This window comes from Leucopleurus acutus, assembly GCF_964270905.1.
Source record: "Leucopleurus acutus genome assembly, chromosome: 13".
Lineage (NCBI taxonomy): Eukaryota > Metazoa > Chordata > Mammalia > Artiodactyla > Delphinidae > Leucopleurus > Leucopleurus acutus.
Window position 1 is genome coordinate 64883702 of NC_139155.1, and position 61702 is coordinate 64945403.

Here is a 61702-nt window from a genome sequence, read left to right on the forward strand (position 1 = left end):
ATAAGAAGTAAAAGCCATAACCTCAGCAGTCATCACTGGAAAATATTAAATTAATAATAACAATAACAATAGTTGGGCCAAAGGGAAAGTCCTAAGGACAACAGCAAAAGACAACACATGTCAACATTACGGAGTGCAGAAAAAGCTCTAACTGTAAGAAAAAAATCATAGGCTAAAGTACCCCCATTTACTAGAAATGTTAAAAATGATTAACTGTATCTAAATAATCTTAAGAAATGTAAAGTATTAAGTCAAAAAAAAAAAAGAAAGAAAAGAGCAGAATACATGTACTTTGACAAACAATTCAATTAGTAAACAGAACCAAGAACTGGACCTTTGCAACACTCAACAACTAAAAGAAGGAAAAAATGTAAGACAATAAAACAAAAACAAACAACTAAACTCAAGGATGATTAAAATATTACCAAGATGATCTCTTATAACATCACACTGTTTGAGAACCTAAATAAATGAAAAGATTTAAAATTACAGGGCTTCCCTGGTGGCGCAATGGTTAAGTGTCTGCCTGCCGATGCAGGGGACGCAGGTTCGTGCCCCGGTCCAGGAAGATCCCACATGCCGCGGAGCGGCTGGGCCCGTGAACCATGGCCGCTGAGCCTGAGTGTCCGGAGCCTGTGCTCCGCAACGGGAGAGGCCACAACAGTGAGAGGCCCGTGTACCGCAAAAAATAAAAATTAAAAAAATTAAAAAATAAAAATACATAAGAAATCAGTGAAAGAATTTGAACTGAAAGAACAAGGTTCTGCTCACACTTCCTACAAAGAAAGTACCTGCCTGGTCTGACCATGGTTTTGTGAGAGTCTGTCAACCCTTCAGAAAGGCGGTCTTAATCTCCATGTTACATAGTCAAAAGGAAGAAAGGGGAATGTGGGGGAGGAAGAGAAAAAGTGCATATTCAAAAATGTGAGAACAGCATAAATGAGCTGAGAAGCTGGGCGTGAGTGGGGTGCATCTGGGCATGGTGGGAACACCGAGATGCTCGCGCGGGTAACCCAGGCTGGCTAAAATGGGGGTTTACGTGCAGAAGACCCCTGAAGGTTGGTTTTAAGGAGAGTGGTGACATGTGCAAAGTGATGCCTGAAAAAAAAAAAATTTGGCTGGTGCACAGTGTGCAGGGACAGACATCAAAGGTAGGAAGCAGACAACTGGCAAGGCTGAGGCCAAATGCAGGGACAGCAGGGGGTGAGGAGGTAGATCTTGGGGGGATAATGTCCCACCTGCACTGAGCAGGGGTGTCAGTACTCTCACTGGTGACCGAAGACCATCCGTGCAGGCTGCCTGCAGACAGTGCCTGGCACTGCCCGGTCGGGCTGGTCCACCTGCTCATGCAGAGGCTCTGCTGGGGCCTGGAGAGCTGGTTCAATGCTCCACAGACTCACACAGCAGAGAGGAGCTGGACAGAGCCGATCTTCCCAGCCCAACAGGCCTGTCGTTTTACCATCTCTGGCCTACCAAGTTCCACTTAAGAAGTAACCACTATGGCTTTCCCATTTTCATTCATCTAAACTATACACAGCTGCCCAGCTGAGCTTCTCATAAGCTGAAATAACTAGTGTGACCATGATGGGTTCGTGGGATTTCAGCCAGAGACTCAGAAAGCTTCAAAATAGCTCTGACTGCGAACCCCCCATACTAACTCTGAGGAGCCCGGGGAGCCAGAACTAAAGATTCTCATGGACACACAAAGGCCTGGGACAAACGCTTACCAACCAGCCAGACACGGCACTGCCTGAGCCCATCCCTGGGGTGGTGGGCAGAGGTCTGAGACAGGATGGCCACCTTCAAGCTCTGCTCTGGACGATGCCATCTGGGAGATGCTGGGGCTGCCTGGGAGCCAGCATGGGCTCACAGCCTGCTATGCAGGGGAACCTTCTAATCACCTGGGGAGCTTTAAAAACATGCCACTGTCGGAGCCCCACCTCTGGGGATGCCCAACTGAACTGGTCAGGGCAGGATGCAGACAATGGTCCCCATTAAACAACCCCCAGTGGGGAGGACAGAGAGAAGGACAGGACGCAGACACACTGCCGCTGCGGGGATGGCGTGCAAGAAGTGTCCTGCCCAGGTCGCCGCACCCAGGACACAAGCTGGAGGGACGGAGGGAGGGAAAGCCTGGCTGAAGGGGGGGGCCCTGCCATGTCGGGAACCAGACAGGGATGCACCTCCCCTGCAGGTGGGGCAGCGGTCACTGTGGGTCTCCATCCTCAATCGCCAGCCGACAAAGCACGTTCATGTGTGGTCCCACTCTGAACAGGAGCCTTGCGCCAGCCCTTAGGGGAATGTGGCCAGTCCCAATATGCCCACCTCACGGAAGGGGTCACCAAGGTGAGGGAGGGGCCAGAACTGGAACTTGAACCCAGACCTGACCGAATCACCTTCCATCCCCTTGCACTGGAGGGTGGAGGGGAGGCTGCAAAGCACCGACCAGAGACGGGCCCCGATGATGTCCAAGGCACACTGTGGTTGGGGCCCTAGGTCTGGTGGAGGGTTACCCCCAGGTGGGCAGTGAGCCTTTGCCCGGGGTTGAGCCAGAGCCAGGCTGCACCTTCCGCCGGCCTCCAGGACCACGCCTCCACCTCCTGGAAGAGCTGCCGGCCAGAACCGCCCTCAGCTAACCCACGTCAAGGGCTGAGAGAGCACAAGGGGGCCTCACCCCCACACCCAGGATGAGTCCTCCAGACCCTCCCTCTGCTCTGTCACCTGAGCTGGCCGTCCCCACCAGTGCCCGAGGTGGGCTGCTGACGCGTCTACTTTGGATCCATTTTCCTTCAGTTGATTGGACCGCGAACACGGTTACTTCTTCTAAAAGTGCCTGATGTTAGAGCTCATCTGACATTTTCATGGGTTTAACTCCACTTTCTCCCTCTGACGTTTATTCTTCTTCTGGATTCTGGAAAAAGCGAATAGAGGGCAAAACTAAACCCCATTGGGTCACAGGTGAGCACGAGACAACTGAGAGCCAGCTGTGCCCTGGCGCCCCGGCCCTTGGCCTCCCTCCCCACCCTACCCAGTCCCCCTGCTAGGCCAGGGCCGCAGACGGGGGGCCGGGCCCTGCCACCAGGGTGGGCGGGCATTTCCAGGAGGCACTGGTCTGGGGAGGCGGGCAGGCCTCACAGATGAGCGGGGGGCCAGGCTCCAGCTGGCAGAGGCGCGGGCCGCGGCGCCAGCCCCTCCTCTAGAGCTTGTCCCCCGCATGGACCTTCTGGTGGCGGATGAGGTGCGAGCTGCCCCGGAAGGCCTTGCCGCAGCGGTTGCACTCGTAGGGCCTCTCCCGCGTGTGGGTCTTGTAGTGCTCGATGAGGGCCGAGCGGTGCCGGAAGGCCTTGCCGCACTCATTACACACGTAGGGCTTCCGGCCCGTGTGGATGCGCTGGTGCTGGATGAGGGCCGAGCTATGGCAGAAGGCCTTGCCGCACTGGCCACACTCGTAGGGCTTTTCGCCGGTGTGGATGCGCTGGTGCTCGATGAGCGAGGAGCTCTGGCTGAAGGCCTTGCCGCACTTGTGGCACTTGTAAGGCTTCTCGCCCGTGTGCGTCTTGCGGTGCTCGATGAGGTTGGAGCTCTGGCTGAAGGCCTTCCCGCACTCCTCGCATGCATACGGCTTCTTGCCTGTGTGGATCCTCTGGTGCCGGATGAGGTGGGACCGGTGGCAGAAGGCCTTCCCACAGAGCTCGCACTCGTGCGGTTTCTTCAGCGTGTGGATCTTCCGGTGCTGGCTCAGGCCCGAACTCTGGTTGAAGGATTTCCCGCACTCCTTACATTGATAGGGCTTCTCCCCGGTGTGGATGCGCTCATGCTTCCGGAGGCTCGAGCTCCGACTGAAGTCCTTGCCGCACTCCCTGCACGCGTACGGCCTCTTCCCGGTGTGGGTCTTCTGGTGTTGCGCGAGTGCAGAGCTCTGGCGGAAGGCCTTGCCGCACTCCCTGCACTCGTAGGGCTTCTCCCCCGTGTGGATGGCCTGGTGCCGCAGCAGGTGTGAGCTCTGGCTGAAGGCCTTGCCGCACTCACAGCACTCGTAGGGCTTCTCCCCCGTGTGGATCACCAGGTGCCTGAGCAGATGTGAGCTCTGGCTGAAGGCCTTGCCGCACTCGCGACACGCGTAGGGCTTGGCTGGCTGTGCAGTCCTGTGAGGCCCCTCGGGTCCCGAGTCCCCCCTGCCCGCCGTCTCCCCATCGGGCTTACCAGACGCTTCCTCGCTGTGGGTTATCTGGCACATATTCAGGTCTGATTTCTGGAGGAAGGTTGGGCTGGACGGCTCATCGTCCTGGGGTCTGTCTCCTGGGGGGATGCTCTGATGCTGGATGGGGCTTGAGCACAGACTGATATTCCCCTCATAATCGTCCTGCTCCCCCAGAGGGATCTCCTTGTAGATGACAGCCATCTGTGCTAAACCCCTTTCCTGAAGAAAAGGGTCCCCTGGGTCCTCCTCCGGGAAAAGGTTTGTCTGCATCTCCAACCCATCCTCAAACACGAAGGCCTCACCCAGCTTGGCTGCCGGGGGAATATCCATTGTGGGTCCGGGCTCACCCCTAGTGACTGTTTCTCTTTGGGACACACTTACTGCTCTCAGATTCTGAAAAGAAAACAAGAGACACTGTCAAGTCAGCAAGTCAAGCACCTCGTAGGTGCCAGAGTCTAAGGCAGATATAACCAAAGACACAATCTTGCCCTTGAGATGGTCCTTACTGAGTTAAGAGACAAGTCTGACTTACCAGAAACAACTGCAAGGAAGACAGACAGACAGACAATGACACACTGTGGTGTCCAGACTCTAAAGGCTCAGGGTGTCCAGAAAGGTGGGCAAGGACAGGAAGTGGAGACATTCTGAAAAAGGGGCAAGACTCCAGCTACCAGAGGAGGTTGGGGCTGGGGTCTTGTTGGGAAAGAGAGAGCACACTCCTACGGTCGGTCGGCTGCAGGCCTCCAGCCCAGAGCCCCAGCCGGAGCCCTGGGAGTCAGCCCTTCTCATTCCCGCCGGCACACCCCGTCCTGTCCACTTCCCGTTTTTACTGAAGGGGTCTCTCCCTCTCTCCTCGCTGCCACTGGGCAGCTCAGGCCTCCGTGTGACTCGCCTCCCCACTGGCTGCCTACCTCCAGCTTCCCCCCTCCCCCCAGCCCGTTCTCTACGTGGATGCCAAGGTCAAACGCCCAAAACACAGTCCTGATCATGGCATCCCCCTTCTCAGGAGCTGCAGCAGCCCAAGTCCTCCACACCCGGCCATGTGGCCCTGTCGCCTGCTTCTCCTTCCACACATCCCCAAACTTCCAGCTCCACCACTCACACATGCTGCTGTTTCCTCCTCCTGACTGGTCCCCACTCTTCTCACATGGCCACTTGCTCATCCTTCCAGACTCAGTTCAAATGTCCCCTCTTCCCTGCACCCTCAGACTCTGACAATCTTGGGCACGTGGCCTTGGTGACCGTGGAGCACGGGGCATATGTCCATCACAGCACTCACCACCTGGAAGGCAAATGTCATGGCAGGACTTTCCCCACCACCGCCTGCGAGCTCCCCAAGGGCAAATCCGGGGCTCCGCCATATTGGAATCCCCAGCTCCCAGCACAGCCACTCAATCATTACACACACATTTACTGAATAAATAAATGATTGAATGGAGGAAAAGTTATTTGTTTGTGTTAGAACTGCTTACCACACTTTTATTTTATTTTGCCAAAAGTACTCTTTATTCAAATAAGTCAATTACCTGGGAGATATGAATAAATGAAACATACAAAACCAGAGCTGCTCCGGTCGAAGGGGGTATTTTCAGAGGGACAAGGAAGGAGGCTAGAACACCCCACTCAGCCCCCCAACCCACTGTGGGGGCCCAGAGGGAGCCCCGCAGGACCCCATCCACAAACTGCTATGCAACCTCCAGGGAAACTCTTCAGGTACCATAATGATGACAACTCGAGTTTATTGAGCAACTACTGTGTGCAAGGCACAGCTAAACCTTTTACAAGCATATCTCATGTACTCCTCAGGACTCCATACAAAGGTACTATCATCCTTACACTGAAGTCAGAGAGGAACTGCCTCAAAAAGACATACTAAATTAATCAGAATAGTCATGATGGAAATCATTCCTATTTGGAATTTTTTTTTTAATGAATTTTCAGCCAGTAGAAAGGCCAGGTGTGAAAAAAAGCACAGAACTGCAATATCTTCAAGAAGCCTGTGTTAGACTGCCCTGGTGGTGCAGTGGTTGAGAATCCACCTGCCAATGCAGGGGTCGTAGGTTCAAGCCCTGGTCTGGGAAGATCCCACATGCCGCGGAGCAACTAAGCCCGTGTGCCACAACTACTGAAGCCCCCACGCCACAACTACTGAAGCGTGCGTGCCTAGAGCCCGTGCTCCGCAACAAAAGAAGCCACCGCAATGAGAGGTCAGTGCACCTCAAAGAAGAGTAGCCCCCACTCGCGGCAACTAGAGAAAGTCCGTGCACAGCAACAAAGACCCAATGCAGCCATAAATAAATAAATAAATAAATTTATTTTTTTTTAAAAAAAGCCTGTGATCACTCCCACTCCTCTTCACAACCACGGTCTCCACTCCCCCCCCGTCTCACCCGACCTCCTCAAACCTCACGTCCCATTTTCACCCTGGTCCACCCCTTCCCCATCTAGCTTAGACTACAGTGGGTCTAACTATGGGCATCACTTCAACCAGCTCGCTGACCAGCATCACATTCCTCACCTCCCTGCCCTGCCACTAACTACCCACCTCCTCTGCCAGCTCCTCCTAAGATGCTGAATGTTGCCAAGGAAAATCATACGACTGTGTCTGGCACGGAGACAAACTTCAAGTTTCCAATTTCAGCTGGGACTTCAGCTCCAGCATCTAATGACCTCCTTACAGCCAAGCCCTCTCTTCTGGGTCCTCACTTCCTCCCCCCTCTGGAAGGCCTCCCCAAGACATCCCTCTCAAAACCCTTCATTTCAGAGACTGCAAATTGGCACTCTGGGGATCCTGCCACAGACACGTTGTGTTTGACTCTCAAAGAGTCAGGCTTTTCCTTTTTGTTTGACTTAGCAGCCAATATTTAAAACTCAGTAGGTTTTCTCATGAAAAACTGGACGATGTGACAATACGAGCCCACCCTTCACTAACCCACCTTGCTGGCCAACCTACCCCACTCCCACGCCCCACTTCATCCCCTTGGTTTCTTTCCCCCCCCAATTTTCATGCCCTCTGACCCCTCTTTCTCTGTATCTGGATATTGTGCCTCCACCCACCTGCTAAATCCTGGTGTTTCCGAGGTTCCCTCCTCGGGGGTTTTCCATTCCCACTATGTACCAGCTACACGCTGAAGTCTCCACTGTGTTGAAAAAGTTAGCGATACGTTATCTGTGACCAACGATGTTTTAAATATTTTGGGACCGAAAATCCAAATGTCTGGAACCCCACACTTCCCACCTCTCTCTGGTCTTCCCCGGCTCCTCCTGCCTCCGTCACTCCATCCTCCTGGAACCCCCAGGGCCTGGGCACCCGGCCGACCCTCGGGCCAGTCAGGGCCTCCTGGCTGGAGGCCAGCGAGCGGCCGCAGACCCGCACCTGCTTCCACGGACGGGGGCCGCCCACACCTACGCCACCGGAGAGAGAGGTGGCCACACTGGCTGCCGCGGAGCCACTCACCTAGGCCGGGGCGGGGCCGCTCACCTGAGCGGGGGCGGGGCCGCGGGCGAGCAGGGCGGGGCCGCACCTGAGCTGCTCCTGCCCGCGGCCGTGGCCTCGCTCGGCTGCGGCTGCTGACGCGGAGCCCGCGGCGGCCCGAGAGCCCGAGCCCCGCCCCCTCCCCGGCACTTCCGGGACCGCTCTAGGCCGCGCGGAGGCCAGTGTCTCGCTGGTCCCGCCGCGCAGTACGCGTCTTCGCCTGGACGCCGGGATCCGGGTCGCAGGACTGGGGTCGGGAGGGGCCGTCCAGTCGACTCAGGGCTCCGGGCCGTCCCCGAGCGCGTCCCGGCTGGGCGGGCGTTGGTGGGAGCGCAGAGGAGGAAACTGAGGCCGGGAGGGGCGGCCGGCTCCTGGGCACCTGTCCTGGGGGTGGGGCCGGCCAGAGGCCTTGAGGCGGCTGTGTCCCCGGGAGAAGGGCAGGTGCGCTCAGGGCTGCGGAGCCCGTTACCCCGCGCAGGCCCGGGGTCCTGCTGCGATTCCCCCTCCCTTCCTGGTGAGCTCTGGTCCTGCTTGCTCACCTCGTCCCCGCAGAGACAAATGAGGAGAGCCCGGAGAGGGCCCAGGAGATGGCTGGGAGCCTAGGCGGGACCCTCTGTGGACCCCACCTCTGCATCTGAGGGATGGCCTCCGTTCAGGTGGCGCCTGTTAGGGGAACCGGGAGGGAAGCGGGGTGTGTTCTTCAGCCCCCGACCCCCCTCCCAGAGCTCACTTCTGCTTCTGGTGGCAAGACTTGCCCCTCTACCCAAGGATGGCTGCTGCCCATTCTCCCCCTGCCATCTGCCCACCTGTCTTCAGCACCTTCCGTCCTGGCCCTCAGGTGCCTCCTAGCCCCATCCAGGAGTAGGCAGGGGCTCCTAGGGACCCAGTCCACTGACCCCGTGTGTGTTGGACCACAACCAGCCATGCAGAGCTGGGACCAGCAAGGGCTGGTTATTTTTTCTCTCACTCCAGCTCCTCCAGTCACAGGAAGGCAAGAGCCACCATTCTGAGCCCCCTGGGGGCTGGTAGGGAGGTGGGGCCCCACCCAAGGGTCTCAGGTGCTTCCCCTTATGCAAAAATCCCCAGAATCCCTACCCCCACACTCCCAGACCAACCATAGTCACTTTTTCTTTTTCTTTTTTTAATTTTTTTATTGAGCTTTTTTTTTTAACATCTTTATTGGGGTATAATTGCTTTACAATGGTGTGTTAGTTTCTGCTTTATAACGAAGTGAATCAGTTATACATATACATATGTTCCCATATCTCTTCCCTCTTGCATCTCACAGTCACTTTTTCAGCCAGGATCTCATGGCCCTCAGAATAGTTATTGTTGACATGTTGATTATTAACCCATTTTACAAAGGAGGAAAATCAAGGCTCAGAGAAAGGGAGGGTCCCAAGGTCAGGAGCGTAAGTGGGAGGCAGACAGAAGGCACTCATCCCACACCCCACCCCTAGGGTATGTAGCCCACGGAGCAGTAATAATCCGCAGCGTCTTCAGGCTGCACGGGGCTGATGGTCAGGATGCAGGCATTATGGGCTGCATCCGTGGCTGCCGAGAAGCGGTCAGGGATGTCAGGGGGGCGGTGGTTGTCCTCCTCTGAGCGGTAGTGGAGGAGCAAGCGGGGGGCACTGCCTGCCCGCTGCTGATACCAAGACACGCCGTAGTCCCCGACCGTGGCATAGCGGGGGCTGAGCATGCAGGAGAGTTGGGCCACTTGGCCTGGGAAGACCAGCAGTGTGTCCGGCTGGGTGAGGGTTGGCTGGGAGGCTGAGAGAGACAGACACACTCAGGTCTTGCCTGGGCCCCTTCCTTCCTGCCCCTGCCCCGCAAAGTCTTGGTCAGACTCCCAGGAGAATCCTCTCCCAAAAGCTCACAGCCCGGTGCCATGGGATCGTCACTAGGTGGGGCACAGAGCTGGCGACCCCAAGCCCCCATTAGTGTCATGTTCCCAAGGAGCCATGTTCAGCTAAGGATCTAGAGTTCAGAGGGTGTGCTGGTGGTCTCTGGGCTGCCCACCCTCATCCCTTGCCCTTCAGACCCCTATCACTTTGGTCACACTGGCTTGTCCAAACCCTGGCTACAGACTGATGACCCCCCCAAGAAGCCTCCTGGGGTGTTACTACCAATTGGCTCAGCCTCCGGCCACTGGCTGCTGAAGAACCTTCTCAGGATTAGCTTGTCCCTGAGGCCCTGTGGGGTAGGAACCAGCCCACACCAGCTTCCCCTCTGAAAAACTCAAAAGGTGATGAGTCTCTGAGACCCCCAAGAGTCAGAGTCCAAAGGGACCCTAGCAATCTGGTCATTCACAAATGGGGAAACCGAGGCCCACACAGAGAAGTGACTTGCCTCAAGTCTGGGGCAGGGCCACCTGTGGCCGGTTCTCCTCTCCACCTCAAGGACCCTTCCAAAACCTTCCCCACTGACCACATGGATTTGCTTCCTTACAGGGGGCTTCCAGAGCCAGTGTGCTGTCTCCCACTCCACCCCTGGGTGAGCAAGGCCCAGGGAGGGCTCACCTGCTAGGAGGACCCCAGTCAGAAGGAGGGCCAAATGCTGACAGGCCATGGCCAGAGGCAGGGAGGCAGGTGGGAGTCGCTTGTTGGGCTTGCGCTGGGCGTGCTTCAGGTGCTTCAGGGCACACTGGGGAGGCTGCTGGACCACGACAGGGCATGCAAATCAGCCCACTGACACGGTGGGAGGGTGGTGCTGGGGCCCAGCAGCCAGACCTTATCTTCCCAAACGTCAGCATCCCAGCCGCACAGGGCCTTCTTGAGAACAGAAGCCCGGAAATCCACATGTGCAGTTAGAGCAGGTGGCTGCTCTTCACTGAGGTATAACTCATACGGTCAAGTGCACAAATCTTACATGTATGGCTCAATGATTTTATATATATATCCCTGCAGCCTCTACCCAGACCAAGATTTAGAACATTTCCATCACCCCAGAAGGCTCCCTCATTCGCCTCCCCTGCCAGTAACGCCCTCTTAGCCCCCAACAGTAACCAAGTGGGACTCTGTGGTTAATCAGTTTTGCTGTAGAACGTCAGCTATAAATGGAGTGATAGTGTGTCCTCTTTTGTTTCTGCTTCTTTTGTTAAACGTTATGAGTCATCCGTGTGTGCAGCAATGTTTAATTCGTTGTCACAGCTGTGGGTAAGCCACTGTGTGGATAGCCACAGTTAGTTTATCCATCTCCTGTTACTAGCCATTCGGGTGCTTTCATCTTTGGCTATTTCAAGGAGAACTGCTGCGAGCATTCCTGCCTGTGTCGTTGGTGTACCTGAGCTCTGGTTTCTGCTGGGCAGACACCCAGGACAGGGAACGTTTCCGTTTAGTGTTGTGTTTTTTTGGCCGCATCGCACCACGCAGCATGTGGGATCTTAGTTCCCCAACCAGGGATCGAACCCGTGCCCCCTGCAGTGGAAGTGCAGAGTCCTAACCACTGGACCACCAGGGAAGTCCCCTTTCTGTTTAGTTTTAGTAGATACCGCCAGGGTTCCCGACATGGTTGTGCCTATCTGCACTCCTGTTGTGGTCAAGAGAGTTTGCCAAACCGAGGGGAGCTGACTTTGGTTGGGATTCAACCCGCATTGGGATTCAAACCTGAATCCCAGATCCTCCTCCTCTTGACTGCACAACTTCAGCCAAGTTCCCCTCTCTGTGCCTCAGTTTCCTCATCTGGAAACAAAAGACAAGCATTGTGCCAGCCCAAGTGTTGTGAAGATGCAAAGATAGGACTTTGTGGGAGTTCCTTGGTTGCCTAGTGGTTAGGATTCTGGGCTTTCATTGCGTGGCCTGGGTTCAACCCCTGGTAAGGGAACTGAGATCCCACAAGCTGCATGTTGCAGCCAAAAAAAAAAAAAGAAAAACAAAAACAAAAACATAGATAGGACTTTGTGTGTATTAATCATGCCTTTTATATTCTCTATCCTGATGCTTTGACATCTGGGGCCTTGCTGACCTTGGAGGGACAGGCCCTCCCAGGGTCAGCCAGTTCCTAGAGACAGTAACACTTTTCAAATGCAAACCAACCATTCCTGAGTCCACACTCCCCTGACCACCTCCCCTACGGGGCTCTCTCATTGGGCCACTGCCCTCCTGCCCTGTCACCCAGGGCAAGTACCAGGCAACCAGGGACGGTTCCTGTGCCCCAGAGCATGAAGTTATTCCAAACAGCCAACACTGAGCCTGCTCACCCCACCTCACTGTTCCTTCCCTCAGAAACCACAATAGAGGCTCCCGCCCAGAGTTCCCCCTCTCTCTCTGCCTCCTGACCAGCCCTGGTGCTTTCCCATGTGGCCTCCCGCACCATGGGGTGTCATGCCTCCTCCACTTGGGAACTGTAACAAACCAGCTTCTCAATGGCAATCATCTCCTGATCTGCTGGCCTTACCAAATACCTAAAAAATAATAAAACAAGTTAAAGCAGTGTGCTCTCGTTACTTTGTAGCCTTGAGAGCTCGCTTGGGGAAGGTTACAAAGCTCCCACTGTGGGTCCCACTCCAGTCCTAACACCTCCTTAGAGCACCTCCATGACACGCAAGACAAAAGATCCCTCCTCAGTAGCACTAAAGACAAACCCCTCGGAAAACAGAGGGGTGGTCATTGGAGCTGAGGGTCCAGGCCGGGAGTTCCATTCCTTCTAGAATCTGGCTGCAGCCACTCCTGGGCTGTGTTCTGCAGGACACGGGTCCCCAGATTTTGGAAGAAAGTGCCCTGCCTGTAAGTTTGGGAAACGCTGCCCCAGGGCTTTCCCCAGTGCTGCCTCTGAGCGCCTGCTGCAGGCTGAGCACCTAGGTAGCACTCAAAAGGGTTAATTGCGTTCCGTCCTCACGCTAACTTGCCCGTGGTGCTGTGAGCGGTGCGAGTGGTGCCGTGAGCGGTGCCTCTCACTGCTTTACAGGTGTGAGCACTGAGGCAAGTCCTGTCCAGAGGCAGAGTGATGCTGATGAGCTGTGGGGAGGATCTGGGCCTCCTCCTGCCTCCTGCCTTGAGCTCTGCCTGCAGAGGGTGGATGAACAGTGTAATCACCGGGGAGCAGTGGCAGGGCAGCTAAGAAGGAGGTATCCTGACCCGCCATGAGTCCAGAGGCCCAACCACAACCAGACGGAAAGAGGGGCAATGCAAACGCTGCCCACGCTGGAAAACAATGGCAGTTTCTTACAAAGTTAAACATACTCTCCCCAGAGGACCCAGCAATCCCTCTTGCTGAGGTTTACAGTAGAGAAATGGAAACGTCTCTTCACCCAGAGACCTGCTGGTGAGTGTCTGTACTGGCTTTACTCATAATCACCCAAAACGGGAAACAATCCAAACAGCAGCAGGTGAGTGGATCCACAGACCGTGGCACCTCCAGGCAGTGGGACCCTCCCGGGTGATGAAAGGAAGGACCCATTGACACCGGTTGACTACCCCGTGAATCCTGCACGCATGGAGCTAGGTGAAAGCAGCGGCACCTGAAAGGCTCCGCACTGTCTGCTGCTTCCCTCTCTGGGACGCGACAGTCTGGAAGAGGTGGGGGCAGGGAACACTGCAGCGCTTCCCAGGGGCTGGGGTGACCACAAAGGGGCATGAAGGAATTTGGGAGAGTGATGGAAATGTTGTGTATCCAGACTGGTGGTGGTTCTGTGAGACTTGTCACAACTGGAAAACACTCAAAAGTGTTTTGTTCACTCAAAAGTGAATTTTACTGTCTGTAAACCATAACTCAATAAACTTGACTAAGAAAGGAAAGAAACAAGGACAGAAGAGAGGGAGGCTGGGAGTGAGCCCAGGGCAGGGGGCCTTGAGTTGATAGGGAGCCTGTGAGGTTGGTGAGGATCCCGCTTCTGCTACAGCCACGCCAGCACCCCACCCCCAGGAATCTCCCCTGCTTTCAGCCTGGAAGCTCTGTCTCTACTGGTGAGGGGATGTGGTCTCTGGACATCCCTGGGCGCTGAGGCTCCAGCCCCCACTAGAGCCCTGCGTCAGGGAATGTCCGGACCCTCCCCAGAGCCCGTTACCGGGATACTGGGGGGAAGGCATTTCCTGCCTAGACCTCTTGGCAGCTCCCACTCCCATGGAGACCAGCTTGGAAGCTGGGAGGTCCTGAGTCTTCTCTGTACTCTGATCTAGCTAGCGGGAGGAAGAGGAGGCCACGGCTCCTGGACTAGCTGCAAGGACCCCCTGGGCTGGTGGAGCCCAGCCCCAAGGGCGGCTGAGCGGGGAGCTGGACTTGGACCCACCCACCCACCCATCACTCCCCCATCCCCGACACACACATCTCCCGCAGGGCGCCACATGGGGTAGATCTCAGCCCCAGCTCCTTCCTTAGTCAGGAAGTTGGGGGTTGGGGGATCAAAGCCCCCACATCTGTCTCCTCCCCCCTGCAGCCATGTTTATCACGGTGATGTCTGGAGGTAAGGGGGGTCCCCTGTCCCGGAAGACTGGTGGGGGTACATTCCCTCTGCCTTGAGGGAGAGTGGGGAGGCGGCGTGGGGAAGGGGTACACATGGGAAGGGATGGGAGCGTCCGCGGAGAGTCCCTTGAGGGGAAACCCCGGCTGGGTCCTGGGAAATGCACGTGGGCTCCTCTAGGAGCGCACGGGCCACGCAGCCACCAAGCCGCTGCCGTGGAGCAAATGCTCAAACTGCTCCATCCCTTAGCTGGTCAGTGGTCCTCCAGCTTCAGGGGGCATGAGGCACCTAAAGCTCTAGCCCCAGCTGCAGATTCCTGACCTTCTGGTGGAGGCGGGGCTGGTGCGGGGTAGGGGGTAAGGGGCTGTCAGGTGCCGGAGGTGGGGCTGAAGTGGGAGGGGAGGGTCGCGTGAGAAAGACAGAAGTTGTGCACCCCGGTCACCGACATCTTGGGAGATGGAAGGGGGTACGTTCCTAATCTCATAGCCCCATTCCCTGCTCTGTAGGGAAGAGACGGCAGGGAGGCAGAGGGTCCCTGTTTGGGGGGAGTAGAGGGTGCCATTTGTTCACCTCTGCTCCTCCCCCACAGCTGGCTGCTGGGAGCTGGTGAACCCCTGGTGCAGCCTGGTGCTCCTCATCACCCACCTGAGGCAGAGGGGGCAGGTGGCCCCAGATGGTGAGGGGGCAGGGAGCGGTGCTGGGAGAACCTCTGAGGGCCCCCAGGTAGGGATTCCAGCCCTGCCCTGCCTCCCTCTCTGCTCCCCCAGTGACCATAGCCCTCCTAGCTGAGGATGGGCACCTGGAACCTGGCTGAGGGACTGGAGGAGGGGCCTTCCCTGGCGCCCTCCATGGGCAGCTCCCTGCTGCAGGAGCGTGGGATCTATGTCCTAGTGCAGATCATCAGTAAGTGGGGCCCCAGATTCCCCCTGTGCAGCTATGCTGGAATATAAGATGGGGAAGAGCAGCCACAGACCACCCAAGCCCTGCCGAGCCCCTGCTTTGGCCAGGACCTAGCCCTGAACTTCCCATCCAATGCCCTGTCCTGACCCCACTGTGGGCCAGCAAACAGGTCCAGAGTGACAGGTGGGGGTGTGGACCACCAGGCCAGCCAGGAATCAGCCTTCTTCCCTCCGCAGAGGGTGAGGGCGGGGCCCCCACCTGCTGAGTCCCTCCTGGAGAACCTGGATGAGCGGTGTCCAGAGCTGGCAGGTGAGTGTCACAGGAGAGCCCCAGGGGGAGGATGTGCCTTCCCACCAGTCCCCCACAGGCAGGGCTTCTGGGGCCTTCCAGAGGAGCTGCGCTGGCTGTCGGGCCTTCCCCTCCCCCGGGCGATGGCTGGAGAAGGCGTGGCGGCACTCTGCGTGGCCATCAGGAGCAAGGCCCTCCTTCACGGCCCCGAAGGGTGGGCTTCCTGCTGCCTGGGACCCACTAGCTGGGGCCGAGAGCCAGGTAAGTAGGAAACATGGATCCCTGGGGGGATGCTCATACCCAGATATGGGACCCCTTCCCAGGGGACAGATGTGTGTGCTGAGAGGTGGACCCCAATGCCAACCCCCTCAGACACACATACACCCACACGATGGAAGACACTATATCCAGCGACAGGTCCCCACCATCCCGCTGGAGGCTAAATGCCTGCACAAGGGCGGGGAGATGTGGAATAGGGCCTGGCACACCGTAGGTGCTCAGTGCAGAGCTGCTGAATGAACTCAGTGAAGGCAGCAGCACAGAGTGTGTGATGGCGTCTGAAGGGCCAGCACCTCTGTTCCGGCAGGCCCCGTGACCTGGCACATCACGGCCAAGTGGCCGAGCTGGACTCAGATCCAAGGGGGTTGGCCGTGACCTCTGCCTGGTGTGATCAGGTGCAAAGGCCCAGCAGTATTCCTCTTGCAGAATCTGGAATTTCTGGGAAATTGCAAGGTCACTGACAGAACGTGAGGCCGCCGCGGGGCCCCTAAGGTGTGGGTGCGGAGAAAGGGATCCAGAGGCAGAGATGAGAAGGGTGGAGGGGCAGGGGTCCCTGAGAGGAGACAGCACGCTCCTCCAGGGATTCCAGCCCCAGGAGTCAGACGCCCTTGAGGCTTATGGTCACCTGCTAATGCCTCACCACCCAGTCTGGACTGCCCGAGGCTGTCAGATTACACAGGATTACAAGGTCACCCTCCCCACCCAGGACACCAGCTGAAGGTGAAGCATCCCACTCCACAGTGGGACATCCATTCACCCTCCCCCACCCGCAGAAAGTCCAATGAGAGTGGACACAGCAGGCTCGGATCTAACATAAACTATTAATTGCACATTTTCGTCTTGGATCATCTGTGGGGTGAGAAACCCTCTCCTCACTCCCAGTCTCAGCTATGTGGGTACAATCTGATGTCATGGTCTTGCTGTCGGTGAAGGTGTGAAAGTGGCTGCAGGGCTGGCCCCTGAATCTGCACCGGTCTCTTCAGGGCAGGGAGATCAGACCTGCAGAGGGAGGGCCAGCACAGGTGGAGGTCAGGCCGAAGGTACAGGAGGAGAGACCACCGCTCCCGCCCCAGCAGGGGTCAGGGTCTCCCAGCTCACCGTGGTTGTACTTGCACTGCTTCAGGGCCTCGCTGAAGCCCTCGCACAGGGTCAGGTCGCTCTGAGTGGTGGAGCAGTCCAGGAACTGCCTGATCTCATAGGCGCAGGGCCCCATCTGCTGGGGCTGCGGGGCAGCGCGGGCCGGGGCCTGAAGTTACAGCACAGGAAGCAGCAAGGTCAGCTTGGGGTTGGCACCCAGAAGAGGACTCCAGAGCTGGGGGTGCCAGCTGCCCCTCCTAACGCCCCCAGACCTGCCAGGCCCAGCCTGCCCTGTGTAGCCTCAGCTGCTCCATCCCTGAAACAGGGTGAGCCCACAGCCCTCTCAAAGCCACCCTGTTGGTGCTGGTACAGACAGCATTCCCAGCTGCCTCATAACAGGTATGCTGGCAGGTGGGGGTGGGAGGTGAGAGAAGGTTCTAGAAAAGCCCAGTGCTCTGCTAGAGTATGAGCCCCACCCCCACAAGTTCTAGCACCTTCCTGCTCAGCAACACTGATCCTCATTACCCCCGACCCCACCACTAAGCCAGAATTTGGTTCAGGACTGGTGGGGTGCCCAGTGGGGGACAGGCCAGCAGGGAACAGACCCAGAGTCACTGGCTACCCTTCACCCTTGGGTGCAGGGGCTACAGGAAGGGGCTACCTGGGAGAGAGAGCACGGACTCAGGAACTTCAACATCCCTCCCTTCTACTAGGTTTAGGTGACCTTGGGCCAGTCTCTGAGACCCTAAAGGCCTCAGTTTCCCCATCTTTAAAGGGCTGGTTGGTGTCTGTCCACGGGGTCTAGGGACCTTGGCGTCAGGGGAGGGGCAGGGAGAGCCGTCCTGTGACCAGAGACCAACAGCACAGCGACTAATAGGACTCTTCTTGGGCACAGTCCCTGGCCGAGGCAGCTCTGGACACCCGGACACTCCTCGCTGGGCGTTCCAGCAGCTCCCCGCTCAGTGGCCTTGAGAGAAGGCGGCCAGTTTCCCCTGAGCCCTTGCTCACCTGTTGGGCAGCAGCCTGGGCGGGCTCTGAGCTCCCCCCGCTCAAGGCTCCGGTCAGGGCGCTGCCCACGACGTGTCCCACAGCCGAGCCCACGGCCACTCCGGCGGCCGTGGTCGCCATCTGCGCCATCAGGCCGGGCTGGCCCGACGGGGCGGGGGCCGGGGCCACGGCCGAGGGCGGCGGGTGCGCGGGCGGGTGGGCAGGGGGCGCGGCGCTGCGGCTGCGGGATGGGAAGAAGCTGGGTTAATCCCGGCCGGACTCCAGGCCGGCGGCCCCAGGGGCCCGCAGCTCCGGAGAGGCACCCTCTCCTCCTCCCGGAGGGTGGACGACCACCGTCTTAGACGCCTGATTGCGGTACCCCCGCCCCTCCCCCGCCAAGATGGCGCAGCAGCCGCCAAGGTCACGCTGTCACGTCCTTGGGGGCCGCGCTTCCCCAGACCCCACCCTGCGGGCCCTCGTCCCGCTCCCACCTGGCTGGCCGGGCGCCCATGCTGCGGCTCCCCCGGGGCATGGTGGCGGCGGTGGGACCGGCTGAACCGAGTCGGAGACAGCAACGGTGACTGCTGCTCCGGTTCGGGGACGAAGGCGGCGGCGCCTGTCACGGCCGGCGCTGCTGGGCGGGGCCGGGGCGGGGCCGCGGGGACACGCCCCCGGCCGGAGGCTCCGGACACGGGGCCAGGCTGCACTCTCGCGGGTCACCCGGCCTCTCCATCAGGCAGCACCCGTTGCCGGTGACCCTGCTCCCTTCCAGCTCCTGGCCCGAGCTATGTGCGCCCTGGGGACACGGGCCGCTGTCGCAGGGCGCCGAGGGCGTACTTAGGAGCGAAGCCTGGCCCTTCAAAGACCACCGCGGAGCTCTGGGAGTGGAGCTAGGGGCTGTCCCGCGCTCGGAAAGTGGGGCACCGGGAGGCCGGTCCCTGCTCCTCCCCCTCCTATCGGACCGGGCTCGCTGGCTCCGGCGTGGCCTCAGGGTCGCGGGTGGACTGGGTAGGGGAAGAAGCACCCACCCTCCGCGATGGTCCCCAGAGCTCCCGCCAGGGGGCGTCCGGACCGCTCTCGGACTCCTTCCCGGTAAAATCGCTGCGGGGCGCGGGCAGCCCCCGCTGGGCGGGGTGCGACGAGGTCCCCTGCGTGGCCCTCCACCCAACCCGACCCCCTGCCCCACGGATGCAGCGCCAGACCCCTACAGCGTTTATGCAGCGTGTCCCTCCCAAAGGCCGTAACCTAGAGGTGTTTGTGCGGGTTTGAATCCTGTGGCCTCGAATTTTACCACCTTGGTTCCAGGCCCAGGGCAGGGCAATGCCGAATTTAAGACGCTTCCCAGCCCTTCGGGAACTGGAGGTTTTCATAGTCTTTTATTGCTACCCTTAGCGGGGAGAGGTCCTGACCTCTTTACCACCCCCTCAACACTGTCCCCTATGCCCGAGGGAGTCCTCCCAGCACCAGGACTGTGGGGAGGATGAAATCGCCCACAGCAAAATCATGGGGGAGGGGTCCCAGGTGGGGAGAGGAGGCCCCTCTGTGAGGAAGGGGCAGAAGGGACGCAGGGGACATGGGCAGTGCCTGGCAGGCTCAGCATGTCTCTACTGTGTCCCAACTACACAGTCCTGTCAGCCAGCCTGGGAAGCAGGGCCCTCCCCTGACCCTCATCTGGGCCTGGGCCAAAATTTTCTCCTCTCTGCAGTGGGGGTGACCATTGGCCTCGAGGTGAGGGAAGCATGTGAAGGGTGGCTACTCTCTCCTCATAGACATGCCAGGCCTGGTCCAGCCTCCACCCCTTTGCTCATGCAGCCACTGACCACTTGTTCTTATTGCCAAACTGGCCCTCCTAGGCTGATCAGGGTCCTCCTCCTGCAGGAAGCCCTCTGTGACCAGCCCAGCTTGCTGTAACCATGGCTCTCCACTGCGGCCTACAACGTGGGAGGTTGTTACTTGAGCTCCCATGACAGGTGGACTGTGGTTCCGCAAAGCAAGGCCATGCTCCCCTGGAGGCACTCAAGACCCCTTAAGGTAGTTACACAAATATATATATATATATATATTTTTTTTTACACAAATATTTTTACTCTCTATATTTTCATGTGTATCGGAAAAAAACATACAATTAGCTCATCAAATCTATGATTTTTTTTCAAGTCATAACCAGTTTTATTGCAAAAGGACCCTGTACACATTTACCAATTCTAGTACCTTAATAGCTACCCAACAAGTCATTAACATACAGAAACATGCATCATGAGAAGCAAGAAATACCACCCATCCCTTCTACATATTAGCAACTTGTCACTCCTGAGCAACAGTGCTCACATCACTGAGGTCTGTGAACAGTCACTTTTTGCATTCATCCTGAGTGAAAGACGGAATGAGTTAAGTACAAATGCAACATATTATAAACAATTTTTACAAAAAAAGTCACAAATTAAACAAAGTATTTTACAGAATTTACTACAAAACACCATAAAAACTGCCTTCACTTAAGCTCTCTCTCCCCGTATCCGGCGAGCCAACTGGATGTCTTTGGGCATGATGGTGACTCTCTTAGCGTGGATGGCACACAAATTAGTATCTTCAAATAAACCCACCAGGTACGCTTCACTAGCCTCCTGAAGCGCACCAATGGCGACACTCAGGAACCTCAAGTTGGTTTTGAAATCCTGGGCGATCTCCCTCACCAACCTCTGGAAAGGCAGCTTCCGGATCACAAGCTCGGTGGATTTCTGGTAACAATGGATTTCTCGAAGCGCAAGAGTCCCGGGCCTGTAGCGATGAGGTTTTTTCACCCCGCCGGTAGAGGAGGCGCTTTTCCTGGCCGCTTTAGTGGCCAGCTGTTTGCGGGGCGCTTTGCCACCCGTGGACTTACGAGCAGTCTGCTTGGTTCGGGCCAATTTCTTTCACCCAATGCCTAAGTTCTACGCCGCTTCTCCAACAGCCGCACCGCTCCTGCTGCCCAATGAAGAGCCGCAGTCTCCGAACTAATGGAAGAAGCTCCTCCGACTAACCACCAAACCGCTCTGCGTTAAATCTATGACTTCTTGACCAATGTGGCTAAAATGAGGCTGAAGTAGGCATTTCAATTTTTAAAAGTAAATCACTTTAAAGAAAAAGATGGCAAACAGCCCAGGTAGTAAAAATCACTGCTGTCTTTCCTCTCCTTGCCCTCTAGGGGTCTCTGTAGAGCCTCCCTGGAGAGGCTGTGAAGGCTTCCCGGACTGGAACCCGGAGGGAGGATTGAGTCAGCCAGTGTCCCTCTCCTCCCCCTCCCCACACCGCCTCCCCCCTTCTTAGGCCCAGGACGGGTGCCCACAGCCTCACACTGAGGCAGCTCAGCACCCCGCCCGCCAGGACGGGAGCCACCGCCTGTGTCCTGGCTCCCCAGCATTGCCCATGATGGAGCGGATTGCCTGGCAAGCTGGTGAGGTCCCTGGTCATCACAGAGAGTATATGAGCCGGGAGGATCCCTTCCAGAGTGTGGTCATCACCCCCTCCTCTGATTCTCACCTACTTATCCTCGGTCTCAGGAGGCTGGGCCGGAGGGGGCCAGAGGAGCCTGTTAGTCCCTGACCAAGGGGCAGCCTGGGCCCCCAGTGCCCCACTCAGACACTGCCCCCCATGGCTTTCTGACCGTACCCTCCCTCCAGCTGACCAGCTAGAGGGCCTTCTGACCCCTCTGCCTGCCTGCTGGTTTGGAAAAGCCTGATCTCGTCCCTCCCTCTTAGGGCTTCAGTTTCCCCATCTATAATTGTCTATGGTTCTGCGCCAAGCTGGGGTCCTGGCCAGCCGCCTCCATATGCCTCAGTTTCCTCTGGGGCACACTTTAATATCCCTTTCCTCACAGGGGCTATAGTGCCATCTTCCAGATGGATCAGCTGAGGCTCTGAGGAGTGGCAGAACTTGCCCGTGGGTACCGCCACCTGTCACAGGCTAACAGGAGGTCAGAGGTCAGGCCCCCAGGGAGACCAGCTAGGGATGCGCCTTCCAAAGGTGGCCTGGTCAGGAGGGGGAGGAGTGAAACGCGGCGCCTCTCAGACTCTCCACCGCATCGGGGAAACTGAGGCCCGGAGCAGCACAGGCTGGCCAGGGTCCCCCAGCACCAGGCCCCTGAGACCGCAGGGCCGGCCCGCCCGGGGAGGACTGGGTCCGCGGGCCGGCCCCCGCCTGGCCAGCCCTCCCCCGCCCACCTCCCCCACCCTGGCCGCCAGCACGGGGCGAGTGCAGAACAAAAGACGCGGGGGCGGGGCCGGGCGGGCGGGGGCGGGGCGGAGGCTATAAGGGGCGGCGGCCGGCGCGGCCCAGCAGGCCCAGCAGCCCCGGGGCGGATGGCTTGGGCCGCCCGGCTCCGCGGCGCGGCCCCGCGCGCCCTCCTGCTCCCGCTGCTGCTGCTGCTGCTGCTCCCGCCGCCGCCGCTGCTGGCCCGGGCCCCGCGGTCGCCGGTGAGTGCCCGCCGCCGGCTGGCCACCCCCCACCGAGGGGCGCCGGGCACGCGGGCTGGGCCCGGTGGCCGAGCTGGACCCACCGGGATGCCCGGGGTGGCCCGGCGCGGCCCGTTACCCGAAAAGTTGTCTGGGTCCCTGGGGGCGTGATAGATAGTGAGTTTCCCGTCCCTGGAGGTGTGCAAGTGGAGCCTGCGCCGGGATCGCTCAGGCTGGTGAGCGGGACTCCGCACCCCCCTCCCCGCTCTGGGACCTGCTCCTCGGCGGCCCGGCCGAGATACTGCGGTGTGTGTTGGGGGAGGTACAGCGGGAGTGGCTACAGGGCCCCCTATTCACTGCAGGGACAAAGCCCAGCAGGTCTCAGACTGGCGTCAGCCTCCAGATGTGTGGCCTCCGTGAGCACACCTCCAGGCTGGAGGGTTAAGGAAGCGCTGGGGAGGGCAGCCTTTGCCGGGGAAATGGGGTCTGAGCCTGGAGGAGGCGCCACCGCCTGGCACCTGAGAGTGGTGATATTGGGGAGCGTGGAGCCAGGAGGCAGCATGAGTGTGAGAGCTAGTGTGTGTTATATGAGTTGGGTGAGAAAGAAGGGGCCGAGAGCAGGGAGTCGAGACCCTCAGAGAGCAGGGCGTAGGGTCAGACAGGGAAGGGAGAGGAAGGTGTGATCTGGAGAGGAAGGAGGTCCCGGCATGTGTGACAGCCTGTGTGTGCCTGGGAAAACTGCACCCTCCCCTCCGGCTGGCGCTTGGGGGGACCAGTCCCAGGGGCGGCCAGGTGGGCCTGGGGTCACAGCCTGGGCAACTGCAGGCCCAGAGCCCGCTGGGTACCCAGCCCACTCAGACGCCCAGCTGAGCATCCAGCCAGCCCAGGCAGGGATGGGAGCATTAGGGAGGTGGCAGGTAGAGTCCAGTGAGGAGGGAGGTCTGGCCAGTCTGGGCCCCTCTGTCCAGCCACGCCAGCTCTGCCCTCCCCTGCCCTGGCTATAGGAGCAGGAGAGGACAGAAGGGGTGGTGGGCACCTCAGTCCAGGAACCCTGCCTCTTTCCCAGCCCCTCCTGGTCCCCTAGACCTTGGGGCAGAGTCAGAAATCACCCTGGGTAGCTGTTGAATCCATGGGGTTCGGGTATAGGAGAGACCTGGGTTTGAACCACGTGACCCTAGGTGAGCCCTCTGGAGCCTCAGCACCCCCGACCCCAGTCTTGTCTGGGTGGGTGGGAGGCAAGAGTGCCCGCTGCTGGGCTGAAGAGTATATGAGGTGAGGCCAGGAGAGGGCTCAGCCAGGCACACTGGAGACGTCACCTGCAGCTGCTACTTTGCCGCTCGTGCGGTGTCAGTTGGGTCTGGGTCTGAGCTGGGCCGTTGTCTGTCACGCTGCAGATATGCAGGGAGCATTTGGGGTCGCCTCCGATGTGTTTATCCCCGGACTGCTGTTGGCAGGGCCAGAAAAGCTCTGTAAATATTTATCCATCCCAGTTCACAGCCTTCAGGGTTGATGAAAGTCCCGCCGCCCAGTGGGGTGGACGCTGCCTTCCCTTCTGGAGCCAGCGGGGGAGGTGGGGGGAGATGGACCTGCCTCCCCACTAGCGGTGTGACTTGGGCAGGTTGCTTGATCTCTCTGAGCCTCAGAGGGGCGTAGAATGGCGTGGTGATGCTCCCTGCCTTCCTCACAGTCTAACCAAATGCCCTCCCCTCAGGGTCACCTCCTGCCCACAGTAGAGAGAGTAGCTATGAGTAACTGTCCCGCTGGACCAACAGCAAACAGACCCAGCACTTTCCAGTCTGGGGTCTTCCCTCACTTCCCCTCTGCTAGGTACCTCCCATTTTCCTAATTGGAGGTTGACCCAGGGGCTGACCCCAAGCCTCTAGCTCAGCCAGGAGGCTGAGTTCCCCAAGAAATTCCTCGAGTATGTTTGAGGCTGTGGTTTGGTGCCCGCCAGAGAAGGGTGGGGTGAAGGAGCTGAGCACCCTCCCCAGGGCAGGCTGAGGGAGGCAGCTGGCCGAGGAGGCAGAGGGAGGCAGACCTTCTCCAAAGAGGTGCATTTCTCAGGAATGTGGATTTTGGAGACAGGCCAGAGCTGGGGGGAAGGGGGGCTATGGGTGGGGAGGCATGAACCCCAGGTCTAGGCCCAGCTCTTGGCTGACTTGCTGTGTGACCCTGAGCCAAGACCTTGACCTCTCTGGGCTCTGTTTCTTCCCCTGGGAAATGGGGTGATACCTGCTCCCCAATCCCCCAGGGCTGTAGATGAGGCCAGGCGTGGTCTATGCCCACCCCCCACCTCACTACCTCCCAGCTGCCCTGGGGGGACTGGCACACCCATTTGAGGAATCAGGTTGCTGCGTGCCAGGCCTTGCAGCTAGGGAGGGCCCCTGGCCCCAGGCCGGAAAGGACTGGGGAAGAGAGTGCGGGATGTCAGCAGGGCAGGGAGCATGTGTCCTATCCCAGCAATGGGAAACTGAGGCCAAGAGCCCTTAAATGGTGGGCTCCAAGAAAAAGACCCCACTGCCCAAGGGCCTTGATCCTAGTGCCTCCTGCTCATTCGCTCTCCAGTACCAATGAACGTGATGTGGGCGAGGAGCAAGAGGCCCCTGGCTCGTGGGTGGACCCAGCACGAGTCACTTTTCCTCTCTGGGCCTGAGAGCTCCCTTCTAGCTGCAACTCCTTTGTTACGATTTAAAGTCTGGAAACTTCAGGGGAGCTGTAGGGAATTGGGTGGAGCAGATTCCCAGGTGTGGGAGGGGAGGGCCCACGGGGCAAGAAGCCAGACCAGGAAGAGGCTCTTCTCTGCACCAGATGCTGCAGCGGGCATTACAGATGGAGGTCATTTAGCCCTTTGCCATGGCACCATTCCCATTTGACAGATAGGAGAGTCGAGGCTAAGAGAGGACAGTGACTTGCCCAGGGTCACTCCATCCAGGGTCTCCACAGCACAGAACTGGGCCTTCTGAATCTCAGCCCGTGGCTCTTTCTGCTGCACTGACAGTCCCATGATCCAGGGGTCCTCATGGGGGATCCATGAGGAGTTGGTGCCTCGTGGGAGCAGGAAAGGAAGGCACACCCACCCTCCCTCTGTGGCTGGCTGCTCGGCCTCACTGGTGGGGCAGAGGAGAGGAGCAATTTCTGCTCGCGGGCATAAACAGAGCTTTCAGACTGGGCTCTGGGCTGTTTGGGGCTCCCAGGAACGACGCAGCCCTGGCCTTTCTGGGGAGGGTCCTCAGATCCTGGCCAGGGTTGGGGGGAAGGAATCTATTTATCCTGGAGGTCTATGGGCTAGACCTTCCTGGGGAGGGGAAGGTGCAGGCCGTCATGGCTCGTCACATAAGTCTGGGGTCCACATCCTTGATGTGAGACCTGGCATGCGTATCCTCCCCAACTTATGCCGGGGATGGGGGTGGGGGAGGTTCAGTGAACCTGCCTCCAGAGTGCCTGGGAAGTGGCAGGTACTTAATCATTTCCCCTTCCTTCTCTTCTGTCACCAAGGTGAGGCCAGCATGTGTCCCTCCTCCAGGGGTAGGGTGACCCCAGCCTGAAGAGCAGAGCAGAGTAGCAAGTAGCGGGTGGGCTGTGAGTGCAGACAGCCCGCCACCTGCCCGCTGTGTCCCCCACAAGTTGTTTAACTTCTCTGGGCTCCGGGTCCTCACCTGAGAAATGGGGATGATGACTGCAGAGATGGTGGGAGGTCCCATCAGGGGCTGAGAGCGTGTCCGTGGAGCAGTTGGCAGCGTCCTAGCCTAGATATGGGTGAGCTGCAACAGCCATCAGTACTTAGTACTGGCACACTCAGTATGGCTGGGCTCTGTCAGGTGATCAGCCATTCAAGAAGCAACTCTGAAATGGGGAAAACTGGCCCAGGGCCTCACACCCCAGAAGCTCCAGGTGTCTAGAGGACCCCTACATCATGGGGAGTCCTTGGGGGTTGAGTGGCTCCAGGCTGTTGAGTTCTTGGTGGCTCTGGAATCGGGAGCTGGGGGGGGTTAGGATGCTCTGGGGCACCCAGGGCCTGGGAGAGCCGCCAGAGGCTGAGGCCGAGGGTGGGGCCTGGGTGGCCCAGCTCCCGCCCCAAATATGGCTGTGGGGAGGCCACAGCGGCCCTGACCAGACAGGCCCAGACTAGACAGGCGCTGAGTCTCTCAGCAGACGGCACTGCTCTGTGCCTCTCCCCCAGCTTTACTGTGTCCCAAGCCGGGCCTTTGCCCCCTGCTTGGGATGCTAGAGTCCTCACCTGGCCCGGCCATGCCCTTGCTGGGTGACCCCGCTGGGTCTCTCTACCTCTCTGAGGTTCTGTTTTTTCCATGCATGAGAACTGCGACCTCCATCCTGGGACTCTCGGAGGGTGGGAGCTCCAGGTCAGAATCACTGTTTGTGGTCTATGGGCTCTGGCACGGTGGGGCTGGGTGTCTGGTAACTGTCTGCCCCACATACCCCCGTGGAGGGGGCAAACAGAGCACATCTAGCCCCACCGTGTACCCAGCCCTGGCAGGGCGTGAGCAAGACTGCCCCCAGCAATCAGACCTCAGTTCCCGGTGCCCTTCGCACTTTGTGTGCACTGCCTGGTTCATCCTCAGATCCACGCTCTGGGGAAGTATCGTCCCCATTCATCAGGTGAGCAGATTGAGGCAGGACTGCAGCCCCTCCATGCTGGGGAGTGGCTGCAGTGGCTGTCCTGGGCAGGAGCCAGCTCACGTAACTGGAGAGGGCAGAGTGGGGGCCGGGGGCACCCAGGAAGAAAGGTAGGTGGAAAGGTATCTGCTGGGGGGGTGGAGGGCACAAGGGCCTGGCCTTTCCTTGGAAGCTTTGTGGGGTCCCTTCCTGGGTGTGTGTGAAGAGTACAGTCAGGGCTGCACCCCGACCCAGTCCTCACCAGCCCAAATGGCGGGAGTAGGTGCCTGGCAGCCCAGGCCCTCCACAAGGGGGCAGGAGGCGGTAGGAGGCCTTGGAATCAGCATCTGGACGCCAGTCAGCCTGTGCCAAAGGGCCCTGCTGCGTGACGGCCTCAGCTTGGCCATCGACACGGCCGGCTGGGGTCAAGTGAGGGTGCGCTGACCGTCCACACCTCTGACCATAGGCCACCAGGACCCAAGGCTTGAGCAGGTCCCTGCATCCTCTCTCCTGCACAGGATGCCCACCGCCGCCACCCAGTGAGAAGGGGTCCACAGCCTTGGCGTGAAGCTCCTCCCAGCAGCCCGGCATCTGCCCCGACTGCTCAGGAGGCCCCTCAGCCTGCCGCCGGCCCCAGACCTCCCCGCTGCGGCGTGCCTGACCCGCTGGATGGGCCGAGTGCCCACAACCGACAAAAGCGGTTCGTGCTGTCGGGCGGGCGCTGGGAAAAGACGGACCTCACCTACAGGTAGGGCCAGGGGCTGCGAGCAGGCTCTCGCCCTCCACCTACCGCCCTCACCCTGCTTCTTGAGACACACTTGTGCCAGATCCCCATGGTAACAGGCTGGTGTATCCACTGGCCTCTGAGCCCCCTGGGTCAACACCCCAAACCCACACTTAGATGCCCACACAGATGGTACCCCCTGTACCCATGCCCTCCCTCAGCAGAGGAGTCTCAGCACATGCCTGGTCACACCGTAGACATGTGGGGACACAGCCTTCAGTCAGCCAGGCAGCCTCTGTGGGGATGAACTAAAGGCCAGGTCCTGGGATTCTGTGGTGAATGAGGCAGACACGGCCCCTCCTCTCAGCGAGCTAGGTGTTATCCACACCGGGTTCATATCTATCGCTGCAACTTGGGATCCGAGCAGGTAGGGAGCAGCAGTGGTAGGACAGGTAATAGCTCAGGTGACCTGAGGCCCCTCAGGGTGATGCAGCGGGGCTCATCCTGGGAGAGAAGGTGTGAATACTGGTGTGGTGCCCCGAGGCATTGGAGCCGAGACTGCTGGGGGCTCCGAAAATGTCCTGGGTGGGGAGCTGGGAACCAGGAGGGGGCAGGTCTAGGGCCCAAGGTCTCCCCACAGTGAGCGGTATAGTCAGGTCTAGAAGGTGGGCCTCGGGGCTCCTGGTCCTGTGTTCTTTCCACCCAATGCAGATATTCATGGGCACCTGAGGACACAAACCCGCACAAAGATGTGCCCATGTGGCAGAGGGACTGGTGTGCCACACCTGAGGCCCAGGGCACACCTGGCCTGTGTCGTGCATGCCTGCTCCCCCACTGAGCAGCATCCAGGGGCAACTCCTGGCCCAACAGCCATCAGGGGCTGATGCTGCCCCATGAGCCAGGTCCAGGCCCCTGCTCCTCCCCCAGGATCCTCCGGTTCCCATGGCAGCTGGTGCGGGAACAGGTGCGGCAGACGGTTGCAGAGGCCCTACAGGTATGGAGTGATGTGACGCCACTCACCTTTACCGAGGTGCACGAGGGCCACGCTGACATCATGATCGACTTCACCAGGTGAGCCAGTGGCCGGGGACCCCTCTAGGAATGAGCCCCACCCATCAGCAGCCACTGACTCTGCCCCCACTCCCCTGCAGGTACTGGCATGGGGACAACCTGCCATTTGATGGACCTGGGGGCATCCTGGCCCACGCCTTCTTCCCCAAGACCCACCGAGAAGGGGATGTCCACTTCGACTATGACGAGACCTGGACAATCAGGGACAACCAGGGTATGGGCTGGGGACCCACTTTCCAGATGGGGCTACTGAACATCATAGAGAATGGGGACTTGCCGAGGTCCCTGAGCTGGGCCCGCAGCTCAGTGTCTTGCTGCAGGAGCTCGGGGATTGCTGGGCTATCTCCCTTTTCCAGGCACAGACCTCCTGCAGGTGGCAGCCCATGAATTTGGCCATGTGCTCGGGCTGCAGCACACGACAGCTGCTAAGGCCCTCATGTCCCCTTTCTACACCTTCCGATACCCGCTGAGCCTCAGCCCGGATGACCGCAGGGGCATCCAGCACCTCTACGGCCGGCCTCGACTAGCCCCCACCTCTAGGCCCCCAGACCTGGGCCCCGGGGCCGGGGTGGACACCAACGAGATTGCACCACTGGAGGTGAGGCCCAGGAGGGTGGGGAGGCAGGAGGTGAGGCCCTGCTTCCAGCCCCGACCCCCACTGCTGGCCTCTGTGGCTCCAGTGCAGGCTCTTTTTGACCCTTCTCTCCTACCCCAGCCAGATGCCCCACCAGATGCCTGCCAGGTCTCCTTTGATGCGGTCGCCACCATCCGCGGCGAACTCTTCTTCTTCAAGGCAGGCTTTGTATGGCGGCTGCGTGGGGGCCAGCTGCAGCCCGGCTACCCTGCGCTGGCCTCGCGCCACTGGCAGGGGCTGCCCACCTCCGTGGATGCAGCCTTCGAGGATGCCCAGGGCCACATCTGGTTCTTCCAAGGTGAGTGGGGGCTGGAGGTCACACTTCAGGAATATCATGGTCAAGGGTAGGGACAGATGGCAGACATGATGAACAGATGGAGTGTGCCTCGAACTCTTGGGGCCAAGGAAGAGTATGGCTCACTCCTCTGGGCACAGCTGGGAGGCTTCCTAGAGGAAGCGGCTCTCGAGGTTGGAGTAGAATTGAAGGTATCACACCCCATGGAGCATGTGTGATCTTTACCCCTGGTCTAGAGATGAGGCTCCGGGGCTCAGAGGTGGTGAAGTGACCTGCATGAGGGCACAGCTTGGAAAAGGCAGAGAGGGATGTGATCTGGGTCTGGCAGAGACGAGAGCCTGGAGCATTGCGGGCAGCAGGGACTTCACAAAGGCCCAGCTAGGGCCTGCTGCGGCAGGGCTGGGCCCAGGGATGGGCAGCAGGTGCCTGTCCAGGGCAGCCAAGTGCAGGGAAGGAGCAGGAGCCCAGGCGGCCTCTCTGCTGCTTAGAGTAAACTTCCCCACGTGTACCTCCCAGTGCCTGCATTGCCCAATGTCCTACTTGGGGGTGGGGGGTGCCAAGCAGGCATTGCTGGCCTTCATGTTTTATGGACAAGGAAACTGAGGCTGGGAAAGTCTGTGGCCATGGTGGTGGCTGGGCGGGTCCACAGTGGCTGGATGTGGCAGTTGGGCAGCTTGTTGCAGCCTCCACTCTCTAACAGGAGCTCAATACTGGGTATACGATGGTGAGAAGCCAGTCCTGGGCCCCGCGCCCCTCTCTGAGCTGGGCCTACTGGGGTCCCTGGTCCACGCCGCCCTGGTCTGGGGCCCCGAGAAGAACAAGATCTACTTCTTCCGAGGCGGAGACTACTGGCGCTTCCACCCCAGCACCGGCCGTGTGGACAGCCCTGTGCCCCGCCGGGCCACCGACTGGCGAGGGGTGCCCTCTGAGATCGACGCTGCCTTCCAGGATGCTGACGGTGCGCTGGGGGTGGGGTGGCTGGGGGAAGCGGGGTGGTGGCTGCATCTCCCATCGGTGGTGGCTGGGCATTAGCTCTCATTGCGGGTCCTCTGCCTGGCGAACTCCTTCTCCACCCCCTCCTCGTGCCAGGGCAGTGCTAGACCCCTGTGCTGCAGATGAGGAGACTGAGGGCCAGAGAGGTGCAAGGACTTGCCGAGGTCCCTTGGTCGTGCCTGGTGAAGTAATAACTGCTGCTTGCTGAGGGCCAATGAGGCTCTGGGCACAGTGCTGAGCTCTGTACACGTCTCATGCGATTTCCCGATGTAGCATCTGTTATGAACCCAGTTTCCAGAAGAGCAAACAGAGATTCAGGTGGTGAGGTACCTAACCGGGTCCACCAAGGTGGACAGAACCAGGACCTCCACCCAGGCAGTCCCTGCTTCTAGCCAAGAGCCACCTGCCTCCTGTGATCTTGAAGCACTAGATCTGGGACTCACAGTCCAGCGCTCTCTCCCGTGTCCCCCCTTTGCTTCTGTGCTCCCCCACATCGGGACCTGCCGGGAGAGCTGTCCTGTAGTGGTCTCGGGCTCCTGGGCTCCAGGTTGCCAGTGTCCCCCATCTGACTCAAGGCACAGGAGAGGTGGTGAGAGGGGCGGGATTTGCTTTCCTGAGGGGCAGGAGTTGGGCCTCTGAGGCTCTGGCCTCTGTCAGTCTGGGTGGTAGCTCAGATCAGACCCTGGGGCAGGCAGAAGGGCTTGCCCAAAGGGAGGTTTTGGAAGGGACACCCTGGGGTCTACAGGTTTCAAGGAACTCAGCAGTGGCCAAGGTCTGCCCACTGGGACTTGCCCCTGTGTCCACCCGCCCCGCCTGACCCTCCTGTCTCCTCAGGCTATGCCTACTTCCTGCGTGGCCGCCTCTACTGGAAGTTTGACCCTGTGAAGGTGAAGGCCCTGGAGGGCTTCCCCCGCCTCGTGGGCCCCGACTTCTTTGGGTGTACCGAGCCTGCCAATACTTTCCGCTAACCATGGCTTGGATGTCCTCAGGGCCCCTAACCCCTGCCAGGACACTGACATCGGCTGGAGACCATGGCCATCTTTGTGGCTGTGGGCACTGGGTGCGGCACGGAGCCGTGCCTACTCGGGGGTGGGGGGGGAGGCGGGCACTGCCATCAGGACTGCAGGAAGGGCCACGCGGGTCGTGGCCACTGCCAGTGACTGCCTCAGACTGGGCAGGGAGGCTCCGGCATTAAGGGTGAGGGTGGCCTCTGGCCAGCTCCACCCAACCTGTGCTGGTCACAGTCAAACCCAGCTGCCTTGGGTCTCTGTCCCCATCCTTCAGAGTAGCACCTCAGCAGGGCTGGGGGAGTTGGAGCCCTCACTGTCCTGGCTGTGGGGTAACACAGGGTGCTGGCATGTGGGTCCCAGGGCACTGTGCCTTCTGTCTTTTCCTGAGAAGTCAGCTCTGGTAGGTGCTTGGAACTGGCTGCCTTCCAGTTGGTGGTTCTGGAGACCTGTTCCCCAGGATCCAGGGTACAAGGGCCAGGCAGCTGGGGAGGGGGGTGCTTCCTGCCAGAGACCCTGGGACCTGGAGGCCCCAACATACCTCAATCCTATCACGGGTCGGATCCTCTCCAGCCCTCACCCCACACCAAGCCCTCCAAAGCCATGTAAATGTGTACAGTGTGTATAAAGGCTTTTCTTTTTTTTTTTACTGAGGACTGTCATTAAACATGGTCATTTTCTACCTGCCTGCCTGGGGTGTCTCTGTGACTGCAAGGCCAGGATGGGGGGAGAGCTGGGCCAGGGAGGTGGGAGGACTGGCTGGGAACCTGCTCTGCCCTGGGAGCCAGGGTTGCAGCCCACCCCACCCCCAAGCCCCTGGTCCTCGGGGCCAGGTGCCCTGCTTAGGGCTCCTCCTCATCTTGCTGGATGCCTGGAGTGGCTTTATAATCTGTTCCCTGCCTCCCCAATGGCCCCTCATACCCTCGTCCACCAAGTGGTGGTCACTCTTTTTGATCATGCCACGTTCCAGCCCCTATCCTGCCGCTGTCAAGACACAGAACAAAACTCATGGTTACCACCGCCAACCATTCCTAACTCTCCAGGGTCTCCTCGCCTGCCACCCAGCCCCACGCGAATGTTCTTCGGAGTGGCACCTACCACGGCTGCCATTTATCAGATGGAACCATAGGAAATTGTCAGCAGTGGGCCGTTTTTGACCTACTGCAATTGTTCAACCGGATACACGGATGCTTTGATGCTTTCCAGTGTGTCAGGCCCCGCTCCAGCTGTAAGCGCCCCAGGGCAGGGCTGTCTGGCTTCAGTGCACCCGGCTTGTGGTAAGCATAAAGCGCAGAGTTAAGGAGGGAATGGAGACGGTTCCCCCGCCCCCGCCAACCCCAGTACTCAAGAGGATGCACCAGCCAAACCAAACACCACCTGGGCCTTGAAATCCTGCCAACCCCATCCCCAAAGCCACAGGAACAGTGTGGGCCCGGAGCGGTCCCTGAGCCCTCCTATCCGCTCAGCTGCACTGAGTTCTTGGGCCGAGGAAACTGAGGCATATGTGCTTCTGGCCTCCTCCAGGCCTTCAGGCCTCGCCTCGTTCCTCCTCACTGGGCTGAGTTACAGTCCCAGCTGTAAGACTGGGAAGACCACCGCCTGAGTCAGGGCCGCGGTTGCTATTTCTGTCCGTGAGAAATTTTCCGTGGTACCTCCACTTCGGAGGCGGCGTGGGAGGAAGAGAAACGTGTCGAGACTCCTTTAAGGGGCACGCGGGGGCGCGCTCGGCCTTTTGTTTGGGCGGCAGCGGCGCGCGCGTCAGCGTCAACGCCCGCGCCTGCGCACTGAGTGCGGCCTGGTCGTCGTCTGCTGCGGCGGTGGAGGAGCCCGGCGGCGGCGCAAGCACCTGGCCCGGCTCGGCCAGCCCTTCACCTCCGGCTTCGGCTTCCCTGGGCTCGGCGCGCCCCGGCCCCGCCTCAGCCCTCCTGACCCTCGCAGCCCGATCGTGGCCGCCCGACTCTGCCGCCGCAATGATGATGATGGCGCTGAGCAAGACCTTCGGGCAGAAGCCTGTCAAGTTCCAGCTGGAAGACGACGGCGAGTTCTACATGATCGGCTCTGAGGTAGCCCGCGGCGCGACCTCTCTCTTCGGGCCCCGGGCCGGCCTGGTCCCCGCGGGAGCCTCGGGGCGGGTCTGCGCGCCGGGAACGCGCGTCTCCATTCATCGCGGCGGACGGGCGGGCGCGCGCGTGCGCGGCCGGCCAGTGGGGCGTGGTCTGACCGGGGCGTGGTTGAGCAGGCCCCAGCCCCGCGCTCGGTTCACCCACCGGTGTTGCGGAGTCGCGGACTCCCCCGGCTGCCAGGGCTGCGGCGTCCTGGGGCCACGGGGCCACGCTGTTTCACTGCTCCAGCCGGACACATAGAAACGGGGTGTTATCTCTTGCGACACGTGGGGGGAGATGTTGTACCCCTCACGCGCACCTGTCCCACACTGCTGGAGCTGGGATCCTGAAATCGTATGTTCGAAACACGGGGCTTAGTGAGGGCTCACTCCCTTCGTGTTCGTGAACTTTGAGGTGGGCGGGGAGTTGTTCTGACCTTTGATTACCGGTGAGGAAACAGGTTGGGAGGAGGATACTTGCTTTTGGATGGCTAAGGCCGCAGCCCCCGAGTTAGATCTATCAGCAATTCGGAAGCGCTTAACACTTCGGATATCTTGAACTAACTCTGAGTTAGTACAGGGGAAAGAGCCTTATGCTTTAATCCTTAACTAAAAGTGACTTTTCAGCACTTTGTTGAATCATGTGGATGACTGACTTTAGGAAAACCCTACAACTGGTTCTTCACTGGTAGTTTATACCAAGTATATTAAGTTTTTCCAGATTGCCTCAAACTAGGCTTTTTGGCAGTCCCAGGTCTGTGTGTGTACATGCACATACACATATATTTTTCAATTATGGATATGCAATTTCGATGTGCAAACACCAAGCAGTAGTGTCTTCCTCATGTAATGAGCTAAGTGCAGATCTTGGAGAGTTAAAGCAGTTACAAATGCCAGCGGTTGCTTCTCCTTGTAGCAGTTTTCAGTATTAGACATTTCATTCCTTTTTTTTTTCTTTTTTTCCCCCACAATGTTTTTTTTTCCATCACAATTGAACATAGTGTGAATGAATTAAGCCTCATGATGGTCACACTGAGGCTTCCAGGACTCCCTGTGATTCCTGACTTGTCTGAGTTGTATTGAGTTATGAGACCAGTGTTTTCAGTAGCATCAGAACCTTAGTGTTTCCTTTTTTCACCAGTTTTTGTAAAACACAAGGGGCAGGATGCAACACATTTTTCATGTCATCACAAAAATACTCTTCAAAGCTAGCTGTGCTGAGGAGAGGAGCCAGTGCCTGCCATCTGCCATAGCTCAGAATGGTCCTCATTGGCTGGTGGGCACAAAGGCAGTGGAGGAGTTTCAGTTTGTGATGATGGACAGGTTGTTTAAAGAAACCTTTACCTGGGACTTCCCTGGTGGTGCTGTGGTTAAGAATCCGCCTGCCAGTGCAGGGGACATGGGTTTGAGCCCTGGTCCAGGAATATCCCACATGCTGTGGAGCAACTAAGCCCATGAGCCACAACTACTGAGCCTGCGATCTAGAGCCTGCGAGCCACAATTACTGAGCTCGTGTGCTGCAAATACTGAAGCCCGCGCGCCTAGAGCCTGTGCTCTGCAACAAGAGAAGCCACCGCAATGAGAAGTCCATGCACCACAACGAAGAGTAGGCCCTGCTCACTGCCACTAGAGAAAGCCTGCACGTAGCAGCGAAGACCCAGTGCAGCCAAAAATAAATTAGTAGTTAATTTAAGAAAAAAAAAGAAAGAAAGAAACCTTTACCTGATCTAACGGGCAGGAAGAGCAGTCAGTTTAGCATTGACCCTGAGTCGGTGGTACTTTTGAAAATCAAGCTTGCGTTTATTAGGTGGAGCCCACAGCCAGGTGGGCAGAACATCAGGAGGCCTGGTTCCAGCTCTGCCTGTGTGTCACTTTTCTCATGTATGTAATGAGATGCTTAGACTAGATGGTCTCTAAGATCTTCCCCTTAGCACATTTTAGATTCTAGACAGCTAACTGCAGTCTTCTCTTTCAGCCCTGTTGAGTGAGAACGTTTGTCCTGAGATACAGTATATAGAGACCACATGGGAGAAGGGAGAGGCAGTTTGCTTTCTGGGGCCTGGCTTAACAATCATCAGGCCTTGGGAGGCCTGGGAAGGGTTCAGGGTCAGAGTGCTGTCTACTGATAAGCAGCAGCTCCTCTGACAGCATTGGGTGGATGACCCCCAGGCCCCTTGCCCTTGGCAAACAGGCACCATATTCAGAGAGGTGGACCCGCCAGAGCAACACCCTCAGCGTCCCCACACACTTGGGTGTAGCAGCCTTGGGAGAGCATCCATAGGTGCAGTGAGCGTGTCACCCTTCTCCTGCCATCTGCAGGCAGCCGTTGTCACCATGCCAGAGTCACTGCTGAGAGGATCCTAGGAAATCCCCATAACCACACCTTGGTTTTCCATTTGGGAAACCCGGGTCCAGAGGTGGCAAAGGCTGGTTCAGGGAAAACCCAGGAAGGCAGGCCTGGTCTCCTAAGTTCTGAAGGGACCTTGGGAAGGGCCTAGGAGTGTGGGAGGTCTGCAGTACCTGCAAAGTAGTAGTGGGGGCATTATAGTCAGTGTCTTTTCAAAAACCTAATGGAAACTATGTGTTTACCCTTGGACGGTAACCACACTCAAGCCAAATAACTCGCATGGGTCTGTGCCTGCAGTGGGGAGCACCAGTGACCCTGTGGCCACTTTCTCTTGCACTGTTCGGCAGCCCTGGTTGGGCATCATGTAAATCTTTGATTCATGAAAAATGGAGAAACTTTTTAAAAATAAATATACTATAATGGGGTAGGTAAGTGGGAAAGTAGTAGAAGTGGTCCTTCGTGGGTGAACCTCACAGCTGATGAACATCTGACAGAGAAGCAGGGAGACCCAGAAAAGGGAAGTGATGCCTGGTCACAGGTGGAGCCAGCACCCAGTCCACCTGCTGTCCCTGGCCATGTGACTCAAGTGTTCGTTTTTGAAAAGTCAGTGAAACAATGGAGTTTCTTTATAAAAACTTTAGGACTAGATTTCTTTTCATCAAGTAAGTCGTACTTCGAGTATTTGGTACAGGCAAACTGAAGCTATTGTTTGGGGCAGTAATGATTTATATAGCAATCTAAGGACTGCTGATAAGTGCATTTTAAACTCTTTGGAAAATTCCTTTGGTATTTCTGGTTTGAGTTTTGTTACTAAACAAAGCAACAAAGGCCATGGGGGAAATTATCCTGCATCTGTCTAAAATTAAAAGACCTTTTTGGTCTTTATTACATCGTAAAAATATCAAAGTCTTAAGATAAAAGAAAGTCAGAGAGGCCTTGCATTTCTGGAAAGTGCCAGAGATCCTTAGTCCAAAATCAGAATCACATCGAGCTGCTTAGTGAGCTCGGGGGGCCTGCCTCCCCAGTGTCTGGTCAGGCCTTTCTGAATTTGGTCCTGTCGTCAGGATGCAGATGTTATTACCCCTGCCAGAGGAACAGATGTAGGCCAGATACGAACTGCTGTTGAACCCCTGATGTCAGCAGAATGTATTTTTACTGCTGCTGGAAGCCTGGCGCCTGGAGGCCTGGGGGCCAAGTCGAGGTGTGTTTGTCTGTCACTCATCCAGCAGAGCCTCTGAGCCAGGGCCCTCCCCTTCCTCGAGGAGCTGCGACCCTCATAATGAGCCTTCTCGCTTTACTCATAGGTGGGAAACTACCTCCGTATGTTCCGAGGTTCTCTGTACAAGAGATACCCCTCGCTCTGGAGGCGACTAGCCACTGTGGAAGAGAGGAAGAAAATAGTTGCATCGTCACATGGTAAAAAAACAAAACCTAACACTAAGGGTGCGTCTTCACGAGGGTTTGTAAACCTGTTTCAAAACCACTCGCTTATGTCATGAAGATAAAACGTTTTCACTCCGGAGCGTCTTCACGGCAGCCCTGACCTTAGGGTGGCGGAGTGTCCTGGGGGCCCCCTGGAGCGGGTGGTCCTCCGTCAGGGTTGGTCAGGGTCAGGTGTTGGCAGCGGGCAGTAGGTGGAGGGGGCGGGGCCAGGGCGGAGAGGGTGTTGTGAAGACCACTGGTCTGAAAACGTTTTAGGAATGCTGTGATGCTCTACCATATGCCGCGGGCGTGTTGCCATCGTCACCCTCCATGCGCCCGGGCGGCGGGGGGCCGCCCCAGCCCCCTCTCCCCTCGGGCTTTCACCGCTTCGCTTCCCAGCGCACATCCATCGTGTGGCACTTGGTTCTGGCAGTCGGTCCGCTGGTGCTCGTGTGCATGTCCCGCTTGGGGCTGTGGGGCGCTGCCACCCGACCCGGGAGGGCGGGCAGAGGGTGCTCCTCACCTCTGAGCTGGGGAGAGGCCCTGTGCCTCTGGGCTTGGTCGAAGCTGCCTTCCCTTTGGCAGGGTTGCCTGGCGGAGCTGGCCCGGGCCTCGTGTGCGTGTGCCTGCGTGCGTGCGCGTCGCCCGTTTGCGTGCGTGTGCCCGTTTGCGTGCGTGTGCCCGTTTGCGTGCGTGTGCCCGTTTGCGTGCGTGTGCCTGCGTCCCTGCGTGTGTGCATGTGCGCTTTACAGTCTGTCCCGTGCCGGTATGTCTGTAGGCCCTGCGTTGGTCTCGTCTACCATGTTCTTTTAATGCAGGAGCCGGAGCTGCTTTTCTATGCGCTGCTGTAACTTTTCACTCCCTCCCGCGCTTTCCAAAGCCTCCCTGGTCCTCCCTCCGCCCCAGTGGAGCGCCAGTCACTAACCAGTGCGTCCCCAGCTGCGCTTGCCCCTTGGAAGCCTTGGCGACTCTTTGGCCTCGCGCTCGGGAGACTCTTTCCTGTAACCATCTGTCTCTCCACCAGGCTTCCTAGGTGAGCTGTGGTCGAACTGCCTAGAACTCCCCGCTCCCGGGCAGCTCGCATCCACTGGCGCTGGGCCAGGAATTCCTGTTTGGTGTACAGCAGCTCTTTCCAACTCTCTGGGCTCTTGTTTTAAAAGAAAAGTGTTTCTCATCCCTCATTTCATCTCCACCTTGCTTCGTGTCGTGGACTGCAGCGGTGTCAGACCTCTTCCCACTGGCGGTGTCACTCTGGAGCCTTCCTTTCCCCGAGAGGCCCCGTGGGCTGAGCTGCCCATGGGCGTCCCCTGTGCCTGGAGCCAGTGCTCCTCCCGGGACACGTTAGTCCCCGTCCATCCAGGGAGTGCTGACCCGGGAGGGCCTCTAGAGAAAGCCAGGGTCCAGACCGCCCCTTTGGAAGAGGCCAGCATTGGGCAGTAGTGAGGTTGACGCCCGCTTTCCCACCTCCTGCATGTGAGGACCTCAGTGCACTGCATCTCCTGGCTGCTGCTACTCACTGCCCTCCCGCAGGGTGACCGCAGCCGCATCTCTGGTTGCAGATCATGGATACACGACCCTGGCCACCAGCGTAACTCTGTTAAAAGCCTCCGAGGTGGAAGAGATTCTGGATGGCAACGATGAGAAGTACAAGGCTGTATCCATCAGCACGGAACCCCCCACCTACCTCAGGTACTGCACCCCCGGGCTCGGCTCGCTCTCGGGACACCCACGGGTATTTTTCTCATGCCCTGGAGCCAAAATACTTTTCAGCAATTTACCCACTGTGTTTACAGATCGTCTTAGCCAGGCTTCGAAGTTTTTTCTGACTTTGGAATTTCTAAGAAACATAAGTCAAGTCTTGGGTTCTGGAGAGTCATTAAGAAATGCTTTGAAAGTGGGATTCACTAATCTGTCAGAACAATTAGCGGCCCAGATCAACTCACAAAAAAAACAAACAATAGATTTGAACATATCAACCTAGATCCTTTGAAAGAGCATTTACACTAACAGTTAAACAGGAGAAATTGGGAAGTTGCTACCTTGTAGAGTTTGTTCATTTAGATTTATAAGAAAAACTTGGATACCCCAAGTATTTCCTCTATTTTATGTAGACAAATAGGTAAAGTGTGATCCACACTGAAGCACAGGAGTAAACAAACACAGGGAATGATGTTTGTTCTTGGGTGTGATTTTAAAAATGCAGAATAAAAAAATAACTAGCAACATAAAGAACCGGGGAGGGCGTCATGGAGTGGGCACACTCACGCCCACCGTGGCGGCTCTGCCTCAGGCATTGCGGCCCCAAAGTTTTTTGTTGGTCTCTGATCTATTAATTCCACCCCTGGGAATTTGTCCCAGGGAAATAATTTATACCGTAAACAAAAACCATTATAAGTACAGAGATGCTATTGGTGGCATGTGAATTATAAAGGGAACTAGGGAGCCCCTTGAGTGTCCTGCCTCAGGGAAAGGCTGTGTGAGCGAAGATGCAGACACCCAAATAGTCTGGGGTTACACGATGTGTTGTGGGTAAGTAGACCCTGCAGCAACCCGAAACCTGGCTCACATGAGCGAGACGTGCAGAATACCTGCGTGACGCTTTCAGCTTTCAAGAAAACATGCGTTTAGGTGCATGAGATGGCGGGAGCACTAAGGCGGGGGGCAGGCTATTGTTTCAAGTGATGCGGTTACGGAAAATCATGAAGGTGACATGGTACAGAGGTTGGGGATGGAAAGGTGAGTTACGTACAGTTGCTGCCCTCACGTTGCTCCCAGGTTACTAGGGACACGGCCCGAGGGTGATGAAGGGGCTCGCAGAGCAATGTGGGAGCCCACCCACTCCTGTCGGTCAGCTTTTGGTACTTTCCTAGTAGTAAAAGCAACTTGTAATTTGGAGAGAAGAGTGAGCTCTTTTGGGACATGGGTTCCTTGGATTACTTTGAGCATCATTTTCTAGAGAGTATTTACCAATGTGTCTTCTCACTTCTACTGGTCTGAAGGCCCAGAGGCCAGAGCCGTTGCCTAGTCTGTCTCAGCCTGGACTGCATGTCTAAAATAACAGTCTGAGTCTCTGGCTGCTTCAGACCTCCAGCGACTCACAGCCACCTGCTGAGTGCATCCGTTTCCTGCAGAGCACGCCAGCCCCTGTAATCAGGACCCTCTCTGTGTCTCCAGCCCTGCTGCCCTCTGTGTTCTTCCTGAAATGCTCTCCTCTCCTCCACCCATGAACCGTGACTCAGCATTTAAGCCTTTGCTCCAGGGCTGCTCTACTGGGCAGCCTTCTTGTACAGTCTCCTCCTGGCAGGAGGGACTGTGCTTCCGTGCGGCTGTAGCACGTTGGGTCAGCATGTAGCACGTTGGGTCATGGCTGAGGCACTGGGCTGGGGCCCCTCTGCACCTCCCCTAACCCAGGAGCAGTGCTGGTGGGAGCCTAGGGAATAGACACCCGCGGAGTCTGGGGTGCACAGAGGTCCCCACTGGGACCTGGGGCCCAGCAAGGGCACAGTGGGCATTGACCACGACCTGATGCCTGGTGGGCAGTTTCGGCTCGTAGACTGAGCGGAGGTATTTCCATGTCTCCCAGGGAACAGAAGGCTAAGAGGAACAGCCAGTGGGTGCCCACCCTGCCCAACAGCTCCCACCACCTGGACGCCGTGCCCTGCTCCACCACCATCAACAGGAACCGCATGGGCCGGGACAAGAAGAGGACGTTCCCGCTGTGGTGAGTGGGCCTCGCTCTCTGACTCCACCGAGGTCCTCCAGCATGTTTTAGTTTCCTCCTCCCCAGAAAAACGCTCTGCTTTGACCTCCTGTCCCAGAAACTCTGCACTGCTCCTCCTTGGGGCTGGTCTCCCTCAGCGTCCAGCATGACTGGCCTCTGCGTGGTCCAGCCTGGCTCTGCCTGCGCTCACCCCCGGCTCCTCAGGTAACGTTCCTGGGTGCAGTCCCTGGACCTTTTCTCTGCCATCCACATGACTCGATGCTTAGTTGCCCGTGGTGCCCGAACAGAACGCCACAAACTGGGTGGCTTGAAGCAACACAAGTTTATTCTCACACAGTTCCAGAGGCCGGGAGTTTCACTGGGCCGGAATCAAGGTGTTGCCAGGCCCTGCTCCCTCCAGGGTCCCTTCCAGCTGCTGGCAGCTGCCACGTTCCTTGGCTCGTGGCAGCATCACTCCAGTCTCTTCCTCCCTGGTCACATGGCCTCCTCTGTGTGTGTGAAATCTCCCTCTCTTTCTCTGTCACTCTCTCTTTTTTTTTTCTGGCCGTGCCGCGTGGCTTGCAGGATCTCAGTTCCCTGACCAGGGACTGAACCTGGGCCACCGCAGTGAAAACCTGGAATCCTAACCGCTAGGCCACCAGGGAACTCCCTCTCCCTCTCTTTCTTGTGAGGACACTTGTGATGTAATTTAGGGCCCACTTGGACAAGGCTCCCTCTCCTTTTTTGCTCTGTAAGGTGACAGTCACAGGTTCCAAGACTTAGGACATAGATGTCTCTGGGGGGCCATTTTTCAAGCTCCTGCCCACTAAGCTGTCCTCTGAATGCCGCCCCAGGCACCTCCAGCACAGGCTGCCTGCAGGCTTCTCTAGCCCAGGACACAGCAATCCCGTCCTTCCTGTGCCTGGGCCACAATCCTGGAACCCTTCCTCCTTCTCACAGCATAGAGCCAGTCTCCACAAATTCTACTTGCTCAGCTCTCCAAGTGTCCAGAATCCAACCACCCTTGGCCAGCTCCCCACTGGGCGTGTGCCCCTTCACTCAGGGCAGGTCCTCTAGATGCCCTGTCACACCAGCATCCACGTGACAGAGTCCTGGTGGTGGCTGCCGCTCTCTGGCCCCGGCTCCTGCCTCCCTTCACCTCAGGCACAGTGGCCTCCTCAGCGCTCTTCAGCTGCCCAGGCACTCCTGCCCTCGCTATTCCCTCACTTCCTGCCAGCATCTGCAGGCTCATCCCTTTCTCCCTCCTCCTTCCCTCCTCCCCCTTCCTTTTTCTTCCTCCCCATCCCTGTTTGAATGTCACTTCTCAGAGTGGTCCTCCCCTTTTAGAATGGCCACTCTGTCCTAGAGCATTCGTGTCTGGGCGGGGAGAGGGGGGTGTTTTCCTCATTTGTTTGTTTATTTGTCATCTGTGCCCCCAGCTCTCTGAGAACAGTTCTCAACCCTCGGTCTTCCACCCTTGGGTTTCCTGTGCCCACCCTCACCCCATATCTTCCCGCTCCGTCTTCCTAAAATACAGGTGTGAGCACAGAACTGCCTTGCTCTCAGTCTTCCGGGGGCTCCCTCGGGGTCGAGGCTGGAGATGGAGAACTGTGGGCACTTGGACCCCTGTGGCTTCCCAGCATCCTGCCACTGCTCCCCCGCCCCATCTGCACCCCTCCTTCCCTCAGCAGCTCTTGACTCTCCTGCCCCTCGGCCTTTGCTCAAGGGCTTCCACTTTTGGGAGTACCCTTCCTTTCCTACAGTTTCCTGGGAAAGTCCTTCCTGCTTTGGGGCTTAAATCTCCCTTACTTCGGACATCTCCGTCTTGTCCTGCTGCCCAAGTCAGCATCTCCCCTCCCATCCCACGTGTCCGTGGACCCCTGCTGGCACTGTCTCTGCCAACTCAGCCCATAGTGGACAAGTCCCTGTAAGAAGCAGGGTTTCCCCTCTGGTTAGGTCACAGTGACCAGTGGTGCAGAGAGGGAGGCCTTGGGTGCAGGGATCTCAGCCCCCCTTGCTGAGCATGCTGCTGCCTCCCTTCCAGCTTTGACGACCACGACCCAGCTGTGATCCATGAGAACGCGTCCCAGCCCGAGGTGCTGGTTCCCATCCGACTGGACATGGAGATAGACGGGCAGAAGCTGCGGGACGCCTTTACCTGGAACATGAACGGTATGTGGTGGCCAACCCACCATCTTGCACACAGTCTTGTTTCCTGCCTGCTGCCCATCAGGGGGACCCTGGACTCTGATTGTGACATTCAGAGCACTGTGGAGTAGATTTGGACGGTGTGGGCTTTGGGTTCAAATCCTGGAATGCAAACCTGGTTCATTGTTTGAAAATCAGTCAGTGTGATCCATCATATTAACAGACTAGAAAAGATAAATAAATCCCTTGATTATATCAATTGATACAAAAAAAGCATTTAACAAAATCCAGCACTCGTTCTTGATAAAAACTCAGGAAATTGGGAATAGACAACATAGTGCTGGCAGTACTAGTCAGAGTAATAAGACAGGAAAATGATATAAAAAACATACGCTTCAGAAAGGGAGAAATAAAACTGTCTTTATTTGTAGATGGCATGATTATCTACATAGAAAATCTCAAGAGACTTACCAAAAAAACCTGCTAGAACTAATAACCGAGTCTTAGCAAGGTCACAAGACCCAAAATAGACATGCAAAAGTCAATTGTATTTCTATACATTATATACTGTCAGTGAACACGTGGACACTCAAATGTCCAGTATAAAAATATGTTATTATTTAGAGTTACTCAGTTAAGAAAAAAGGTGTAAATCTTACAAACATATAGTTTGTTTCAGGAAACATTTTGTATGCTGAAAACTATAAAGCACTGATGGAAGTAATTAAAGGAGATCTGAATAAATGGACAGACAACTATGTTCATGGATCAGAAGATTCAAGATGTTAATTCTCCCTAAAATAATATGCAAGTTTATTTTTTTTTTCATTTTTATTGGAGTATAATTGCTTTACAATGGTGTGTTAGTTTCTGCTTTATAACAAAGTGAGTCAGTTATACATATACATATATCTCCATATCTCTTCCCTTTTAATATGCAAGTTTATAAGCAATTTCTTTGAAAATCCCAGCAAGACATTTTGTAGATTTAGACAAAATTGTTCTAAAATTTCAATGGAAAGGCAAAGGAACTAGAGTAGCTAAAGCAATTTTGGAAAAGAAGAAAGTAGGAGGAATGAGTCTTCCTAATCCCAAGACTTGGTGTGGAGCTGCAGTAATCAAGGCAGCATCTGAATCTACAACGATCATAGACTAAAAAAATTAACTTTTAAAATCCTCTGTACAATATACTCATAGGATGCTTGGCCTGAGCACCTTAGCTCCCTGCTGCTTCTCCAAAACTGGATGTATGCGTTATCAATAGTAGGCTGGCTGAGCGTTCAGGTCTGGCACAATGGTGCTGTGAGGAGGGTTGGTCTCTAGCTCTTCTTCTGGGCTAGTGAAACAGTGGGGTCAGTTGTCTGTTAACAGACCTCATTCTATTTATTTATTTAGTTATTTCTTTCTTTTCTTCCTCCCTCCCTCCCTTCCTCCCTTCCTTCTTTGTTGCGTGCGGGCTTTCTCTAGTTGCAGTGAGCAGGGGCTATTCTTCATTGCAGTGTGTGGGCTTCTCATTGTGGTGGCTTCTCATTGCAGAGCACGGGCTCTAGGCATGTGGGCTTCAGTAGTTGTGGCACACAGGCTCAGTAGTTTTGGCTCATGGGCTCTAGAGCTTAGGCTCAGTAGTTGTGGCGCATGGGCTTAGTTGCTCTGCCACAGGTGGGATCTTCCCGGACCAGGGCTCAAACCTGTGTCCTCTGCATTGGCAGGCAGATTCTTAGCCACTGCACCATCAGGGAAGTCCCAGCAGACCCCGTTCTTGAAGATGGAATCATGCCGAGTGCTTGTGAGGGAATTCATTCTTTTTTTATATATATATAAATTTATTTATTTTACTTATTTTTACTTTTGGCTGCATTGGGTCTTCATTGTTGCGTGCGGGCTTTCTCTAGTTGCAGAGAGCGGGGTCTACTCTTCGCTGCAGTGCACAGGCTTCTCATTGCAGTGGCTTATCTTGTTGCGGAGCATGGGCTCTAGGCGTGTGGGCCTCAGTAGTTGTAGCGTGCAGGCTCAGTAGTTGTGGCTTGCGGGCTCTAGAGCGCAGGCTCAGTAGTTGTGGCGCAAGGCTTAGTTGCTCCACGGCACGTGGGATCCTCCCGGACCAGGGCTTGAACCTGTGTCCCCTGCATTGGCAGGCGGATTCTTAAACCACTGCGCCACCAGGGAAACCCGGGAATTCACTCTTTTTTTTCCCTTCTCTGTGGCTCATCCCAGTTTGGCACGTGGTCATTGAAGTTTGGGTTATGAGAAAGGGCAGGTCTGGGGAAAACAGTTGATTGCACAGGACCTTGCTGTAGTCCGGCCAGTAGTGGACAGTCCCCATGAAGCTCACCCCTGAGGCCTGGATCTCCAGGATCCAGGATCCGTACCCACCCCCACGCTGTCGCCTGGTTGAGTGCATGTGCTGCCCACAGAGTCAGAAACTCAGTGGGGGGTTGTAAAAAGCCACACGCAGCCCCAGGTGATCTCTGAGGGATTTCCACTGTGGAGGAAGTGGTGGATAGACATGCACCTGCTCCATCTTCCAGTGGATGCTGGCTTCCAAGTGGCTTGTCCAGAAGGAACCTGTGTTAGCTCAGGCCGCGGTGACAAAGTCCCACAGCCTGGGGGGCATAACAGCAGGTTTTATCTCCTCCCAGTTCTTGAGTCAGGGTGTTGGCAACGTTGGTTTCCTTTGAGGCCATCTTCGCCCTGTGTCTCCACGTGGGCTTCCCTGGTTGCCTGGGTTGGAAGAGGGGAGGAAGTGGCACGTCAGCTCTGAAGTGCCTTTGCTTCCCCCCTTCCCAGACAGCTCACTGGTTAGAACTAACAGAGCCGTGCAGTCCTAAGCCCGGGAGCGGGGAGCCTGGGGTTGGGGAGCACATAGGGTCTTGACCACCTCCAGAGGTGTAGGGGGGGTGGTGTGTATGGATTGAGGGCCAGAAGCGGGGTGTTCGTCTTGTGCTTCCTCTCCTTACCGTGTCTGGGAGGATCCATCGTCCTCATCTTTATGCTCATCTTCATCCAGGTGGGTTGGCAGAGGAGGACAGGCTGGGGGAGGTCAGGGCTGAGCACGGTGACATTAGGCCCTGCAGTCCACCAGCAATCCATACCTCTCACCTCATTTCAGAGAAGCTGATGACCCCTGAGATGTTTTCAGAAATTCTCTGTGATGACCTGGATTTGAACCCACTGACGTTCGTACCAGCCATCGCCTCCGCCATCAGACAGCAGATCGAGTCCTACCCCACAGACAGCATCCTGGAGGACCAGTCAGACCAGCGTGTCATTATCAAGGTAGGCAGCTCCCTGCCCTGCACCAGGGCCTTCCTTGTACTGGTGGGGGTCATGGGGTGCTGAAGCTACGTGGAGGCTTCAACAGAAGCCTGTCTGGGATTCATGCTGAGGGACAGGGCTTCTGGAAAGCTGTCCTTCAGGCAGCTTATCCCAGGAAAGGTGTGGGCTGACTTCTGAGTAAGGTATCACATTCTGGGCGCATTTGGAGTGCTGCTGTGGCCTTGCCAGGTGTGGAGCAGAGCCTGGGTGGTACAAAGGAGGTTGTGCCAGCTGACAGGTAGAGCAGGGAAGGCTACAGTAAGATGAGCACACTGCCACACTCTTCCTGTGGGCAGGCTGCGCCAAGCACACCCCATACTGTCTCAGTAACCTCCACCATCCTGGGGGAAGATGCTGTGTTACAAGTGAAGAGGTGGGGCCACCTACCCCCAACTGCCCTGCTGAGAAGTGGTAGAGCTGGGGTTTGGGCCCAGGCCTGCCTGCTGCAGAGCCTGCTTGGTATGAAGCAATATCTCATTGTGGTTTTGATTTGCATTTCCCTGTTTGTTTGTTTTTTTTTACGGTACGTGGGCCTTTCACTGTTGCAGCCTCTCCCGTTGCGGAGCACAGGCTCCGGACGCGCAGGCTCAGTGGCCATGGCTCACGGGCCCAGCCGCTCCGCGGCATGTGGGATGTGGGATCTTCCCGGACCGGGGCACAAACCCCTGTTCCCTGCATCCGCAGGCGGACTCTCAACCACTGCGCCACCAGGGAAGCCCATTTCCCTGTTGATCAGTGACCTTGAATATCTTTGCATGTGTTTATTGGCCATTTGTTTATCCTCTAAGGCTGCTTAAGTCCTTTGTGTTTTTGAATCAGGTTTTTGTTGTTAAGCTTTAGCGGTTCCCTGGGTCTTCTAGATAGCAGTCCCTTTTCAGATAAAGTGATTTGCAAATATTTTCTTCTATTCTGTGGGTTGCCTTCTTATGTTGTTGATAGTGCCCTTTGATGCATAGAATTTTTTTATTTTGGTAAAGTCCAGTTTGTCTATTTTTTCATTTATTGTGTATGCCGTTGGTGGCATATCCGAGAAATCATTGCCAAATCCAATGTCATAAAGCTTTCACTCTGTGTTCTTCTAAGAGTTTTATAGATTTAGCTCTTACACTTATATGTTCCATCCATTTTGAGTTAATCTTTGCATATGGTGTTAGGTAAGGGTCCAGCTTCGTTTTTTTTGCATATGTATATCCTGTTTTCCCAAAACCATTTGTTGAAAAGACTATCTTTTCCTCATTGAATGGTCTTGTCAATTTTGTTGAAAATCATTTGACCACATATTTGAGGGTTTATTTATGGGCTGTCCCACTGGTCTATTGTCTGTTTTTATGTTGGTACAACACTGTTTTGATTATTGTAGCTTTGCAGTAAGTTTAGAAATTAGGAAGTGTGAGTCTTCCAGTTTTGTTCTTTTTCATCATTGTTTTGGCTGGACGTCCTTTGTCCTTAGATTCCATATGAATTTTTTTTTTCTTGGCCGAACCCTGTGCATGTGGGATCTTAGTTCCCCAGCCAGAGATTGAACCCAGGCCCCCTGCAGTGGAAGCACAGAGTGTTAACCACTGATCTGCCAGGGAAGTCCCTCCATATGAATTTTAAAATAGATTTTATTCTATTTCTGCAAAAATATTGTTGGGATTTTTTTTTTTTTTTTTTTGGCAGTTCATGGGCCTCCCACTATTGTGGCCTCTCCTGTTGCGGAGCACAGGCTCCAGACGCACAAGCTCAGCGGCCATGGCTCATGGTCCTAGCCACTCCATGGCACACGGGATCCTCCCGGACCAGGGCACAAACCCGTGTCCCCTGCATCGGCAGGTGGACTCTCAACCACTGCACCACCAGGGAAGCCCTTTATTGTTGGGATTTTGATAGATATTACATTGTATTTGTAGACTGCTTTGGGCAATCTTCACATCTTTATAATATTGTCTCCCAATCCATGAACGTGGGATGTTTTTCCATTTATTTATGTGTTTAATTTACTTCAGCATGATTTTTGTGTTTTTTTTTTTTTTTTTTTGTGGTATGCGGGCCTCTCACTGTGGTGGCCTCTCCTGTTGCGGAGCACAGGGTCCAGACGTGCAGGCTCAGCAGCCATGGCTCACAGGCCTAGCCTCTCCGTGGCATGTGGGATCTTCCTGGACCGGGGCACGAACCCGCGTCCCCTGCATCGGCAGATGGACTTTCAACCACTGGTTGCCCCAGCATGTATTTAAATTAATTAATTAATTTAAAATTTAAATTTATTTATTTATTTTTGGCTGCCTTGGGCCTTTGCTGCTGTACACAGGCTTTCTCCAGTTGTGAGAATGGGGGCTACTCTTCGTTGTGGTGCGCGGGCTTCTCATTGTGGTGGCTTCTCTTTGTTGTGGAGCACAGGCTCTAGGTGCATGGGCTTCAGTAGTTGTGTCCCACGGGCTCTAGAGTGCAGGCTCAGTAGTTGTGGCACATGGGCTTAGTTGCTCCATGGCATGTGGGATCTTCCCAGACCAGGGCTCGAACCCATGTCCCCTGCATTGGCAGGTGGATTCTTAACCACTACGCCACCAGGGAAGTCCCTTCAGTGTGTTTTATAGTTTTCATTGTGGAAGTCTTTCATCTCCTTAGCTAAGTTAATTTCTAAATATTTTAGTCTTTTTGATGCTATTGTAATTGGAATTTTTTTCTTAATTTCAGATTGTTCATTGTTAGTGTGTAGAAATGCAACCGATTTTTGTGTGTTGACTTTGTATCCTCCTACTTTGCTGAATTCATTTATTCTAATAGTGTTTTGGTAGAATCTTTAAGGTGTTCTACAAATAAGATCATATTACCTGGGAACAGAGATAACTTTACTTCTTCCTTTCCAAATGGATATCTTCTATTTCTTTTTTTTGCCTAATTGCTCTGGCTAGAAATTCCAATGCTATGTTGAATAAAAGTGGCAAGAGTGGGTATCCTTGGCTAGTTCCTGATCTTAGAGGAAAAGTTACCATTCTTTCACCATTGAGTATGATATTTACATTGATTTTTTTGTGTATTAATTTTATGTTGACGTAGTTTCCACTTATTCTTAGTTTATTGAGTGCTTTTACCACGAAAGCGTGTTCAATTTTGTCAAATGCTTTTTTCTGCATCTGTTGACATGATATGGGTTTTTTTTGTTTGTTTGTTTTTTGTGGTACGTGGGCCTCTCACTGTTGTGGCCTCTCCCGTTTCGGAGCACAGGTTCTGGACGCCCAAGCCCAGTGGCCATGGCTCACGGGCCCAGCCGCTCTGTGGCATGTGGGATCTTCCTGGACTGGGGCATGAATCCATGTCCCCTGAATCGGCAGGTGGACTCCCAACCACTGCGCCACCAGGGAAGCCCCGATCATATGGTTTTTGTCCTTCATTCTGTTCAAGTGGTTTATTGCATTGATCGGTTTTCTTATTGAGCCATCCCTGCATTGCCATAATAGATTCCACTTTTTATAATTGATTTATGTTGTTGTATCATTTATAATGATGTGTAATTCTTCTAATGTGCTGTTGAATTCGGTTTTGCTAGTATTTTGTTGAATTTATTTTTTTAAATTTATTTATGGCTGCATTGGGTCTTCCTTGCTGCGTGTGGGCTTTCTCTAGTAGCAGCGAGTGGGGGCTACTTTTCATTGCGGTGTGCGGGCTTCTCATTGTGGTGGCTTCTCTTTGTTGCAGAGCATAGGCTCTGGGTTCACGGGCTTCAGTAGTTGTGGCTCTTGGGCTCTAGAGCACAGGCTCAGTAGTTGTGGCGCATGGGCTTAGTTGCTCTGCGGCATGTGGGATCTTCCCGGACCTGGGCTCGAACCCATGTCTCTTGCATTGGCAGGTGGATTCTTAACCACTGCGCCACCAGGGAAGTCTGTTGAGGATTTTCATATCAATGTTCGTAAGAAGTATTGGTCTATAGTTTTCCTTTCTTGTAGTATCTTTGCCTGGCTTTGGTATCAAGGCAATGAGTTATGAAGTGTTCCTTGCTCTTCAGTTTTTTGGCAGGATTTTTTTTTTTAACATCTTTATTGGAGCACAATTGCTTTACAATGGTGTGTTAGTTTCTGCTTTATAACGAAGTGAATAAGCTATACATATACATATATCCCCATATCTCCTCCCTCTTGCATCTCCTTGCCACCCCTCTGGATGGTTACAAAGCAACGAGCTGATCTCCCTGTGCTATGCGGCTGCTTCCCACTATCGATCTGTTTTACATGTGGTAGTATTTATAAGTCCGTGCCACTCTCTCACTTCGTCCCAGCTTACCCTTCCCCCTCAAGTCCATCCTGTTTTTGGCAGGATTTGATAAGGATTGGTATTAGTTCTTCTTTAAACGTTTGGTAGGATTCACCAGTAAAGCCATCCGGTCCAGGGCTTTTCTTTGTAGGGAGGTTTTTAATTACTGATTCAACCTCCTTGCTAGTTAATTTCTTTTAAAAGAAATATGAATTTATTTTTCTTAACCTGCTTCAGTTTCTCATTATGGCCAACTATCAGAAAAAGGGCACGGGTGAGAAAGAAGGGGGATGTCCTGGGAGAGAAGCAGTGGGGATGTGTGGGGTGCAGCTGTGGGACCAACACCTGTGTTCCTGTGCGCAGCCTGTGGCCCCTGGAGGGTGGTCCCTAGTCCGCTCTGTGCTGCATCTTTGTCCTGTAACCATGATGGGGACGTGGACTTGCAGAGTTGGCTACACCCAACTGCATGGTTCCAAATAGGCGGGATCAGCCACAGGGAGGGTCCTTGTGAGTCCGACAGCTGGCTTCTCTGACATTCTCTTGTAACTGAGTGTCATCTTTTTATTATCCTGATGGGGCTTGTGGGCAGCCATACAGAAAGTTGTCAGGCAGTTGAAAATCCACCTGGGACCGTCACCTGCTCCCTGATGAGAGGCTTTCTTGGTGACTAAACAGCTCTCAGCCGTGGGGTCCGTTCAGGCCCTCACACCCACCTATAATCCCCACCCATGGGATGGTGTCGGCTGGTAGGCTGCTGGGAGACCATCCCCAGGTCGGGGTCCTGCCTGGTTGGGGTCGTGAGGGCCTGCCAGCATTGGGGCCGGACACAGCTGGTCAGGGAAGGCCTGCTGCCGGGGAGGCAGAGCCTCGTGGGCACTGTGACCTTGGGGGAGCGTGCCACCTGGTAGGTGAGCACGCTGATGGCCACATCCAGGGTTTCCCATGTGTCACAGACTCCAGAGGAGCCGGGTGCTTCTGGGACACAGTGAAGGATGACATCTGACCAATGTCTCCTCACAGAGCAGCGCCTTAGCTCAGGGCGGCCGCTCACAGGTGCTCCCGGAGTGGTGGAACAAAAGCCTAGGCTGGCACCGCGACCAGGACACCTGGCCCTCCAGGGCCGTGGGGCTCAGTGCAGCTGAGGGTGGAGCTGTCAGACTCTGGGGGGCTGGTGGGCCCTTTCTGGGGGAGGGAATGGCATGTGGGTGATACAGGTTGAAGCTGGGGAGCCTGCTCGGGGGGCCTGGCCCCACAGTCCAGCCGCCCCTCACCACCCCCCACCCCCCTGACGGCTCCCAGTCCCCATTCTGTGAGTTTCCTGCATCCTCTGTGGAGGCCTCAGGCCCTGCTCTGCCCAGACCCTCCCCTGGGAGCCCCACCCTGCTCTCTCTCAGCTTGTCCAGTTCTTCCTAAAATGCCCCCTGCACCGGGCGGCCTTCCTGGGGCTCCTGGCTAACCGCTGACTGCACTTTCTGCCCCTCCCCCTCTTCCCCTCAGCACCTACACCTCTGATGTCCCCTCATTCACGTATTTAACCCCGCACTGGATGTCAACCCATGAAGATGACTCTGTGTCTGTTTTTCCCACTGTGTGTCCCCTGTGCGCCTCCTGGGTCGGCAGGAGTATGTATTTCTTAATAAACGATAGCGTTGATGAGCAGTCGGCGCAGTGCACAGACAGGCACCGGTCTGCGTGGCACCCCTCGTGGCCAGGCCGAGTGGTGCGCAGGGCGGTTTGGTCCCGTGTGATGTGTCCACGGGCTGCCTGCTGCTGCTTCGCTTTCCAGTCCTGCTGTGCCGACGTGGCTCACCAGACACGTGGTTCCTGCTGGGAAGGGCCGGCTCTTCCGATTCTCACCCGCAGACCTGCTTGGTCGCCCAGCAAGGGTGCGGCTTGGAGGTGGGAGTGGCGGGGCCTCGGCTGCAGAGTGGAGTGCCGTGCAGGGGGCCCAGACGTGCAGGACTTCATGCACAGGTCAGGTGGTAGGGCCTCACATTTCTCTGAAGGCATGGACGAGTCCCGAGCCGAATCTTAAAAGCCCAGCTGAGCGCCTGGGGACAGTAGCATGAAGGGGCAGGTGCACCGTGGCCTGCTTGGCTGGTAGAGGGCTGGACAGCAGGGGCAGGGGTCTCCACACGATGCCCAGTGAATGCCGCCAGACCCCGAGTTGTCCTTCCTGTGAGTCTCTGATGCCCAGTTTCAGAGCAGGCCCAGGTCATCTGTGGGGTGAAAAGTCAGGGTGGGGAGCTCCTGGGGCACAGGCTGTGGCTGCAGGTGGCACGTCTCACAGATGCCTCTGGGGAGAGAGGCGCAGGAACCAGCATGGCCTCCGCTCCCGCCGCCCCCCACCCCCACACGCCCAGGCCCTGCCTGTGCCATGCGGGCTGTGCATCTGTGAGCGCACATAGCAGATGATTTCAGAGCGGGGCATGTTCCGTGAAGAGACAGAGTAGGGGGGTGGGCGCTGGCTCAGGTGAGGGCTCGGGGATAGTATCTGATGAGTGACCAGTGTTTATCACGTTGTAAAGGTCCAGAGCAGTGCGGTAGAAGGGCAGAGAAGAGGGTACCGGCCAGTGCAGGGAGCGAGGGGAGGGGGTGGGAACAGGGGCAAGGCGGGACTCAGGTGCCCGGGGCCCTCCCTAGAGGGTGACAGTGCCGGGCCCTGAACCACAGTCTCTCTGGCCGCCCAGGAGGTCTGTGGGGTCAGCCCCGTTTGCGGATGGGGAGTTGCAGCCAGAGGGATAAGGGCAGCCGTCCCACTTCCTTATGGGCCTGGAGGGGGGATGCAGTTCTGCCTGCTCTGACTCGTGTTCCTGGTTCTGGCCCAGCTGAACATCCACGTGGGAAACATCTCCCTGGTGGACCAGTTCGAGTGGGACATGTCAGAGAAGGAGAACTCGCCGGAGAAGTTTGCCCTGAAGCTGTGCTCCGAGCTGGGGCTGGGCGGGGAGTTCGTCACCACCATCGCGTACAGCATCCGGGGACAGCTGAGCTGGCATCAGAAGACCTACGCCTTCAGGTAGGTCTTGGACAGGTGCCTCCTCCTCCTTCTGCAGACCATTCTGGGGACAAGGCTTACCCCTGTGTGTGGTGATGCCTTTGGGACTTTCTGGAGCCTCATGATGCCGTCTGGCCGAGAGCAGCTTTGCGGGCTCAACGGCCTCTGTTGGCTCCTCCCATCCCCCATCACAGAGGAGGATCTAAGGAGGCGGCGGGTCTGCCCCTCTGTCCTCACCCACTCTGCCGCCAACAGCCCCTGCCGCCCTCACATGCCACCTCCTCCCTGCACTCACCCAGACCCTTCCTTGGTCGGGGTCGTCTGATGGACTGGCACTGAATCTCAAACAAGGCCTACTCCATGCTGCCTTCCCTGGAGGGGAGTCAAGAGGCTGCTTGTTCAGTCAGAGAGCAGGTGGTGGGCGTCCCTGCCGGCTGGACCCGTACTGGGTGCCGGTGTGGAAGAGGGAGTAGTGTTCAGGCTGCTGGGGACGGGGGAGGGGCGGTAGGGAGTGTAAATATAGCATTTGGTCCAGTGTCATGGGTGCTGGTGGGGGTGGACCGGGGGACGGGGCTTCTCATGACACAGATGTGGCCTTCCTGTTCCTGGTGGCCCTGCCGTGCGGGCCTGGCCGGGGCAGGAGTCGGCGAGCGTTAACCACATAGCAGAGCTCACCTACCAACAGGACTGTTCGTCACATCCAGCCCTGTCCCCTGAGCTCCTCTTCCTCTGCGGGATGGGGTGCCAGCGGGGGCGGCGCTGAGTATCTCTGCATCAAAATAGGATGTTAGGATTTATTCTGCTCATCAAGCTGTCACCGTCCACATTTGGAGGCCATTACTGAGGGACCACCCCTTAAGGTGGTGCAGAGGAGCAAAGATGAAGAGCCTTGCAGAGACGGAACAGCTAAGGGAGCGCATGAGTCTGTTTGTATCAGCTGGTTCCCCCAGAAATCCCACGAGGTAGCCTTCTCAGTTTTCCTGTAGCTCTGAGCAAGAGAGAAGGAATGACCAACACCCGCAGGGCCTCAGGCCCTGGGCGTCCCGGCTGACATAACATGCGTGGCCTCCCATGACCTCCAGCAGCCCCGCTAACTGGGGATCCTGCTCCACAGATGTGGGTACAGGCCCACACTCCACATCCCACGGGAGGTCTGCTCACGGTGTCGCGGTGTGTGTCCACTGATGGCATGCAAGCTGAGGCCGACCGGCCTGGGGCCAGTCTGGGGTGGCCTTGCTTCCTAGAGTCGACCCTGAGGTCCTGGGAGTCCCTCATCCCCAAATGCTGAGTCAGAGCCCACATCTCACTGGTGTGCAGCAGGGGGACTTGGAGGGTGTCCACACACGAGGCCGCATCCCTCCTGCTCTGATTGCCGGAGCTCCGGGCTGTCGGCAGTGCGACCTGCAGCTCCAGAGCAGGCCCCCGGGGGCCCCGGGGGGTGCAGGTCAGGACTGGAATGGAGTGCTCCCATTTCAGCAGCTAGTTAACACGTTCCGTTGTGTGGGTGGGAATGACTCTGGTACTGAGGATGCAGCTTTCAAATCCTCAGGATCAAAGGCAGGGCCGCCCCACTGGGGACTGTGGTAAGCACGCCCCCTCCACAGCAGCCCGGCCCAGCCAGCTGGGTGGGTGCGGCCTGCCTGGTGGTCTGGAGGCGGCCACAGGCCTCCTTTGGCATCAGGAGGGCTGCTGCACTTCCCCAGCCAACCAGGCTTCGTGGGCTCGCGTGTGCTGGGTCTGGGCTGGGCAGTGGGGTGCTCGGAGAGCTGGCAGGACAGGAAGGGGAGCGCGGGGTCAGGCTTTATCATCCAGGGGCAGGACTGCGGCTAGCAGGGGGCCTGGAACTTTGTCTCCTGACCCCACCCCGCGTTCTGCCCTTGCGCTCCCCACACCTCGGGAGCTCCCCGGGAGACCAGCAGCAGCCTTTCCCTGCTGTCCAGCCTCTGCCTGGGGAAAGGAGAGGGGCTCGCCGCATCTCCGGGGCCAGGGCCTGCCTGGCCCACAGAGAGCTGGACGGAGAGCCCCAGCCTGGTTTCTGCTACGCGAAGCCTGGCAGCTGCTGAGTCGCATGACTCCTCAAGGGGACTTTAAGCTCTGGGCCCCATCACCCCTGTTGGAAGCTCTCTGGATTCCTGTGAGCCAGTGCTGGCTGTCTCCGCCAGACTGAGCCCAGCCTGGTGTCTGGCCGCGGTGCCCTCCTCTGCGACAGTGGAGCAGGCTAGTCCCAGGCTAGTGAGCTGGGGCACCAGTGCGGAGAACAGGCAGCGGACCGGGCAAGCCTGATGTGGGCAGAGGCAGGCAGTGAGCATGAGGGGGACGCGGGCGTGTGGCTGCTAGAGGATAGAGCTGAACCAGAAGGACATACAGATGTCCTGGAGCCAGCGGAACAGAGACAAGAGTCAGTGACGAGGGGGCAGGGCTCCCCAGGGGAGGGCTGGGCAGAGGGTGTGAGGGTGTCAGACGGTCACCGAGACTATGAGGGGGGTGGCATCCTGCAGAGTTCCTCTACCTCCTCCAGGCCAGCCCTCCGCCCTGGCTGGGGACACAGGGGAGAACCAGTGCGCTGTCCAGCAGAGGAGGTGCGAGTGCCTGGCCACTGAGGCCAGAGGGTGTGGGCCAGGGAGGAGGCAGCGGGTGGCCAGGGCAGGAGCGGCTGGAGGAAGCTGGGGACAGGCAAAGGGTCAGAGAGCCTGGCAGCTGTGCCCGGTGGGGGACAGAGGCATTGTCACTGGAACAGCCTCAGGGTTGGGAGGCACCAGGGTCGTTGTGGACTGGCTGACCAGAGCCACCAGAAGAGGTTAGTCCTGGGGCTCCAGCCCCTGCGCTGGCCCCATGGCCGGGCTGGCCGGCTTGTTTTCGTTCACCACCTAGAGTGTCGACTCAGTGAGTTTTTGTGTGTTTGCACAGTTCTGCAGTCCTGGGCAACCGCTGATCTACTTCCCGTCTGTAGATATGTCTGTTCTGAATACTTAACGTAAATAGAATCATATAACATATGGTTTTTTGTGGCCAGCTTCTTAGCATAATGTTTTCAGGGTTCGTCCATGTGGAGCCTGTATCAGAACTTCATTCCTTTTTGTGGCTGAATAATATTCCATCATATAGACAGACCATACTTTATTTATCCAGTCATCAGTTGATGGTCATTTGGGTTTTGTTAACTTTTGGCTGTTAAAGAGTAATGCTACTGTGAACATTTGTGCACAAGGTTTTGTTTGAACACCTATTTTCAGTTCTCTTGGGTATGTACCTAGGGGTGGAATTACTGAGTCACGTGGTAGCTCTGTTTAGCGTTTGGAGGAACCACTAGACTTGTTTTCAAAGCAGCTGCGCGGTTTTACATTCTCTCCAGCAGACCAAGGGCTCCAGTTTCTCCACATCCTCGCCAGCCTTTGTTATCTGACTTTGATCCTAGCCACCCTAGTGGCATCTCCGTGTGGTTTGATTTGCATTTCCCAATGGCTGATGGTGTTGAGCATATTTTCATGTGCTGTTGGACGTGTGTATATCTTCTTTAGACGAAAGGTTATTCAAGTCTTTTGTGTTTTAATTGGGTTATTTGGTTTTATTATTTAGTTGTAAGAGTTCATTATATATCCTAGCTACAGGTCCCTTATCACATACATGATTTGCAATATTCTCTCCCTTTTTGTGGGTTTATGTTTCACTTTCGTGACAGTGTCATTTCAGGCACAAAAGTTAAAATTCTTTTTTTTTTGATGTGGACCATTGTTTTAACGTCTTTATTGAATTCATTACAATATTGCTTCTGTTTTGTTTTGGTTTTTTGGCGAGAGGCATGTGGGATTTTAGCTCCCCGACCAGGGATTGAACCTGCACCCACTGCATTGGAAGGCGAAGTCTTAACCACTGGAAGGGTTAAGGGAAGTCCCACAAAAGTTTTAAATTTTGATGATGTCCAGTTTATCTATTTTTTCTTTTGTTGCTTGTGCTTTTGGTGTCGTACCTAAGAAACAGTGGCCTGATCCAGGCTCCTGTCCCAGCACCACTTGTTGGAAAGACTGCTCTGTCCCCATTGAGTGGGTTTGGCCCCTTATCCAAAGTTAGTTGATCATAAACAGGAGGGCAACGTCGAGTTTTGCCCCCTCCTCCCAGCTGAGGAGCTGTGGGCAGGTTGCTCACCATCGCAGCCTTGTTCTCCTCTACCAAGTGGGCACAGTCATGCTTCTCAGCTGGCCTCTTGTACCTCGTGAGGTCATAAAAGTGAGGTCACATCGAAGATGAACGTCCAGGTCCTCTGCCTCCTCAGCCATGGCCTCCCTGCCTGGACACCGCAGGTCGTGGGAACATCAGGGCCCCAGGTGGCCTTGAGGCCCGGGAAGCACAATCCCCTCAGAGGGGATTCTGAGGGCGTCAGGGCGGCTCTGCTCGCATGCCTCCTGTAACACCTATGGGGCCTGCTGGCTCCAGGTCCATCCTTCTGTGCCTGGTTCAAGCAGTTCTTACTTTAGAACAAACCCACTGGGGTGGAATCTTCCCAGAGCCACGGGGAGGTAAACACAGGGGCCTCCAGGACCCACGCTCCAGCTCTTGTTTAAGAGGAAAACATGTTTGGCTCCCCTCTGCGTGGGCTTGGCGACTTTCATGTTTCCCCTTCCTGAGGAAGGCGGCTGGGAGCCCTCGAGGTGATGAATGATGTTTGGGTCTTTGGCCGGATGGTTTTGGGATTGCCAAACCGCCACCCGGCTGGGGAGCAGCTGTCAGGAGCAGCCGAGGAGGGGCGGCCCAGCCACAGGCCTCTGAGTCACCAGCACCAGCTCCAGCTCCGGGCCTCATGGGCATGGACCCCACGGGCCAAGCTGTGGCAGCAAGAGGCGAGCCCCACTTCTGCAGGGGAGCAGGGCAGCCCTGGGCTGTGCCCCGTGCGCCTGCGGTCCCTGAGACTCCAGGCCGAGGGGCAGCATGAGGGGGGTGGGCGGGGGCTGTGGGAGCGGCACCCGGCCCTCACATAGTGGACGTACTTTGGATGTTTAGTAATAGTGATCCTCTAAAAGCCCTCACAGCAAGGACATTGTCCCCACTTTCGAGATGAGGTGTTTAGACCAAGGCCAGGGGCCTGTTTTCTTCTGTGCCATCATCCACCGGGCACCTCCCTGGGGCTCCCCTGCTCTCCCTCCTCCAGAGCTGACTCTACAGGGCTCTGGATAGATGGGGGCAGGGCTCGGGCTGTGCTGAGGCTCACCGGGCAGCCTGGGCTTGGCCCTCCTGGCAAAGGCGGCAGCTCGGTCAGGCACCCCCAGCCTTGGTGGCCTCGCTGAGGCTGACCCCCCCCAACCGCTGAGTCCACTTAGCCAGAGGGTGTGCAGATGGCCCTCAGCTGGAGTCGGAGACGTTTCTGAGGGACCCCAAGGTGGAGAAGTCAGGGGTCATGGGTTCTGGGCCCCATGACGGGCTGAGGAGCTGTGTGTGGGACCATCAGGGGCAGTGGCCTTCAGTGAGCGGCATCTGGACTCCTGGGTGGACTCCTTTGGTTTCCTTTTTCGTGGACACTGAGCGAGGCGGACGGCCCTCCCCCTCCCCACAGGTGCAGTGGGAACAGCTGGCCCTGCAACGCTGTCCTATGGACCCTTTCCCAGCATGCAGACCTGGAGTCGCTGTCGTGGTGTCCACTGGGCCGCAGCACCCCCACCGCCCTGTTGGGGGCCAGGCACAGACACCAGGCTCCAGCGTTCCAGCTGCCCGTGGGCCGTGGACAGTGCTTTCTGGAGCCTCTCCGGCTGCTGCTCTGTGAACTGTCTACTTCCTCCTGTCTTCCACAGTGAGAACCCCCTGCCCACGGTGGAGATTGCCATCCGGAACACAGGCGACGCTGATCAGTGGTGCCCGCTGCTGGAGACCCTAACAGATGCCGAGATGGAGAAGAAGATCCGCGACCAGGACAGGAACACAAGGTGCCTCCCCAGCCCCATTTTCAGGCAGGACAGGACCGTCGCCTTTCCCGAGACCCAGCAGGCCCCTGGATGATGAGTCCCAGTCTAGTCCTGCAGGGGACAAGAGTAGCCCTTGGGTCGGTCTGACCACAGCCTAGACCAGGTTTCGGGACCCCTGGAGAGGTGGGTGGGACAGAGGGCAGCTTCAGGGCCCCAAGTAGCAGGCCAAGGCTGAGGGAGGGGCTGGGGATCCCACCTACCACATCCTGTCTCTGCCCCTTCCCCTGGCTGCCCTAGAGATCCCTGGTGGAGGGGCAGCTGCCCAGGGTCACCGCCCTCTCCCCTCCTGCAGGCGGATGAGGCGTCTGGCCAACACTGCCCCGGCCTGGTAACCACCCAGTGGTGCTTGGCTCCCACGGAGCATCTGGAAGATTGGACCGTCTCCCCTCCATCTTCTGGCAAGGAGGGGGCAGCCCGGCCATCCTGAGGAGCATGGGGCAGGGGCCTCCTGGTCATCCACCCCAGGGTACACATTCCTTTTGCTGAGCTCCAGTCCCTACCGCCCGTCTCTGGTCAGGAAGAAGCCTCGTTTTGGGTTGTGTTTTGTTTTTGTATAGGAGCCCCAGGCAGGGCAAGCAACATTTTTTAAATAAAAGGTGACAGGTCCTGTTTCGTTTCTTTAAAGTGGTGGCATAAAAACAAGAATGGGGGAGAGCACATGTGGTCAGGACATGTGGTCGAGGCTGCGGGCAGGACCCTCACCCTCCTCTGCCTCATGTCCCCAGCTAAGCCTTAGCAGGACCGTGGCTCTATTCTCAGCCCTGCAAGGCCCTGACTCAGAGCAGTTTTGATTCCCCTTGGCCCCGGCATCCCACCCACCTGTGCTCGGCAAGTCCTTGCAGTCCCAGAGGGATGAGAAGGTGGTGAGGCTCAGCAGGCAGGGCTGCTTGCCCCGTCAGCCACAGCCCCGCCCCCAGCCAGGAGCGTGCTTCTCTGGTCCTTGGAGAGGCCCCGTCTTGTGTGGTCGTTGAGGGCGTGTTGCCAGCCCGGGTGCCCGTGCCCAGCTGTTCAGCTCCAGCAGGTGTGCACTGCTCTCGCCACACCTCCTAGCACCTCACACATAACAGGGGGACTGGGGCCCATCTCCACCCCCAGCTGATGCTGTGGCCAGGCCAGCCCCTCCCTCCCCGCAGGTTGTGAGGAGTAATAGAAGAGTGTGGAGCAGTACACCCAACCTGGCACCAACTCGAAGAGTGATGCAGCTCTGCATCCTCTTCTGTAATGTGGAAGGGTCCCCACTCTGCCTGGGATGTGGGACCCAGGAGGATGGCACATGGGGGCCTCCTCACTGGGCCAGGCACCACAGGGTGACCCAGGCACAGCTACAGTCTAACTGAAGACCATGGACCCAGACCCCGCACCTTCAGTTGCTGGCAGGGCTGAGGGTCAGGACTGCTCTGCTCCCCGGAGCATGGCTGGGGCCCCATGGCACCCGGTACCCAGCCCAAGCCCCATGCTGGGCAGGGGCAGAGCTCTGAAGGTTCTCGCTGTGAGATGTGGGGTGAGATGGGCCTGGCGTCTGGGCTGGGGCGGGGGTGGTGGTGGGCCTCGTGAGCACGTCCTAAGAATTTGTACTCCAGCCACTGCCCTTCATCCAGGAGTGGAACTTGCTGGACCCCAAGCAAGGAGACAGCTGGGCTTCACTGGAAGGCCCTGAACAAAGAGGAAGGCTCCAGGCCCAGCTGGCTTTGGAGACAAGTGGGCTCCACTGCTGAGGTGTGTGTTCAGGCCAACAGGAGGTGGCCCAAGCCCCCAGCTGGTGGGTGGGACACACCCTGCCTGCCTCAGCCCACTGGCCAGGCTGGCCACCTGCCTGGGAGAGGCCCGGGGAGGGGCCTTCACATGCCACCTGCCCACTGCTGAGCCCACTGCTGCTCCAAAGGTTTCACTACAATGTCAAGGTCCAATTCCATGGCGAATACTTCTGTCATTTGTGAACGTGAGAGCTGGTGGCTGGAGGAGCCCTCGTGCTGGTGACGATCCAGGAATAAACCATGGGGACTGGTCATCTGATGCAAGTGAGCTGTGGGCCAGAGGAGGCTTCCGCGTCCTCAGTTGAAAATGGCAGGGGCAGAGCTTCCCAGAGGTCTCTGCCTCAGCTGCTGAACTCTGCTA

The 61702-nt window shown here is 56.8% G+C and overlaps 6 protein-coding genes across 8 annotated transcripts; 3 read left to right on the plus strand and 3 right to left on the minus strand.

Moving 5' to 3' along the window:
• Window positions 1-9132: 9132 nt before the first annotated feature.
• Window positions 9133-10247, minus strand: VPREB3 (V-set pre-B cell surrogate light chain 3; the record flags this gene model as incomplete). Its single annotated transcript, XM_082852535.1, has 2 exons — window positions 9133-9449; window positions 10199-10247. 2 exons carry the CDS (start codon window positions 10245-10247, stop codon window positions 9133-9135), a joined length of 366 nt encoding a protein of 121 aa, XP_082708661.1.
• Window positions 10248-14054: 3807 nt separating this feature from the next.
• LOC309970974 (uncharacterized protein C22orf15) lies at window positions 14055-15508 on the plus strand (the record flags this gene model as incomplete). Its single annotated transcript, XM_082853735.1, is given in 8 exon segments — window positions 14055-14079; window positions 14666-14752; window positions 14844-14877; window positions 14879-14979; window positions 15213-15234; window positions 15236-15285; window positions 15367-15392; window positions 15395-15508. Coding segments are annotated over 8 exon segments (459 nt in total).
• Window positions 15509-16345: 837 nt separating this feature from the next.
• CHCHD10 (coiled-coil-helix-coiled-coil-helix domain containing 10) lies at window positions 16346-18243 on the minus strand. Its single transcript, XM_082852791.1, has 4 exons — window positions 18099-18243; window positions 17629-17848; window positions 16642-16789; window positions 16346-16542 (listed from the first exon to the last, which is right to left on the minus strand). The coding sequence occupies exons 1-4, from the start codon at window positions 18137-18139 to the stop codon at window positions 16523-16525; spliced, it is 429 nt and encodes a 142-aa protein (XP_082708917.1). The 5' UTR covers window positions 18140-18243; the 3' UTR covers window positions 16346-16522.
• Window positions 18244-20060: 1817 nt separating this feature from the next.
• On the minus strand, window positions 20061-21668 carry LOC309970975 (histone H3.3A-like; the record flags this gene model as incomplete). The annotated part of the gene is made up of 3 exons (XM_082853736.1): window positions 20061-20516; window positions 21462-21539; window positions 21657-21668. 3 exons carry the CDS (start codon window positions 21666-21668, stop codon window positions 20103-20105), a joined length of 504 nt encoding a protein of 167 aa, XP_082709862.1. The 3' UTR covers window positions 20061-20102.
• A 276-nt stretch (window positions 21669-21944) lies between these two features.
• MMP11 (matrix metallopeptidase 11) lies at window positions 21945-31336 on the plus strand (the record flags this gene model as incomplete). 2 transcript variants are annotated; one of them, XM_082852898.1, is made up of 8 exons in its annotated part: window positions 21945-22097; window positions 27170-27399; window positions 28303-28446; window positions 28527-28660; window positions 28803-29044; window positions 29162-29378; window positions 30076-30333; window positions 31203-31336. In XM_082852898.1, 8 exons carry the CDS (start codon window positions 21945-21947, stop codon window positions 31334-31336), a joined length of 1512 nt encoding a protein of 503 aa, XP_082709024.1. The 2 variants fall into 2 exon arrangements, with proteins under 2 accessions (XP_082709024.1, XP_082709025.1); XM_082852899.1 differs by having other exon boundaries at window positions 21945-22058.
• Window positions 31337-33187: 1851 nt separating this feature from the next.
• Window positions 33188-60201, plus strand: SMARCB1 (SWI/SNF related BAF chromatin remodeling complex subunit B1). 2 transcript variants are annotated; one of them, XM_082853079.1, is made up of 9 exons: window positions 33188-33438; window positions 37128-37266; window positions 38805-38934; window positions 40829-40966; window positions 42990-43117; window positions 46203-46369; window positions 53467-53657; window positions 59417-59548; window positions 59880-60201. In XM_082853079.1, exons 1-9 carry the CDS (start codon window positions 33346-33348, stop codon window positions 59917-59919), a joined length of 1158 nt encoding a protein of 385 aa, XP_082709205.1. In that variant the 5' UTR covers window positions 33188-33345; the 3' UTR covers window positions 59920-60201. The 2 variants fall into 2 exon arrangements, with proteins under 2 accessions (XP_082709205.1, XP_082709204.1); XM_082853078.1 differs by having other exon boundaries at window positions 33209-33438; window positions 37128-37239.
• Window positions 60202-61702: the final 1501 nt, after the last annotated feature.

Excerpts from the sequence above, each read along its gene's own strand:
- CHCHD10 (XM_082852791.1), bottom strand. The coding sequence starts at position 18,139 with ATGCCCCGGGGGAGCCGCAGCATGGGCGCCCGGCCAGCCAG. Across the intron at positions 17,849-18,098 it reads ATGGGCGCCCGGCCAGCCAG|CCGCAGCGCCGCGCCCCCTG; the intron begins GTGGGAGCGGGA and ends CCCATCCCGCAG. Across the intron at positions 16,543-16,641 it reads GCAGTGCAAGTACAACCACG|GTCTGATCTCCCTGCCCTGA; the intron begins GTGAGCTGGGAG and ends CTCCCTCTGCAG.
- SMARCB1 (XM_082853079.1), top strand. The coding sequence starts at position 33,346 with ATGATGATGATGGCGCTGAGCAAGACCTTCGGGCAGAAGCCTGTCAAG. Across the intron at positions 38,935-40,828 it reads GAACCCCCCACCTACCTCAG|GGAACAGAAGGCTAAGAGGA; the intron begins GTACTGCACCCC and ends CATGTCTCCCAG. Across the intron at positions 53,658-59,416 it reads CAGAAGACCTACGCCTTCAG|TGAGAACCCCCTGCCCACGG; the intron begins GTAGGTCTTGGA and ends TGTCTTCCACAG.